Source organism: Oncorhynchus nerka, linkage group LG18 (genome assembly GCF_034236695.1).
Source record: "Oncorhynchus nerka isolate Pitt River linkage group LG18, Oner_Uvic_2.0, whole genome shotgun sequence".
In the NCBI taxonomy this organism is placed as follows: domain Eukaryota; kingdom Metazoa; phylum Chordata; class Actinopteri; order Salmoniformes; family Salmonidae; genus Oncorhynchus; species Oncorhynchus nerka.
This window is the reverse complement of record NC_088413.1, coordinates 69,080,525-69,152,613: the sequence shown is the minus strand read 5'-3', so window position 1 is coordinate 69,152,613 and position 72,089 is coordinate 69,080,525. Positions and strand designations below refer to the sequence as shown.

Sequence of the window (72,089 nt, the reverse complement as noted above, 5' to 3'; positions counted from 1 at the left end):
ATTGTGGCAGTGTCTTTGGCTCTGGGATGATCAGGCAGAAAATACAAACTGGAATCAGTTGTATAATAATAATAATAATAATTTGGGGATGCTTATATTTGTCCTGTTACACACAGTGAGTATTGAAAATGTGTTTATTGCATATCCCAACTCCCTCTGAGACAGCCAGGGTCACCATTGTTAGACATGGGTTCCTCAACAGAGGCATACCATAGTTCTAACCCGTACATTACAATCTCAACTAATTACCACCCTGTGACATTTAGTCCATGGTTTATAAATCATGCTAGCCATTTTTCTCACTAGAATACAAGCACGGCCCGTGGAGCTAACCACATTGCATGATAGCTTAGCTACAAAGCTAGTGCATGTATGCCATGGCACTGCATTGTAATTTACCTGGAACAAATGAAATGGTTTGGCTCCTGGGGTTAATTATTGGACGGAGGAGTCATTAACTGTGGTTAGCAGGCGAGGGTCGGGGAGGTGATTGGGAGACAGCAAAGCAGAGGCACGGTAACACGTACTGTAATAGGGCAGTGTGTTGATTTCTAATGATGCTGGTTAGCGGGGTAGCAATGTGATGTCGTTGGAGATGTTTTATTTACTGAAAGGGAATTGCAGAGAGGGAGGGTGAGAAAGAGAGCGAGCGAGTGAACGAGAGAGAAAGAGAGAGAGAGAGAGAAAGTTTTTTTTGAGAAGGATACTACATAGAAGCATGGGATGGCTAAGGACAACAAAAAAAGCCCCTTGTGGGAGGAACAAGGCAATCATGAGTTTCCATCCCCGGGCCCCGTGGCCCATCCCCCAGCCCGCCTCATCAACTGACTGTCATCACTGTCTTTTCTGGGTTATGCTGTATGCCTGGGGGGCACAGATCAGCACACAGATAGACTTAGCATCCAGCAGTGCCCTCCCTGCTAGCCTGAGTTAGTCTGAGAAATGGTAGCTACTGCAGCACTTTCTGGTCTGTTGTTCTGAGACTAATTGTATTAGCATTGATAGCTGAAAGGCCTGTATATATTATGTCTCAACTTGACCAATTCCTTTTAGGTTAGTGATTGTGAAGGAAAGGAAATGAGGCGAGAAAGCTTTGAACGGACATCCCCTATTCTATTTCAATGTAAGAGACTGCCATGTGGTCAAAGTCTTTGACCCCTATTAGGACATAGCAGCCCCATAGCAGACTCTTACATAGAAATAGAATGAGAATGTCTGTTCAAAAGATTCTACTGGGGTCTCTTCTTTATACACTGTAGCATCCTCTCTGATTATAGGTACATGGAGTTATCTCAAACTGCACCACCACTTGATGTAAAGGATGTCCCACTGCTTGCTTAGCGAGTACGGTTTACACCTGATTCAGCTCATCCCGAGGTTCGAACTCAGGACCTCTGTCTCGCAGACACACCTAGGCCTAACTGCTTAGCTTTCTACCCAAATCAAATCAAAGTTTATTGGTCGCGTACACAGATTTGAAGATGATATCACAGGTGCAGTGAAATGCTTGTGTTTCTAGCTCCAACAGTGCAGTAATACCTAGCAATACAAAACAATGAGCACATAATCCATGTATATAATGATGGTGGGTATAGACAGTATGGACAGTATATGAAAAGAAAGATTTGTACAGCAGTAGTTATATAGGGTGAGCCATGACTGGTCCTGCCGTACATACCTACACGTACGCTACGGTCACCTGACACAGGCCTCCTAATTGTCCCTAGAATTTCTAAACAAACAGCTGGAGGCAGGGCTTTCTCCTATAGAGCTCCATTTTTATGGAATGGTCTGCCTACCCATGTGAGAGACACAGACTCTGTCTCAACCTTTAAGTCTTTACTGAAGACTCATCTCTTCAGTGGGTCATATGATTGAGTGTAGTCTGGCCCAGGAGTGTGAAGGTGAACAGAAAGGCTCTGGAGCAACGAACCGCCCTTGCTGTCTCTGCCTGGCCGGTTCCCCTCTCTCCACTGGGATTCTCTGCCTCTAACCCTATTACAGGGGCTGAGTCACTGGCTTACTGGTGCTCTTTCATGCTGTCCCTAGGAGGGGTGCGTCACTTGAGTGGGTTGAGTCACTGACGTGATCTTCCTGTCTGGGTTGGCGCCCCCCCTTGGGTTGTGCCGTGGCAGAGATCTTTGTGGGCTATACTCAGCCTTGTCTCAGGATGGTAAGTTGGTGGTTGAAGATATCCCTCTAGTGGTGTGGGGGCTGTGCTTTGGCAAAGTGGGTGGGGTTATATCCTTCCTGTTTGGCCCTGTCCGGGGGTATCATTGGATGGGGCCACAGTGTCTCCTGACCCCTCCTGTCTCAGCCTCCAGTATTTATGCTGCAGTAGTTTATGTGTCGGGGGGCTAGGGTCAGTTTGTTATATCTGGAGTACTTCTCCTGTCTTGTCCGGTGTCCTGTGGGAATTTAAGTATGCTCTCTCTAATTCTCTCTTTCTCTCTGAGGACCTGAGCCCTAGGACCATGCCTCAGGACTACCTGGCATGATGACTCCTTGCTGTCACCAGTCCACCTGGCAGTGCTGCTGCTCCAGTTTCAACTGTTCTGCCTGCGGCTATGGAATCCTGACCTGTTCACCGGACGTACTACCTGTACCAGACCTGCTGTTTTCAACTCTCTAGAGACCGCAGGAGTGGTAGAGATACTCTTAATGATCGGCTATGAAAAGCCAACTGACATTTACTCCTGAGGTGCTGACTTGCTGCACCCTCGACAACTACTGTGATTATTATTATTTGACCATGCTGGTCATTTATGAACATTTGAACATCTTGGCCATGTTCTGTTATAATCTCCACCCGGCACAGCCAGAAGAGGACCCCTCATAGCCTGGTTCCTCTCTAGGTTTCTTCCTAGGTTTTGGCCTTTCTAGGGAGTTTTTCCTAGCCACCGTGCTTCTACACCTGCATTGCTTGCTGTTTGGGGTTTTAGGCTGGGTTTCTGTACAGCACTTTGAGATATCAGCTGATGTATGAAGGGCTATATAAATACATTTGATTTGATTTGATGACTAGAATACAGTATATACATATGTAAACAGGATGTAAACATTATTAAAGTGACCAGTCTTCCATGCCTATGTACATAGGGCAACAGTCTCTAAGGTCCAGGGTAGAGTACCAGGTGGAATCCGACTAGTAACAGTGGCTAAGGTTCAGGGCAGGGTACTGGGCGGAGGTTGGCTAGTGGTGAATGTTTAACAGTCTAATAGCCTGGAGATAGATGTTTTTCAGTCTCTCGGTCCCAGCTTTGACGCACCTGTAATGTCTCCTCCTTCTAGATGGTAGTGATTTGAACAGGCCATGGCTCGAGTGGCTGAGGTCCTTGATGATGTTCTTCACCTTCCTGTGACACCAGGTGATGGAGGGCAGGCAGTGTTGGGCTGACCGCACCACCCTCTAGAGAGCCATGCGATTGTGGACGGTGTAATTGCCGTACCAGCCCGACAGGATGCTCTCAATGGTGCATCTGTAGAAGTTCACGAGGTTCTTAGGGGCCAAGCCAAATTTCTTCAGCCTCCTGAGGTTGAAGAGGCACTGTTACACCTTTTTCACCACACTAGCTGTGTGAAGGGACCATTTCAGGTCTTCAGTGAGGAACTTGAAGCTTTTGACCCTCTCCAGTGCAGCCCTGCCTTTGTGGATGAGGGCGTGCTCTCTCTGCTGTCTCCTGTAGCCCACGATCAGCTCCTTCGTTTTGTTGACTTTGAGGTTATTTTCCTGGAATCACTCCGCTAGGACTCTCACCTCCTCCCTGTAGGCCGTCTCGTCATTGTTGGTAATCAGGCCTACTACCACTGTTGTGTCGTCAAATTTGATGATTGAGTTGGGGACATGCATGCCCATGCAGTTATGGGTGAACAGGAAGTACAGGAGGGGGCTCAGCAGGAATACACATTTCAGTTGAAGGCGTTCAGTTGTACAACTGGCTAGGTATCCCCTTTTCCCTTTCCCTAATGCACCCTTGTGGGGCCCTCATGTTGAGGATCAGCGTGGCGGATGCCTACCTTCACCACTTGGGGTTGTCCTGTCAAGAATTTCATGACCCAGTTGCACCGGGAGGGGTTCAGACCCAGGGCCCGGAGCTTAGTGATGAGCTTGTAGGTACTATCATGTTGAAGAGAACCCGTTGCTCTATTGAAAAAGGCCTTCAATGGCGCAAGCGGTGACACTTCAAGCTGAGGAGGGAGTTTCACAGATCCCCATCTGCTACACTGACACCCACTCAACACTTCTCTATTAACCCACATATCTCTGTGTTCAGTCTACCCACTCAACACTTCTCTATTAACCCACATATCTCTGTGTTCAGTCTACCCACTCAACACTTCTCTATTAACCCACATATCTCTGTGTTCAGTCTACCCACCCAACACTTCTCTGTTAACCCACACATCTCTGTGTTCAGTCTACCGACCCAACACTTCTCTGTTAACCCACACATCTCTGTGTTCAGTCTACCCACCCAACACTTCTCTATTAACCCACACATCTCTGTGTTCAGTCTACCCACCCACTGACATTTGTCTGCGATAGCCCATAGGAAGAGCTGGGATTGTTATGTAACGAGGAGCTATTTGAAAGTAACAAGGCCCACTTCAAATTAAGTGTTGCCATCTACCCCATTGTGGTTCTGACACACTTCCTCTGTAGAGCTATACAGTATGTGGGGGTGGCCCACAACTAACTCCTCTCTCTCTCTCTCTCTCTCTCTCTCTCTCTCTCTCTCTCTCTCAGTCTTTTCCTCACCTCCCTCTCTTTCTGTTTATCTCTTTCTCTGTTCTCTCAATATCCCACTCTCTCTGTCACCCTCTCTGCCTGTGACGGCAAGAAACAGTGTACTTGTTACCATAGCAATGCAACGCTGACCAGCCTACGCCTGCTTTTGTCATGTAACTGAAGACTGCTCGGTTCCTAAAACATACAGACTTGATGAGGCTGAACCGTAAAAGCTTCTCATGCTTTATCTATAACATACTTTTATAAGCACATTTTTGTATGTATCCTTTTCGTTTAGAAACTGCATATATACAGTGAAGCAGATTTCACGATGATAGAGTGCAGAGATTTTCCTGGCATCCAGACCTTATGAACCGAATACAGTGAATGTATATTTCTGTTGTTGAATATCTGACCTACCCAATATAAAGCTAACATCAAACCATTACATCATCATGGAAAGGACATCCCACAAAGGAAATAGGATCTTCCTGGAGACAATACGACATGAGGAAGAAGAGGAGGAACACTGCAGTGACCAGAAATAACATAGAAAATATGAGGTGAAACTGCGACGTCAGGAAACAGGAATCTCCCTGACACAGAAGAAGCCTAGTCCTAGACTAAAGGCCATCCTCAATTGATGTTTTCTATTGATACCACTTTTTAGTCCAGCACTAGACTTCATCTGTGTCTGGGAGAACCGGCCCTTAGACTCCCAGACCTTTCCAATCCGTATTTTTTCACACACAGGTTTGACCTGCCAATAAAGCACCAAAGCAGAAAGCTCAGTGTGTAGTATCCAACGGAGGCTGGTAGGAGGAGCTACAGGAGGACAGGCTCATTGTAATGGCTGGAATGGAATAAATGGAACAGAGTCAAAGATGTGGTTTCTATATGTTTGATGTGTTTGATACCATTCCATTAATTCCATCCAGCCATAACAATGAGCCTGTCCTCCTATAGATCCTCCCACCAGCCTCCACTGGTAGTAACATATCCAACACTATGACATATTCTCTTACTGTAAGACCATGGTCTCTGCATATCCCTGTTGACATTGGACCATGGAATATGACTGTGGAAAATACAGTTAACTGCCAAAATAAAGGAAGTACTTAAGTAAATGAGGGATACAACATATATTGAAAGCAAATGCTTCCACACAGGTGTGAGTTAATAAAGCTTAGGGTCAGGTATAAAATGCCCAGTTGCCCATTAATTTGGCTACCATGGCTAGAAGAAGAGATCTCAGTGACTTTGAAAGAGGGATCTCAAAGGAGCCTAGGTTGTGTGTGTGTGTGTGTGTGTGTGTGTGTCAGTCACCAGATGTCAACCCAATTTAACACTTATTGTGTGGAAATTCTGGAGAGGCTCCATCAACAAAACACCAAATAATGGAATTTCTCGTACCTCCAATAGAGTTACAGACACTTGTAGAATCTAAGCCAAGGTGCATTGAAGCTGTTCTGGTGGCTCGTGGTGGCTCGTGGTGGCCCAATTCCCTATTAAGACAAGCTGTTGGTGTTTCCTTTATTTTGCCAGTTACCTGTAAATGTAGCTAAGTGGTGAAGATGGAAAACAGTAAGGGCTATTTACTCTTCTGACTCGATTATGATGAATGATTTTCCTCCATAGTCAGGAAGTGTTGACATTTTATATTCTGTCTCAAAGCTAGGTGTAACTTCAGAGCACAAGCATTGGGTGGTATTTTAAAACAGGATCCCATCCTTAGGGCGTGTTCTGCTATGATGACCATAGCCGGACCTCCCCTCCCCTCCCCTCCCTCTGTCACCTGACACTGTGCCAAAAGTGGAACCTTCAATGTGAACATGGAGAAGAAGGGTTCTTAGCAAACACTGTACACCAGCTTCCATTCAAAATGGAACAGGAATCTAACCATCATTTTATGACAAAACACAAAGTTCCCCATCAATGAGCAGCAGACTTTATATTGTAGCTTTCCCATTACAAATGATTCAATGACCTTTCATTTGTCATGGCATTTTTGCAGTCTTCCCTTAGATGTCACAGTGCAGCCAAAACAAGATGACATGTTGTAATTATTCAGTTCTATGTATCAATTCCACCTGTGTATTTTCTGTAAGTACTGCATTTATTTCACCTTTATTTAACCAGGTAGGCTAGTTGAGATTTACAACTGCGACCTGGTCAAGATAAAGCATAGCAGTGTGAACAGACAACAACACAGAGTTACACATGGAGTAAACAATAAACAAGTCAATAACACAGTAAAAAAAATGAGAAAAAAAGAGTCTATATACATTGTGTGCAAAAGGCATGAGGAGGTAGGCGAATAATGACAATTTAGCAGATTAACACTGGAGTGATAAATGATCAGATGGTCATGTGCAGGTACAGATACTGGTGTGCAAAAGAGCAGAAAAGTAAATAAATAAAAACAGTATGGGGATGATGTAGGTAAATTTGGTGGGCTATTTACCGATGGACTATGTACAGCTGCAGCGATCGGTTAGCTGCTCAGATAGCAGATGTTTAAAGTTGGTGAGGGAGATAAAAGTCTCCAACTTCAGCGATTTTTGCAATTTGTTAAAGTCACAGGCAGCAGAGAACTGGAAGGAAAGGCAGCCAAATGAGGTGTTGGCTTTAGGGATGATCAGTGAGATACACCTGCTGGAGCGCGTGCTACGGGTGGATGTTGCCATCGTGACCAGTGAACTGAGATAAGGCGGAGCTTTACCAAGCATGGACTTGTAGATGGCCTGGAGCCAGTGGGTCTGGCGACGAATATGTAGCGAGAGTCAGCCGACTAGAGCATACAGGTCACAGTGGTGGGTGGTATAAGGTGCTTTAGTAACAAAACGGATGGCACTGTGATAAACTGCATCCAGTTTGCTGAGTAGAGTATTGGAAGCTGTTTTGTAGATGACATCGCCGAAGTCGAGGATCGGTAGGATAGTCAGCTTTACTAGGGTAAGTTTGGCGACGTGAGTGAAGGAGGCTTTGTTGTGAAATAGAAAGCCGACTCTAGATTTCATTTTAGATTGGAGATATTTGATATGAGTCTAGAAGGAGAGTTTACAGTCTAGCCAGACACCTAGGTACTTATAGATGTCCACATATTCTAGGTCGGAACCATCCAGGGTGGTGATGCTAGTCGGGCGTGCGGGTGCAGGCAGCGAACGGTTGAAAAGCATGCATTTGGTTTTACTAGCGTTTAAGAGCAGTTGGAGGCCACGGAAGGAGTGTTGTATGGCATTGAAGCTCGTTTGGAGGTTAGATACCAGAAGTATACAGTATGGTGTCGTCTGCGTAGAGGTGGATCAGGGAATCGCCCGCAGCAAGAGCAACATCATTGATATATACAGAGAAAAGAGTCGGCCCGAGAATTTAACCCTGTGGCACCCCCATAGAGACTGCCAGAGGACCGGACAACATTGCATCTCTGGCTCTGTGCAGTGGGTCACTCAGTCACTCACTGTTGTCATGGAGACGAAGGCAGGAGGAAAACACACTGACATGCTGACTGGCATCCCTGAGTCAACCTCAAAATGTGAGGTCATGTGTTCCGTAGAGAGGGGGAGGAAGGGAGAGAGAGAGAGAATGAGAGAGGGAGAGAGAATGAGAGAGTTCATGCTGACAGGTCAGTGCTCCGGCCAACACCGGGGATTCGCCCACCCGTTGTCGGCCAGCTGTGATATCTGTGATACACACACACACACACACACACACACACACACACACACACACACACACACACACACACACACACACACTGAGGAGGTTGGGGATGGATAGGAGGAAGAGGGAGTGTTTTGGCCTTTGGTATTTTCTGCATCCTAGTCAGAGAATGTGTTCCATACCATCAGCCTTGCTTTTATAGTCTCAGCCTTGTTCCACTCCCCAAAGTCAGCTGAAACATGGCTCAATGAGAAATGTGGTTGACAGCAAAGAAATAGGATATTTCCAGCTTAGGAGATATTTGATATGAGTCTAGATGGAGAGTTTACAGTCTAGCCAGACTTTCTGATGACAGAGGGAGAAATATAGATAGAGCAAGAGATGTCCAGAGCAGAAAAATCATAACTGACTACTCCACCAAGTGATATTATGAGCCATATTCTGTGTTGATACAACCAATGGTATTACAGTTACAACAGAGGCACATACTGTATATCTATTTTACACTATTGTTGTCATGGCAACGTGTTTTTGCTGTTCTGAGAATAGATAAATGAACAATCTCGTTACATTTTCATAGGATGAACATATTACAATTCCGTTCTATGTCACTGGCAGTGGCCACAACAAATTTAAAGCAAACAAAAACAGAGTGCAGTGGTTTCCTTGACGACCAGCAGTATGCTGCTGTTACAAGTGGGCAGAGACTAACAGAGGAGTCCTCAGAGAAATGGAGGGGAATTAAAGAGCAACATCTGTGTGTGTATGTGCGTGCGCATGAGGGTGTGTGTGTCTTCATGTGCGTTTTGTCAGTGTATGTACTGTGTGCATATGTGCATGTGAAATATCCATGTGTGGGTGTATGTGTGTTTTGAATGTGTACCTACAGATGTAGGATCTTAATTTGATCACTCTTTTGGTGATGAGGATTTTCCTACGCAGCAGGAAATTCTAACGTGTAGTATATTAGATTTTTTTTAAAGCTTCTTGAGTTTAATTTCCACTTAGAAAATTCAGACTCGATTTGCCCTAGTGAAAAAAGTATCAACCCCCTACAATTTTTTTTTTTTTTTATAATCCACATGATAATTTAAATGTCCTATTGCTGCAGGATGATTTTCCTGCTGAAGCAAACTGGCTCATATATCTGTAGGTGTGCATGTGAATGTGTTTGTATGAGTGTTTGGTTGTATGAAATTGATCTCAAGCTTGGAATTCTTGGATGAATCCTCCAAACCATCCCTCAGACATAAACGCCAGGAAGAGGCAACATATCTTTTTACCATGACACCTCTGGGTGAGGATATCCAGATTGTGAGTGTTTAACAGTCACATGTAAAGGGTTGCAGGTTTGATTGCAGGGTAGAGTGAAATTCTTAGGCTCCGAGCTCCAACATGCAGGACTAAGTGAAATAAAATGAGGAAAATGGTAATAAAAAGAACAGTAGAAATAGCACTATATACATCATAACAACTGTGGCAGTGATGAATAAATACATGTCCATTGGGGTAGAGGCAGAGTACAGATTGTTGAGGGGTTGTGGGGGAATGGCCATAGGGGGAGTAGCAGGGATGAGGGGGGTGGCTGACTGATCAAATCAAATTTCATTAGTCACTTGCGCCGAATACAACAGGTGTAGAGCTTACAGTGAAATGCTTACATACGAGCCCCTAAACAACAATGCCATTTAAAAAAATACAGATAAGAATAAATGATCAAAGTAACAAGTCATTAAAGAGCAGCAGTGAAATAACAACAGCGAGACTATATACAGGGGAGTAACGATACAGAGTCAAGGTGAGGGGGCACCGGTTATTTGAGGTAGTATGTACATGTACAGCTGAAGTCGGAAGTTTACAGACACTTAGGTTGGAATCATTAAAACTCGTTTTTCAACCACTCCACAAATGTCTTGATAACAAACTATAGTTTTGGCAAGTCGGTTAGGACATCTACTTTGTGCATGACACAAGTCATTTTCCCAACAATTGTATACAGACAGATTATTTTACTTATAATTCACTGTATCATAATTCCAGTGGGTCAGAAGTTTACATACACTAAGTTGACTGTGCCTTTAAACAGCTTGGAAAATTCCAGAAAAGTATTTAATGGCTTTAGAAGCTTCTGATAGACTAATTGACATAATTTGAGTCAATTGGAGGTGGACCTGTAGATGTATTTCAAGGCCTACCTTCAAACTCAGTGCCTCTTTGCTTGACATCATTGGAAAATCAAAAGAAAATCAGCCAAGACCTTGAATTTGTTTTTGTAGACCTCCACAAGTATGGTTAATCCTGAAGGTACCACATTCATCTGTACAAACAATAGTACGCAAGTATAAATAGCCATCATACCGCTCAGGAAGGAGACACGTTCTGTCTCCTAGAGATGAACGTGCTTTGGTGCGAGAAATGCAAATCAATCCCAGAACAACAGCAAAGGACCTTGTGAAAATGCTGGAGGAAACAGGTACAAAAGTTTCTCTATCCACAGTAAAACGAGTCCTACAGTTGAAGTCGGAAGTTTACATACACCTTAGCCAACTACATTTAAACTCTGTTTTTCATCATTCCTGGCATTTAATCCGAGTTAACATTGCCTGTCTTAGGTCAGTTAGGATGACCACTTTATATTAAGAATGTCACGTTCTGACCTTTATTTCCTTTGATTTGTCATTATTTAGTATGGTCAGGGCGTGAGTTGGGTGGGCAGTCTATGTTTGTTTTTCTTTGTTTTGGGGTATTTCTATGTTTCGGCCTAGTATGGTTCTCAATCAGAGGCAGGTGTCATTAGTTGTCTCTGATTGAGAATCATACTTAGGTAGCCTGGGTTTCACTGTGTGTTTGTGGGTGATTGTTCCTGTCTCTGTGTTTTGCACCAGATAGGGCTGTTTTTGGTTTTCCACGTTTATTGTTTTGTAGTCTTCATGTTTATCTGTTTTTATTAAACATGAGTCAAAATAACCACGCTGCGTTTTGGTCCTCTACTTCACCACAGGAAAACCCTGAAAAAGAATGGGAAATGTCAGAATAATAACAGAGTGGCAGTGATGTAAAGAGGGTGTAAGGTGTGGGGGGGGGCACTGCAAATAGTCTGGGTTGCCATTCCTAGTAACATTTCCCAGTCTTAGGTCAGTTAGGATCACCACTTTATTTTAAGAATTTGAAATGTCAGACTAGGAGTCTTATGGTTTGGGGGTAGAAGTTGTTTAGAAGCCTCTTGGACCTATACTTGGTGCTCCAGTACCGCGTGCTGTGCGGTAGCAGAGAGAACAGTCTATGACTAGGGTGGCTGGAGTCTTTGACCATTTTTAGGACCTCCCTCTGACACTGCCTGGTATAGAGGTCCTGGATGGCAGGAAGCTTGGCCCCAGTGATGTACTGGGCCGTTTGCTCTACCCTCTGCAGTGCCTTGTGGTCAGAGGCTGAGCAGTTGCCATACCAGGCAGTGATGCAACCAGTCAGGATGCTATTGATGGTGCAGCTGTAGAACCTTTGTGATGATCTGAGGACCAATACCAAATATTTTCTGTCTCCTGGGGGGGAATAGGTTTTGTCACGCCCTCTTCACAACTGTCTCTGTGTGCTTTGACAATATTAGTTTGTTGGTGATGTGGACACCAAGGAACTTGAAGCTCTCAACCTGCTCTACTGCAGCACCGTCAATGAGAATGGGGGCATGCTCGGTCCTTTTTTTCCTGTAGCCCACAATCATCTCCTTTGTCTTGATCACGTTGAGGGAGAGGTTGTTGTCCTGGCACCACACGACCAGGTATCTGACCTCCTCCCTATAGGCTGTCTTGTCATTGTCGGTGATCAGGCCTACCACTGTTGTGTCAACTGCAAACTTAATTATGGTGTTGGAGTTGTGCCTGGCCGTGCAGTTATGAGTGAACAGGGAGTACAGGAGGGGACTGAGAACGCACCCCTGAGGGGCCCCTGCGTTGAGGATCAGAGTGGCGAATGTTTTGCTACCTACCCTTACCACCTGGGGGCTGCCCGTCAGGAAGTCCACGATCCAGTTGCAGATGGAGGTGTTTAGTGCCAGGGTCCTTAGCTTATTGGTGAGCTTTGAGGGCACTATGGTGTTGAATGCTGAGCTGTAGTCAATGAATAGCATTCGCACACAGTGGATCTAGGGTTTCTGGGATGATGGTGTTGTTGTGAGCCATGACCAGCCTTTGAAGGCACTTCATGGCTACAGACGTGAGTGCTAAGGGTCGGCAGTAGTTTAGGCAGGTTAACTTAGTGTTCCTGGGCACAGGGACTGTGGTGATCTACTTAAAACATGTTGGTCTTACAGACTTGGACAGGAAGAGGTTGAAAATGTCAGTGAAGACACTGGCTAGTTGGTCAGAGCATGCTCGTAGTACACGTCCTGGTAATCCGTCTGGCCCTGCGGCCTTGTGAATGTTGATCTGTTTGAAGGTCTTACTCACATCGACTGCAGAGAGTGTGATCACAGTCTTATGAAACAGCTGGTGCTCTCATGCATGTTTCAGTGTTATTTACCTTGAAGCGAGCATAGAAGTAGTTTAGCACGTCTGGTAGGCTCATGTCACTGGGCAGCTCTCGGCTGTGCTTCCCTGTGTAGTCTATAATGGTTTGCAAGCCCTGCCACATTCGACGAGCGTCAGAGCCGGTGTAGTACGATTCGATCTTAGTCCTGTATTGATGCTTGCCTGTTTGATAGTTCGTCGGAGGGCATAGCGGGATCACTTCAAAGCTTCCGGGTTAGAGTCCCACTCCTTGAAAGGGGCAGCTCTAGCCTTTAGCTCAGTGCGGATGCTGCCTGTAATCCATGGCTTCTGGTTGAGGTATGTACGTACAGTCACTGTGGGGACGACTTCATTGATGAAGCCAATGACTGATGTGAAGTACTCCTCAATGCTATCGGTGGAATCCTGGAACATATTCCAGTCTGTGCTAGCAAAACAGTCCTATCGCTTAGCATCTGTTTCATCTGACCACTTTTTCATTGATCTAGTCACTGGTGCCTCCTGCTTTAATTTTTGCTTGTAAGCAGGAATCAGGAGACCATCAGGCTGCTATTCAGCAGCCTGATGGTCTGAAGGTAGAAACTATTAGCCAGTCTTCCAGTTTTCTCCATGTTCGCTCCTGTACTGACCGTGTCTGAGTGGTGGAAGCAAGGAACAGGGCATGGCTCGGGTGGCTGTGGTACCTAATGATCTTCTTGGTCTTCTTGTGACACCTGGTGTTGTAGGTCCTGGAGGGCAGGCAGTTTGCAACTTGCGGTCCGCGGTGGTGGAGTTGTTGTACCAGGCTGTGATGCAGCCCGACAGTGTGCTTTCAATGGTGCTCCTGTAGAACTCTGTGAGGAACCTTGGGCACAGGCCAAATTTCATCAGCATCCTGAGGTTGAAGAGTAACTGTCGTGTCTTCTTCACCACAGTGTCCGTGTGGTTCGACCATTTCAGCTTCTCTGAGGTGTGTATGCCGAGGATTTCAAAGTTATTGACCATCTCCATGGGGCCCTGTTGTTGAGGACGGGGGTTTGTCCGGCCATGTTCTTCGTGAAGTCCACAATCAGTTCCTTCGCTTTGCTGATGTTGAGGGAGAGGTTGTTTACCTGGAACCATGCTGACAGAGTGTCTACCTCCTCCCTGTAGGTCATCTTGTTGTTGTTGGTAATCAGGCCTGTCGTGTCGTCAGCAAACTTGATGATGCAGTTGGAACTGTGTGAGGCCACGGAGTCTTGGGTATACAGGGAATACAGGAGGGAACTGAGGACGCACCCTTGTTGGGTCCCTGTATTGACAATCAGGGTTGAGGTAAATGTTGCCTAACTTCACCACCTGGGAAGTCCAGGACCCAGTTGCATAGGAAGGAGTTCAGACTATGGGCTGTGAGCTTTGTAATGATCTGAATGCCGGGCGGTATTGAAGGCCGAGCTGTAGTCGATGAACAGCATCCTCATATATGCATTATTTTGGTCCAGGTGGGTAAGGGCAGTGCAATGGTGATTGTGTGTGGATCTGTCAGGACGGTAGTTGATTTGTAGAGGGTTGAGTGTGTCGGGGAGGGAAAAAGGTGATAGTTAGCGAGAGATTGAAAATGTCACAGAAAACGAGAGATTGAAAATGTCACAGAACACAACAGTCAGTACATGCTCGGAGGGCACAACTAGGGATGCCATCTGGGCCGGAAGCCTTGTGAGGGTTAACACGTTTGAATGATTTCCATACGTTGTCAGTGGAGACCGTGAGTATGTAGCCCACGTTGTCATTAGGGTCGGCAGCTCAGGATCATTGTGCTAAAAAAAAAATGTGTTTAGCTCGTCTGGTAGTGTGGCGTTGGTGACCGCGATGTAGCTGACTTTCTTTTTGTAATCCATGATCGTTAGTAGCCCCTGCCACATACGCCTTGTGTACGAACCACTGAATTGCTCCTCCACTTTGTCCCTATACTTGTGTTATGCCATCTCAATCAATCTGGGTAGGTCGTATTTGTACTGTTTAACCAAGATCCTCGCTCTGAGTTCATCAAGTTTGTTCATTAATGATTGAACATTGGCGGGTAGTATGATCAGTAAAGGAGGACTGGTCGCCCGGCGTCTTCATCTCACTAAGACGCCGCCTCATCTGCCTAGCCGTCGGAATCTTTGCACATGGAAGGAAGGAGTGATGTTGATGCTTGACTTCCTGTTCACATATCCTTTTTCCTGTTTTCTGATGGTTTTCCTTCTCCATCTGTGTGTGTGAGCGTGTGCCTGCGTCAGTGTGTGTGTGTAAATCTCACTGCAGCTGCCCAACCCTTACCAGCTGTGCTCAGGCACAGACAGACAGAGAGAGAGAGAGAGAGAGAGAGAGAGAGAGAGAGAGAGAGATATGTGTCTCAGCAGCCCACTGTTTGACAGCTAGCTGCTGCCACCTCTCTCTCCCTGGCCACAAGCCACAGTATGGCGCTTTGGCTGCACCCTGCCACACCGCTTCTCTTCTCCTCCCACCTACAGGAATTGAGGAAAGCAGGGGAAATGATCCCTCGTAAATCCCGATAGAGGCTTGTTCAAGTTAACCAAGCTGATTATTGAAATAGAAAGGCTAAATTGTAATCAAAGACCATATTTTCATATGGGTGAGTGGACCATACTGTAATGTAGCTTTGCTATGTGTGAATGCTTCCTCAGTGTAGTGCCCTTCAAACACACAGATGAATCATAGAGCCCAAGGTGTTAGCATTGCCAATTAGCATGCTAGCAGTGCCTCTGCTCTCTGCTCTGTTTGTGGTTGTAAGTGCAATGAATCCAGCTTCCTCCTGTGATCTGACCTGTGGAGACATAAATCAATATCCATATAAATCAATAGATCAATATTCTCCTCCTTTCAAAAGATGAAAGGCTGTGTAAGAAGGAAATGTATGACGAGAGGTAGCCCAGTCTGATCAGCAGCACATTAGCATTGAGCAGGAGGCTAGCTTCAACAGTAGTGAAGAAAATTGTGAAATATTCATGAGTGTGTGCGTGCGTGCGTGCACTTGGGTTGGTGTGTGTGTGTGTGTGTCAGTGTCTGTGTGGCCCCTCCAGAAAGGTTTGAAACTCACCATAAAACCATCCTCCTCTCAACAGTCCCTGTCTGTTCTCTGATAAATTTAACTACAAATAAAAACAACACAGAAATGCCCCGGCCGAACAAGAGGCCTCATATCAAACTATGTATTTTACTGTATGAGGAATGGATGGTCAATCACAGCTTGACATGGATCTCCATAGAAAAAGAGGCCTTATAGGAAGACATTTGCATGACAATATGGGGTCAGTTTAAAGTTGTAATGTCACATGCACAAGTACAGTGAAATGCCTTTCTTGCAAGCTCTCACCCTAACAATGCAGTAATCAATAACAATGTAATACTAAATATAACAAGTTAGAACAAAAACACACAAGATATACAAATAAGAAATAGGAAGAACACGATAAAGTAAGTAAGCATACTATATACAGAGTCAGTTCTAGTACCATATTTACAATGTGCAGGGATACTGGAGTGACAGAGATACATAGAGATCGATACAGTGGGGCAAAAAAGTATTTAGTCAGCCACCAATTGTGTATGTTCTCCCACTTAAAAAGATGAGAGAGGCCTGTAATTTTCATCATAGGTACACTTCAACTATGACAGACAAAATGGAAAAAAAATCCAGAAAATCACATTGTAGGATTTTTAATGAATTTACTTGCAAATTATGGTGGAAAATAAGTATTTGGTCAATAACAAAAGTTTATCTCAATACTTTTTATATACCCTTATTGTTATATACCCTTTGTTGGCAATGACAGAGGTCAAACGTTTTCTGTAAGTCTTCACAAGGTTTTCAACATGGACTTTCAACTCCCTCCAAAGATTTTCTATGGGGTTGAGATCTGGAGACAGGCTAGGCCACTCCAGGACCTTGAAATGCTTCTTATGAAGCCAATCCATTGCCTGGGCGGTGTGTTTGGGATCATTGTCATGCTGAAAGACCCAGCCACGCTTAATCTTCAAGCCCTTGCTGATAGGAGGTTTTCACTCAAAATCTCACGACACATGGCCCCATTCATTCTTTCCGTTACACGGATCAGTCGTCCTGGTCCCTTTGCAGAAAAACAGCCCCAAAGCATGATGTTTCCACCCCCATGCTTAACAGTAGGTATGGTGTTCTTTGGATGCAACTCAGCATTCTTTGTCCTCCAAACACAACGAGTTTAGTTTTTACCAAAAAGTTATATTTTGGTTTCATCTGACCATATGACATTCTCCCAATCTTCTTCTGGATCATCCAAATGCTCTCTAGCAAACTTCAGACGGGCCTGGACATGTACTGGCTTAAGCAGGGGGACACGTCTGGCACTGCAGGATTTGAGTCCCTGGCGGCGTAGTGTGTTACTGATGGTAGGCTTTGTTACTTTGGTCCCAGCTCTCTGCAGGTCATTCACTAGGTCCCCCCGTGTGGTTCTGGGATTTTTTCTCACTGTTCTTGTGATCATTTTGACCCCGCAGGTGAGATCTTGCGTGGAGCCCCAGATCGAGGGAGAATATCAGTGGTCTTGTATGTCTTCCATTTCCTAATAATTGCTCCCACAGTTGATTTCTTCAAACCATGCTGCTTACCTATTGCAGATTCAGTCTTCCCAGCCTGGTGCAGGTCTACAATTTTGTTTCTGGTGTCCTTTGACAGCTCTTTGGTCTTGGCCATAGTGGAGTTTGGAGTGTGACTGTTTGAGGTTGTGGACAGGTGTCTTTTATACTGATAACAAGTTCAATCAGGTACCATTAATACAGTTAACGAGTGGAGGACAGAGGAGCCTCTTAAAGAAGAAGTTACAGGTCTGTGAGAGCCAGAAATCTAGCTTGTTTGTAGGTGACCAAATATTTATTTTCCACCATAATTTTCAAATAAATTCATAAAAAATCCTTCAATGTGATTTTCTGGATTTTTTTCTCTCATTTTGTCTGTCATAGTTGAAGTGTACCTATGATGAAAATTACAGGCCTCATCTTTTTAAGTGGGAGAACTTGCACAATTGGTGGCTGACTAAATACTTTTTTGCCCCACTGTATCTGTCACGTGTGCTCCCTCTCCGGCCTCTAGGTCACCAGGCTGATCGTTATGGCTCCTGCCACCATTGTTACACGCACCTGCACGTCATCAAACTCACCTGGACTCCATCACTTCACTGATTGACTTCCCTATATATGTCACTCTCTTTGGTTCCTTCCCCAGGCGTTATTGTTTCTGTACCAGTGTCATGTCTGTGCGTTGTTTTTTGTTTTGTATTTAGTTGTGTTTTATTTATTAAAACACTCGCTCCCTGAACTTGCTTCCCGACTCTCAGCGCACATCAGTACAATAGTATACAGCCTGTGTTGTTGTCTCAGTACAGAATAACGCCTCACCTAATGGTGAGGTGGAAAGACGTTGAGTTCGGGAGCCGCTACATCCTTTCATGCCTCGGCCAGATGGCCAGGCTTCCCTGCCTCAGCCGGTCTGTCAGGTTCCCACATCCCAGCCGGTGACAGATTCCCGCGCACCAGAAGGGGTGACCAGTCCACTCCTGATCCCTGGGATCGTTCCTTGGGTTGGCGTCCTGCGGCTGGAGCCGAATGCGCGGGGGAGGGGGTACTATCACGTGTGCTCCCTCTCCGGCCTCTACTTCACCAGGCGGATCATTAGGGCACACACCTGTCACCATTGTTACACGCATCTGCTCGTCATCAGACTCACCTGGACTGCATTACCTCCCTGATTACCTTCCCCATATATGTCACTCCCTTTGGTTCCTTCCCCAGGCGTTATTGTTTCTGTACCAGTGTCATGTCTGTTTGTGTTTCTTGTTTTGTATTTAGTTGTGTTTATTTATTAAAACACTCCCTGAACTTGCTTTCCGACTCTCAGCGCACTCGTTACAATATCGCCTAGATTTAGGACAGACACTTTAAAACCTTTCTCATGGTTTCTTTTTTCACTGTCCTTTTTGCCATTATGAATGTGTTATTCAATGTGTTCCTATGTGTTTTAGTAGTAAAGGCCAAAATAAAAAAATGTTTTAATATAAATGTTTAAATATTATTGTAGAGTTTTATTTGTAGTACTTTTAGCCTACAATATTTAGAGTCACAGTCAATGTCTATTTCAATTGAAATAATGTATAATTCCTTATGAGCTTTGTACATCTGTCATACCCTATCATAACCCATGTATCATGTTGATCTCATGGGTTGTAAGTCTGTGTATCCGAAGGTCTGTCTACTAGAGTGGTTACGTTTTCTGACCATGTTGTTCCAAGGGAAGTGGTCGCGCTGCCGTAGGCCTGAAACACACTCATGATTGTGGCTTTAATATTTGTGGAAATTCTTCAAAATTGGTGGACAATGAAAGCATGATATAAACAGTGGCGTGTATTTATGTATGCCAAGGGAAGCCAGGCTTCCTCAAATAAAATCATTTATATTTTGTCTGGCTCTGTGTTTTCATCATTTTCCAGCCTGGAAAATTTGAAAGTGGCTGAATGTCACTGGTGAAATCCTCCGAACGAGGGAAACAGCATCCCTCTGTCTCAGTATGTGTAGACCATGTATCTGATACTGTAACGACCAAAAGAGTATAACATGTTGCAGCCGTCACATTTGATTGATTGATGCCAGCAAGCATTTGGCCTCCCTTGATAAAACAATTATAAAATCATTTGCCAATCAGCTTTGAGCTGAGCTCAACTGTGGGTTGTCCTGGTGCAGCAAAACACCCCCAAGGGAGGCCAGTTTGGATTTGGCTTCAGACCAATTAACTATCTAACTTAGCTGGTTCTGTGATTCATTGTTGCCCATGCAAGGAAATTAGGATAGCAAGCATTTTAGCTAGGTAGCCTATGACAACAAAAAATAAAAGTGTACTGTATGACAGAGCCATAGACCGTTTAGCCAGCATGAAAGAGAGGAGGATGGCATCAGCGTTCAACTAGTCTACAAGTAGGGTGAGTGAACAAAAATGTTTATACTTGCACGCACACACACACACACACAAACAGACAGAAATCAGTACCATGGACAGCCACATGTTTTTGTTGATTTCACGTTGAATTCATGCTAGTTGACAACTCAACCAAATGTAAATGAAAACTAGACGTTGAACTGACGTCTGTGCCCAGTGGCTTCCTCCTGTAGTTCTCGCCAGTATTAGCTCATCCATCAGTTCCTGTAAATGCACGGTTACAACAGAGAAGTAAAAGGATGATGCAGAAGAGAACCAATACAAAGTCAACAAAAACCTGGGTGGAAAGTCCAAACCAAGGGGAACCAGTGAAATTATGGAGACAGAAGAAGAAATGAAAGGCAGCACAATGACATATAAGCTCTTTACACATAACTGTGAGTATTTTGTTACTAACCTCAGGTAAGCATATGGCACTATGATTGGAGGAATATTCTACTGATGTTGTAATGTTTTGCCTAGAGAGACACTCCTTATGGGTATTTTCTCTGTATATATTTCCCTTTAGGCAGATGACACTGCTTTTAGCAACAGCAGGAGGTCTAGGCCAAGTGTATGGTCCCACAGTTATTGCTACTGGTGTCTCTGCTCCTGGAGCTATTCGTTCTAGCCGAGTAAGGCAATAGGTCTCTTTGGCCCTGTATGAATCCAAGAAGATATCAGTGATGAAAAGTGCCCTTTCATATCAAAAAGTTAGTTTGGTCATTTTCCTGCATAGCAAATATATAGTTTATTATTACTTTATCAATTAAAACATATTATTAAATAAACACTAATCTTTCATTGTTCTAGACTCTAGATACAAAAATGACTTTTTGTATGTATATAATATAATTTTCTTTAAAAGTAAAAGCACACTCTGGACCAGGTGTGGTCCTCAGCGGTTGGGCACTTCTGGTATTATTTGGTTTTACTCTGGGTCCCTGGTACTTTGATATGCTAAAAGTTAGATATTCCACATGACTGATTCTCCAAGTTAGAATCAGTCCCTGATTAAGGGAGGATGGAAAACCAGCAGCACCCACAAGGACTGGACTTATCCACGTTAAATATGTTACTTATCAACTGAACTAAAACAGGTAACCAGTTTAGTTCTTTACTTCACTTTGCTACCAAGGCACAGAGGAGGGTTGTCTCATGGATGCTTCTCATCCCTAGTCATCCATAGTCCTTAAATGGACATTTAGCTGAACACTTTTTAAAAAAGACTGATAATAAGCAATGAAAATAAACTCAGGTTGTTTCACTCTGTTTCTACAGAGAGTGACACATATAACATCCTTTCAAATTGCAAATAAATCATGTTTTTGTGCCATTATGGGAGGGTGGAGGTGGGCAAAAATAACACATAGCGTATCATATTCTCACTGTGTGCACTGTGCAGAGTCATTGTTTTGGCTACAACTATGATCAGTGAACAGCTTACTAGTCCGGTAACATCAGTCAGGTGTGTGTTTTTCTGAGAAGAGCTCTTTTTGATCAGATATTATTTGCGCAGAAAATAGAAAACATATTATGTCATTTGCTTTGCTTGTCTATCATCTTAAACTCTGTGTGTAACTGTGAGATGAGAAAACAATTGAATTGATCTATTTTAAGAAAGCATCTTGTAAAGGCACTTGTATTTAGCCTTTATTTAGCCTTTGATTTTATTTCATTGTATTTATTGTGTTCTGATTGGCTGAAAGCCATGGTATATCAGAACATATACCACAGGTATGACAAAACATTTAGGTTTTACTGCTCTAATTACATTGGTAACAAGTTTATAATAGCAATAAGGCTCCTCTGGGGTTTGCATTGCAATTCATATCATAGGCCTAATAGTACAGTCGAGCTCTGTTTACTTGCACACAATATAGCTGGATCTTCTCATCCTGCCCCTAGGGGTTCACCGTCCTGCAGTGCCCCAACCCACTACACCCCACTCAGCTTTAGGATCTTAGTGAAACATTAGTTATTGGTTTCAGGTTTGTTAGGCCAAGGCCAGAGTCACAACCAATAGTATGGCAGACCTCCAGAGCCAGGACTGAGCAACCTAGCAGTAGGGACTGCCTAAATAGGTACAGTGGCTTGCGAAAGTATTCACCCCCTTGGCATTTTTCCTATTTTGTTGCCTTACAACCTGGAATTAAAATGGATTTTTGGGGTTTTGTATCATTTGATTTACACAACATGCCGACCACATTGAAGATGCAAAATTTGTTTTACTGTGAAACAAACAAGAAATAAGACAAAACAACAGAACTTGAGCGTGCATAACTATTCACCCCCCCCAAAGTCAAAACTTTGTAGAGCCACCCTTCGCAGCAATTACAGCTGCAAGTGTCTTGGGGTATGTCTCTATAAGCTTGGCACATCTAGCCACTGGGATTTTTGCCAATTCTTCAAGGCAAAACTGCTCCAGCTCCTTCAGGTTGAAAGGGTTACGCTGGTGTACAGCAATCTTTAAGTCATACCACAGATTCTCAATTGGATTGAGGTCTGGGCTTTGACTAGGCCATTCCAAGATGTTTAAATGTTTCCCCTTAAACCACTCAAGTGTTGCTTTAGCAGTATGCTTAGGGTCATTGTCCTGCTGGAAGGTGAACCTCCGTCCCAGTCTCAAATCTCTGGAAGACTGAAACATCCATCATTCCTTCAATTCTGACCAGTTTCCCAGTCCCAGCCGATGAAAAACATCCCATTCCATATGTTTTATGGAGTCTCCCACATGCCTTTTGGCAAATACCTAATGTGTTTGCTTATTTTCTTCTTTAAGCAATGGCTTTTTTTTCTGGCCACTTCCGTAAAGCCCAGCTCTGGAGTGTACGGCTTAAAGTGGTCCTATGGACAGATACTCCAATCTCCGCTGTGGAGCTTTGCAGCTCCTTCAGGGTTATCTCTGGTCTCTTTCTTGCCTCTCTGATTACGGCCGTCCTCGCCTGGTCTGTGAGTTTTGGTGGGCGGCCCTCTCTTGGCAGGTTATAATAGTGCTCCGTGGGACGTTCAAAGTTTTGGATATAATTTTTATAACCCAACCCTGATCTGTACTTCTCCACAACTTTGTCCCTGACCTGTTTGGAGAGCTCCTTGGTCTTCATGGTGCCGCTTGCTTGGTGGTGTTGCAGACTCTGGGGCTTTTCAGAACAGGTGTGTGTGTATATATATATATACAAAGACCATGTGACAGATCATGTGACACTTAGAATGCACACAGGTGGACTTTATTTAAGTAATTATGTGACTTCTGAAGGTAATTGGTTGCACCAGATCTTATTTAGGGGCTTCATAGCAAAGGGGGTGAATACATATGTACGCACCACTTTTCCGGTTTTTATTTTTTAGAATTTTTTGAAACATGTTATTTCTTTCATTGCACTTCACCAAATTGTAATATTGTGTGTATATCCATTATATGAAATCCACATAAAAACCCATTTCAATTACAGGTTGTAATGCAACAAAATAGGAAGAACTCCAAGGGGGTGAATACTTTTGAATGGCACTAGTACATTCTATGGATGGTCTTAAACTGCAGTAATTTATGTCTGAGATTATATGAACATGACTGGGCATTCAAACATATCTGTATCCATTCATCATCATCAGTAGTGTCTCCCAGGTCTTCCTCACATTTGATTTTTTTAATGTTTTGTGTCATCGTGAAAAGCGTATCAACCTTACAGTTTGGAAATCAACTTTAGAGGTTTGTCAGACTATTTGAAGCTTCTGGCTTGTCCAGTATTGGCTGCACAGATAGAATAAAGTGAATAAAAGTTCACTTCAGTGCCGCCACAGACTGCTCTTCCCTGGTTGCCTGACCCTGCTGAGACCCCTGTCACCATCTGATCCTGCTCAGATGAGGCATGATGAAGAATTACCTTGGTGTACATTTATACATTATATTTTCCAAGAATAGAATCAAGTGTTAAATTATTGAAATGAGCATTATTCCCAGACTGTAGCCTACCCATCAATCAATGGAATTTTGTATCTATTAACTAATTGTTATAATATACTGCAAAATAAACCTGAGCTCCATTGACTGGTCTTCCCTGGCTGTCTGACCCTGCAGGGACACCTGTCACCATCTGATCCTGCTAAGACATGTTGAGTATAGTGTTGTGTACTAACTGTGCATCATGACATTGAAGCCTGTAGAGTTGTTCCTACAGTTTCAGTGTAAAAAGTCAGGAATTAGTTAGGGAAACTATCAGATCAATAACGTTACATTGATGTACTGACTGTGATTGTGGCAAAAAATGATATCTAGCATCAGCCAACTTTTGGCTAGCTCTAATGGTACATCAACTGGAGAAAACAAGTCAAGTTCATTTACTGCTGTTGAAACGGAACAAATAAAAGGCTACAAAACATTTCCATACACACAACAGCTGTTAGACACTGCTACCTGACAGATTGCTGGAGGCTAGAGCTGAACTGGCTGTGGTAGCTACTAGCTAGCTAGCTAGTTCATTCACTTCAGACCGAACTTCAGTAGATTGGGGGGTGAAACACTAGCTAAAGTTATATGTCAGTTACACTACTAGCTCAGCACCGGGAATAAATACTTTTTTTTCTGTTAAATTAAACTGCCGTTACCTTGCCAGCTATATCAGTCAGTTAAGAGTACACCGTTTTTGCTCCACTTGCTTTTACAACTCAGAGAAAAAGCACAACACACAGACAACAGCTGCCTTTGTTCTCATGCTCTGTGGTGTCTGCTTGGTCCTAAATCCAGCTGTCTGAAACCACCAAACTGCCTGGTCCTAAATCCAGCCGTCTGAAACCACCAAATTGCCTGGTCCTAAATCCAGCTGTCTGAAACCACCAAACTGCCTGGTCCTAAATCCAGTCGTCTGAAACCACCAAACTGCCTGGTCCTAAATCCAGCCGTCTGAAACCACCAAACTGCCTGGTCCTAAATCCAGCCGTCTGAAACCACCAAACTGCCTGGTCCTAAATCCAGCCGTCTGAAACCACCAAACTGCCTGGTCCTAAATCCAGCCGTCTGAAACCACCAAACTGCCTGGTCCTAAATCCAGCCGTCTGAAACCACCAAACTGCCTGGTCCTAAATCCAGTCGTCTGAAACCACCAAACTGCCTGGTCCTAAATCCAGCCGTCTGAAACCACCAAACTGCCTGGTCCTAAATCCAGCCGTCTGAAACCACCAAACTGCCTGGTCCTAAATCCAGCCGTCTGAAACCACCAAACTGCCTGGTCCTAAATCCAGCCGTCTGAAACCACCAAACTGCCTGGTCCTAAATCGAGCCGTCTGAAACCACCAAACTGCCTGGTCCTAAATCCAGCCGTCTGAAACCACCAAACTGCCTGGTCCGAAAGCACACCGATGCCGCTTTTTGTATCCCAATGGAATGATTCAACTGGGGGGGACAAACATTTCAAGAATGGGGGGTCATTTCCCCCCCCGGTCCCCAGGGAAAGTTGCTCCCCTGCTTTTCCCACTACTTTATTGTCACAAGATTTGTTCCAAGTATGTTAAAGCACTGCTGAATTTTCTGGTAAAGCAGCCTGACTGTATTCTTTCTATGAAAGATCCATATGAACAAAGTGATTGTTGTCTTATGTCTTGGTTGTCTGCCTTCTTTAGTATGTTTCTGAGATGTACAGAGTCCATTAGCACGGTGTCATGTTGTAGATAAACAATCTGGTTTAAAAATAATTGTTAATTGAAAACAAGTATTTAAATAAATTCAGAGGATTGTTGATGCATGTGTATGCATCAACTCTCCTCCCTGTAGTGAACATGTCATAATGTGAAACCAAAGGCAGAGAGAGCATGTATAGTATTTCCTGAGTTTTAAAAAATGAATGGAAGTATGGAGCCAGTTTTGCGCCTACCTAAAATAATTTCTACAACAACAACACTGATTGTAATGAAAGCAGTCTGAAGTCAGGTCTTCCTGTAGGGGATTGTGTCATAGAGTTGGATGGGAAGGGCCACAGAGGTCAATGTTGTTCCACATCTATTTTACTTCCACTTACTCGTTTTGTAGAATGCCTGTAGAGACGGTATGTCATCTATTCTTTATCTTTTTAGAGTTTTTATTTAGTATTTGTTGGGAACCAGTAGGACAATTATGTTTGTCATAAACAATCAAATATATTTTAAACAATTAATTGTAGGCATTAGTCCGCTAGTCCAGTATGTGACAACTATATTATGTTCACTCTACGTAGAGATATGTTCACTCTACGTAGAGAGCTATCTCTCCCATAGTTATTATTTTCAGGCCATAAAAATGTTTCTCAACTTTAAATTACTCATTATTTTGTTAAGTGTTTGATTAATAATGATGAGAGGGAAAATTAAGACAAGACAACTTATGATAAGAACTGACTAGGGTACTGTGCAACAACAGGAAGTTGGACTCCAGATCATACCTGCTTCTCATTTGCTCATCTACAGAAACTACTTGACCCTCTGTGTGTAAGTTCAGCTATGTATTTTCTTTTTGTTGGTTGTTTTGCTCAATAGTTTCTGTGAATTAACAGAAGAACCTTATTAGGCCCCTTGAGTCTTAAGTTCCAGTCTGTAAGACAGCCAGGTGGCGCCATTTACCCTTCAGATAGACTCTCCATACAGCACCCAGCCTTGTGTCATATGCAGGCTAGGCCTTCTTTTCTGTCACGTGCTGACAGACGGCAGGTCAAATCTATAGGCTCTCTTTCTGTTTGATAAACCACTGTGTCCTCATGAGGATGTACTGGACACCTACTGTGTCTTATCAGAAGGGTGTTTTTGACATGAGAAAATAAAAATAAATCATTTTCCTATCCGATCTACTTCAGCTGCAGGAGTAAATGACAGTTCCAGGCTGGAGGGAGGCAGAAGGAGAGAAAGAGATGCAACAATGGCTGCCAGTGGATTACACACACCGTCAGGTAATATCTACAAATTAAACATTATTTATATTATTTATTTTGTACTCATCAAATGATGAATGGGAAATTCAGATTAGGAGCTAGGGATCACTGGGTGTAGAGACACACAGATGCCGACTATGCCCAATCTTACTGCAGATGATTCCAGAGGACATACAGTAGCTCTTGACTATAATCGTCAAAGGAGAGTAGATGATGAATGGAAAGTGTCTGAGATAGTTAGTTTCCTACAGAGGGAGGTTCAGAGTAGGGAGAGAGTAGGGCTGTTACAGTGACCTTATTACCGCCACACCGGCGGTCACAAATCATGATGGCAGTCAAATTCCATGTGACCGTTTAGTCACGGTAATTAGGCTTCTCTGATGCTGCTCATTAGTAGCCTACCAAACTTGCTAACTGCCTGGTACTCATCACTCTATTGTCCCTCTAATCACTCTGACAACAATGGAAATCTAATCGAAAATCTAATCAAAAACTTAATGAGAGCCCATTTCTATAGACTACGTAATTGGGTGAGAAAACAAAGTTTGATGACCTCTAATAAAAATAGGAGGACCTCATCAGCTTTCTATAGGCTAGGCCTACTATATTTATTTCTCAACTTTTTAAAATATTAAGCACATTGCTTCGCTTTACATTTACATTTACATTTAAGTCATTTAGCAGACGCTCTTATCCAGAGCGACTTACAAATAGTAGAGCCTCCCTGCCTGGCATGAAAATCAACCACGGGAAAAGCGTCCCTCATTCGCTATTTAAGTGCATAGATGACATGCATTTTTCCCCATACCCCTTTTCGGAAACAGGTGCATGAAAATGGTCCATTCTATATCAAAACTTGTTTCACAAATATATTACTTAGTATACTCTACCAGTCAAAAGATTTAGAACACCTACTCATTCAATGTTTTTTCTTTATTTTTTACTATTTTGTACATTATAGAATAGTAGTGAAGACATCAACACTATGAAATAACACACATGGCATCAAATGTTGAACAAATCAAAACATATTTTATATTTGAGATTCTTCAAATAGCCACATTGATGACAGCTTTGCACACTCTTGGCATTCAGCTTCACTTGGAATCCTTTTCCAACCGTCTTGAAAAAGTTCCCACATATGCTGAGCACTGGTTGGCTGTTTTTCCTTCACTCTACGGTCCGACTCATCCCAAACCATCTCAATTTGGATGAGTCGGGGGATGAGTAGGTGTTCTAAAACTTTTGACTGGTAGTGTATATAAAGACAACATTAAATTAAGAATAGTCTGATGGGTGACGATATTAGCCTATCACCTAGCAACTTTTTTTACAAATCATGCAGAGAGGAACTGAAGAAGATGGGAAGATGCTTTGTGTGTTTAGTACAGAAACTCATGGCAAAATATAAGTCAAAGAAGGGCCATGTGTAAAATGTGGAAGCAGACAACAGTTTGCTGTGTGACCTGGTAACAAGAGTGAGGTGCAACCTCTCACTGTTTCTGAAGATGATGAGGTTTCCTCACTTATTCCCCATTCAGTGACAATGAAACCAGATGGACAGAACACATTGTTGATATAAACTGCAAAGGCACGGGGGAGGGCCCATCAGCTAGGAAGATAGCTCTTGCTTCCTAGATGGGGGCAGTCAGAGAAAATTCCCTGATGAAAAAAAGACCAGCATACATTTCTAGCTGGTGCATGCTGGTCTATGCTGGTCAGTGCATGTCTGATGCTGGTCAAACCTTTCTGATGCCATTCCATTCGCTCCGTCATGGCTATTATTTTGAGCCGTCCTCCCCTCAGCTATGCTCAGGGGCCTGATTGGTGTAACATTTTTTCCCCAGCCCCAGCTAACACACCTGACTTCAATAATCAACTAGTCATGATCATCAGTTGGGGAAAACAATTAGTTTAATCTGTTGTTTCCTAGGGATGGGGGAAAGGTGTGACACCACTCCGTCCCCCGAGAACTGCATTCCATACATTCCATACACTTAAAAGACACACCCTCTCCCCTCAGCCTTCAAATTAAGTGGACACATCTGATGACGTACCATGACGTCTGACGTGTTTACACTTGCAGGGCAAAATTAATTCGGAAATTCATCACTCATTCGACCTGCGATGATTGTGATTTCAGCCACCGGTAACTCGCTTTATATGTGCTACAGTCAATTATGAGTGCATGTCTACTTATATTAACTACAGTACATGTAACATTTCCACACGCATATTATCTAGTAAGAAAACAATAACTTAACAGTCAAAAGAGTTACGTGCATTATCACGTAGCGCAGCGTGTACAAACATGTTCTCAAATGCAATTGAAATGGCAGCAGCGGTATGAGAACCAGCATATTCTTAAGCATGCAATATGGCTTTCCTCAGTACGAAATCCTGGTCGACCCACTGTGCTGTCAGACTCAGCATGCTCATGGGGCTAACATCGCTGGTCCAAATGTCAGTCGTGAAGCTTAAAGCAGTGATGCTTCTATGAATTTGCAAGATCTAGGAAACAGTGTCACCACCAATAAATCCATTATAATTGAGAATTTCAATAAGCATTTTTCTACGGCTGGTCATGCTTTCCACCTGGCTACCCCTACCCCAGTCAACAGCCCTGCGCTCCACCCACAGCAACTCGCCCAAACCTCCCCCACTTCTCCTTCACCCAAATCCAGATAGCTGATGTTCTGAAAGAGCTGCAAAATCTGGACCCCGATAATCAGTCGGGCTAGACAATCTGGACCCTCTCTTTCTAAAATTATCTGCCGAAATTGTTGCAACCCCTATTACTAGCCTGTTCAACATCTCTTTCGTATAGTCTGAGATTCCCATAGATTGAAAAACTGCCATGGTCATCCCGCTCTTCAAAGGGGGAGACACTCTAGACCCAAACTGCTACAGACCTAAATCTATCCTACACTAACTTTCAAAGGTCTTCGAAAGCCAAATTAACAAACAGATTACCGACCATTTCCAATCCCACCGTACCTCCTCTGCTATGCAATCTGGTTTCAGAGCTGGTCATGGGTGCACCTCAGCCATGCTCAAGGTCCTAAACGATATCATAACAGCCATCGATAAGAGACATTACTGTGCAGCCGTATTCATCGACCTGGCTAAGGCTTTCGACTCTGTCAATCACAACATTCTTATTGGCAGACTCAACAGCCTTAGTTTCTCAAATGATTGCCTCGCCTGGTTCACCAACTACTTCTCTGATAGAGTTCAGTGTGTCAAATCGGAGGGCCTGTTGTCCGGACCCCTGGCAGTCTCTATGGGGGTGCCACAGGGTTCAATTCTTGGGCCGATTCTCTTCTCTGCATACATCAATTATGTCGCTCTTGGTACTGGTGATTCTTTGATCCACCTCTACGCAGACGACACCATTCTATATATCTCTGGCCCTTCTTTGGACACTGTGTTAACTAACCTCCAGATGAGCTTCAATGCCATACAACTCTCCTTCCGTGGCCTCCAACTGCTCTTAAATGCAAGTAAAACGAAATGCATGCCCTTCAACCGACCCGTAAAGCATCATTACTCTGGACGGTTCTGACAACTACAAATACCTAGGTGTCTGGTCAGACTGTAAACTCTGCTTCCAGACTCACATTAAACATCCAAAATTAAATCTAGAATTGGCTTCCTATTTCGCAACAAAGCCTCCTTCACTCATGCTGCCAAACATACCCTCGTAAAACTGACCAACCTACCAATCCTCGACTTCGGCGATGTCATTTACAAAATAGCCTCCAACACTCTACTCAGCAAATTGGATGCAGTCTATCACAGTGCCATCCATTTTGTCACCAAAGCCCCATATACTACCCACCACTGCGACATGTACGCTCTCGTTGGCTGGCCCTCGCTTCATACTCGCCGCCAAACCCACTGGCTCCAGGTAATTTACAAGTCTCTGCATTATCTTAGCTCACTGGTCACCATAGCAGCACCCACCCACAGCATGCGCTCCATCAGGTATATCTCACTGGTCACCCCCAAAGCCAATTCTTCCTTTGGCCGCCTCTCCTGCCAGTTCTCTGCTGCCAATGACTGGAACGAACTGCAAAAATCACTAAAGTATCTCAACTTGCACATTCATCTTCTGCACATTCTACCATTCCAGTGTTTAATTGCTATATTGTAATTACTTCGCCACCATGCCCTATTTATTGCCTTACCTCTCTTATCCTACCTCATTTGCACATGCTGTATATAGATTTTTCTACTGTATTATTGATTGTATGTTTGTTTATTCCATGTGTAACTCTGTGTTGTTGTATGTGTCGAACTGGAAAAGGAGGACCGAGCATGCCCCCATTCTCATTGACGGGGCTGTAGTGGAGCAGGTTGTGAGCTTCATGTTCCTTGGCGTCCACATCAACAACAAACTAATATGGTCCAAGCACACCAAGACAGTCGTAGAGAGGGCACAACAAAACCTATTCCCCCTCAGGAGACTGAAAAGATTTGGCATGGGTCCTCAGATCCTCAAAAGGATTTATACAGCTGCACCATTGAGACCATCGTGACAGGTTGCATCACTGACTGGTACGGCAACAGCTCGGCCTCCAACCGCAAGGCACTACAGAGGGTAGTGCGACAGCCCAGTACATCACAGGGGCCAAGCTTCCTGCCATCCAGGACCTCTATACCAGGCAGTGTCAGAGGAAGGCCCTAAAAATGGTCAAAGATTCCAGTCACCCTAGTCATAGACTGTTCTCTCTGCTATCCCATTGCAAGCGGTGTACCGGAGCACAAAGTCTAGGTCGAAGAGGCTTCTAAACAGATTCTAACCCCAAGCCATAAAAAACCTGAACATCTAATCAAGCGACTACCCAGACTATTTGCATTGCCCCCTCCCCCTCTTCTACGATGCTGCTACTCTCTGTTATTATCTAGGCATAGTCACTTTAATAACTCTACCTACATGTACATATTACCTCAATTACCTTGACACCGGTGCTCCCGCACATTGACTCTGTACTGGTACCCCCCTGTATATAGCCCCATTATTGTTATTTACTGCAGCTCTTTAATGATTTGTTATTCTTATCTCATACTTTTGTTTAGGTATTTTCTTGCACTGTTCGTTAAGGGCTTGTAAGTAAGCATTTCACTTTAAGGTCTACAGTTGTATTCGGCGCATGTGACAAATACAATGTGATTTCAATCGAAAATAATGGAATTAAGAAATATATCAACATTAGATCGAGCAACATTGGAGTGACATTGATTAAAATACAGTAGAACAGAATACAGTATATACATATGAGATGAGTAAAGCAGTATGTAAACATTATTAAAGTGACTAGTGTTCCATTATTAAAGTGGACAGTGATTCCAAGTCTATGTACAGTTGAAGTCAGAAGTTTACATACACCTTAGCCATATACATTTAAACTCAGTTTTTCACAATTCCTGACATTTAATCCTGGTATAAATTCCCTATTTTAGGTCAGTTAGGATCACCACTTTAACGAATGTGTAATGTCAGAATAGTAGTAGAGAGAATTATTTATTTCAGCTTGTATTTCTTTCATCACATTCCCAGTGGGTCAGAAGTGTACATACAGTATTTGGTAGCATTGCCTTTAAATTGTTTAACTTGGGTCAAATGTTTTGGGTAGCCTTCCACAAGCTTCCCACAATAAGTTGGGTGAATGTTGGCCCCGTCACGACTGTCGTATTAATAATTAGACCAAGGCGCAGCGTGAGTAGAGTTCCACATTTTTATAATAGTGAAACTTCCAAAAACAACAAAGATAACGATCGTGAAACACGTATCACACAAAACAATATCCCACATCGGAGGTGGGAAAAAGGACACACTAAGTATGATCCCCAATTAGAGGTAACGATTATCAGCTGCCTCTAATTGGGAACCATACACACACACCAACATAGAAATATACTACCTAGAAACGCCCCTAGTCACGCCCTGACCTAAAACACAATAGAGAACCCAGGGCTTGACAGGCCCATTCCTCCTGACCGAGCTGGTGTAAATGAGTCAGGTTTGTAGGCCTCCATGCTCGCACACGCTTTTTCAGTTCTGCCCAAACATTTTCTATAGGATTGAGGTCAGGGCTTTGTGATGGCCACTCCAATACCTTCGACCAAGCTTTAACTTCCTAACTGATGTGTTCTTTGGCTTTGATTTTCCCATGATGTCAAGCAAAGAGGCACTGAGTTTGAAGGTTTGCCTTGAAATACATCCACAGGTCCACCTCCAATTGATTCAAATTATGTAAATTAGCCTGTCAGAAGCTTCTAAAGCCATGACATCTTTTTCTGGAATTTTCCAAGCTATTTAAAGGCACAGTCAACTTAGTGTATGTACACTTCTGACCACTGGAATTGTGATACAGTGAATTATAAGTGAAATAATCTGTCTGTAAACAACTATTGGTACAATTACTTGTGTCATGCACAAAGTAGATATCCTAACCGACTAACCGCCAAAACTATAGTTTGTTAACAAGAAATTTGTGGAGTGGTTGAAAAACTAGTTTTAATGACTCCAACCTAAGTGTATGTAAACCTCCGACTAGTGATGGCTATTTAACAGTCTGATTGCCTTAAGATAGAAGCTGTTTGTCAGTCTCTCATCCCAGCTTTGATGCACCCGTACTGACCTCACCTTCTGGATGATAGCGGTGTGAACAGGCCATGGCTCGAGGGGTTAATGTCCTTGATGATCTTTTTGGCCTTCCTGTGACATCGGGTGCTGTAGGTGTCCTGGAGAGCAGGTAGTTTGCCCCTTGTGATGCGTTGGGCAGACCACACCACCCTCTGGAGAGCCCTGCGGTTGGCGCTGCAGTTGATGTACCAGGTGGTGATACAGCACGACACGATGCTCTCAATTGTGCATCTGTAAAAGTCTGTGAGGGTTTTTAGGGCCAAGCCAAATTTCTTCAGCCTCCTGAGGTTGAAGATGCGCTGTTGTGCCTTCTTCACCACACTGTCTGTATAGGTGGACCATTTCAGATCGTCAGTGATGTGTACGCCGAGGAACTTGAAGCTTTACACCTTCTCCACTGCGGTCCCGTAGATGTGGATAGGGGCATGCTCCCTCTGCTGTTTTCTGAAATCCACGATCAGCTCCTTTGTTTTGTTGACGTTGAGTGAGACGTTATTTTCCTGACACCACTCTCCCAGGGCTCTCACCTCCTCCCTGTAGGCTGTCTTATCATTGTTGGTAATCAGGCCTACTACTGTTGTCGTCTGCAAACTTGATGATTGAGTTGGAGGCGTGCATGGCCACATAGTCACGGGTGAACAGGAAGTACAGGAGGGGCTGAGCACGCACCCTTGTGGGGCCCCTGTGTTGAGGATCAGCGAAGTGGAGGTGTTGTTTCCTACCTTCACCACCTAGGAGTGAATTGTCAGGAAGTCCATGACCCAGTTGCACATCCCAGGGTTCAGACCCAGGGCCCCAAGCTTAATGATGACCTTAGAGATTTTTATGGTGTTGAATGCTGAGCTATAGTCACTGAAAAGCATTCTTACATAGGTATTCCTCTTGTTCAGATGGAATAGGTCTTGGGTGTCAGGTAAGGTAGAGGTGATTGAGAATACAATCAGAAATACTGTTAGAATGTTTTGAAATTGACTGCCATAGCCCCAATTAAAAAAACTAACATTTGCTGTTAATTACATTCTTTTTTTTCACATGGTTGGGGTCACGAGAATTTTCAGATATCAAAATGGGGTCGTGGGCCAAAATGATGTGATGAACGCTGTATGATTTCATTGTGCTTCAGCTTATTTAAAGGTTTTTGTATTCCATAATGCCAGGTGACTACCTCCATCTCTCAGAGCTGAGGATTGTGCTGCTGGGATACAGAGTAGCTGGGAAGACTTCATCAGGAAACACCATCCTGGGCAGAGAGGAGTTTGACCTGAGGACAGCTGTTCAGTGTGTGAAGAGACAGGGAGAAGTAGCAGGGAGGCATCTAACTGTGGTCGACACTCCAGGCTGGTGGGCTAATCACCCCTTAGAGAATACTCATGAGCTGCTTAAACAGGAGATTGTACTCAGTGTGTCTCTGTGTCCCCCAGGACCCCATACGTTCCTCCTTGTCATAGATGTGGATGACTCATTCACTGAGGAATACAGAAAAGCAGTAGAGGAACACCTGGAGCTTCTCAGTGAGAAAGTCTGGAGTCATACAATAGTTCTGTTCACCCATGGGGACTTTCTAGGAGACACAGCCATTGATCAGCACATTGAGAGACAAGGGAAGGCCCTCCAGTGGCTTGTTGAGAAATGTGGAAACAGGTATCATGTCTTCAACAATAAAAGCAGGGGTGACAGCACGCAGATCACAGAGCTGCTGAATAACATAGAGGAGACGGTGGCAGGAAACAGAGGAGGACATTATGAGATAAAAGGAGAGATACTACTGGAGATAGAAGAGAAACGGAAAGCAGAGGAAGAGAGCGCAAAACAGAGACTGATGAAGGTTCAGGAACAGAGAAAGACCCTCAGATCACTAATGGGTGAGATTATTTAATTTTTTATATATTTTTGTCTCTGCTCAGGGTCTTTGAATTATTCAACTGATGGCATCTGATATACACCAGGTACAGTTACCTAAGTTATAATACAGTATGGGGTTACTAAAGCTACAGTCTGCCATTGGTAGTTTATTGTAGTTTTACTAAGTCAAAACTGTTCCCAGGGCAGATCTGCTCTAGAGGCAAAATTAATTTGATTGGGTTTTGAAAAGTTGCGCACTGAAGCACGAAACTATAGCTACTTCAGAATAGCTCCTACATTATACAATGCATTTGGAATGTATTCAGACCCCTTAACGTTTTCCACATTTTGTGACGTTACAGCCTTATTCTAAAATGGATTAAATCGTTTTTTTCCCTCATCAATCTACACACAATACCCTATAATGACAAAGAAGAAACTAAATATACATTTACATAAGTATTCAGACCCTTTAATCAGTACTTTATTCAAGCACCTTTGGCATTGATTACAGCCTCGAGTCTTCTTGGATATGACACTACAAGCTTGGCACACCTGTATTTGGGGAGTTTCTCCCATTCTTTTCTGCAGATCCTCTCAATCTTTGTCAGGTTGATTGGGGAGTATCCCTGCCCAGCTAATTTCAGGTCTCTAGAGATGTTCGTTCGGGTCCAAGTCAAGTCTGGGCTCTGGCTGAGCCTGTCAAGGACATTCAGAGACTTGTCCCGAAGACACTCCTGCATTGTATTGGCTGTGTGTTAGGGTTTTATCCTGTTGGAAGGTGGACCTGAGCGCTCAGAAGTGGGTTTTCATCAAGGATCTCTCTGTACTTTGCTCCGTTCATCTTTCCATCAATCCTGTCTAGTTTCCTGGTACCTGCAGCTGAAAAATATCTCCACAGCATGATGCTGCCCCCACCATGCCTCACCGTAGGGATGGTGCCAGGTTTCCTCCAGACTTGACGCTTGGCATTCAGGCAAAAGAAGAAAGATCTTGGTTTCATCAGACCAAAGAATCTTGTTTCTCATGGTCTGTGAGTCCTTTAGGTGCCTTTTGGCTAACTCCAAGCAGGCTGTTATGTGCCTTTTACTGAGGCCACTCTACCACAAAGGCCTGATTGGTGGAGTGCTACGGAGATGGTTGTCCTTCTGGAAGGTTCTCCCATCTCCACAGAGAAACTCTGAGGCTCTGTCATAGTGTCCATCGGGTTCTTGGTCATCTCCCTGACCAAGGCCCTTCTTGCCCGATTGCTTAGTTTGGCCGGGCGGCCAGCTCTAGGTAGAGTCTTGGTGGTTCCAAACTTCCTCCATTTAAGAATGATGGAAGCCACTGTGTTCTTGGGGACCTTCAATGCTGCAGAAATGTTTGGTACCTTTCCCCAGATCTGTGCCTCGACACAATCCTGTCTTGGAGCTCTACGGACAATTCCTTCGACCTCAGGGCAAGGTTTTTGCTCTGACATGCACTGTCAACTGTGGGACCTCATAGAGACAGGTATGTGCCTTTCCAAATCCTCTCCAATCAATTGAATTGACCACAGGTGGACTACAGTCAAGTTGTAGAAACATCTCAAGCATGATCAATGGAAACAGGATGCAACTGAGCTCAATTTTGAGTCTCATAGCAAAGGGTCTGAATACTTATGTAAATAAGGTGTTTCTGTTTCTGTTTATTTTAATACATTTACAAAAATTCCTTTAAACCTGTTTTCGCTTTGTCAGTATGGGGTATTGTGTGTAGATTGATGAGAAAAAAAATGTTCAATCAATTTAAGAATAAGGCTGCAACGTAACAAAATATGGAACAAGTCAAGGGCTCTGAATACTTTCTGAATGCACTGGTGCTACTTCAGTATCGCTCATTAGAAATTGTTTAAAGATCTTTCAATTTACAACACATTCCAATGGGATGAATGTAGCCTATAATATGTTTTCATTATAGGGGAAGAAAATACAAAATAAATGGTATTCTAAGACAACAACAACATCTCAGCCAGGTTTAATATAAAAGTTTATGTAAAATACCTTACAGCTTTTAGATCTATGCTACTTTGTTTTAATCCATGTTCAACATGAACTAGTCCCAAGCTTCTACTGCACTGGAATTGGGATAATTTGCTTAAAGACCCAGTGCAGTATTTGTATGAATTAATCCCCATTAGCTGCTGCCAAGGCAGGAAATGTAATGTCATGAAATATTTGAAACGGTATATAACTGCCTTATTGTTGCTGGAGCCCAGGAAGGCAACCTACCTAGGCAAGGCAGCAGCTTCTCTTCCTGGGGTCCAGCAACATTAAGGCAGTTATATATCGTTTCAAATATTTCATGACATTACATTTTATAACATTTTTCACAACACATTAAGCCACTACTCTACTATCACATATTTACAATACAAAATCCATGTGCACCCTGTGTAGAGTGCCTTATCATGTGTATGTGCAGTCAAAAACATGTGTTTTATATATTTAAGCTGATCAATTTCAGCCTTTTATTCTTTATTTCTTTTGCTTGTTTTGGTGGGATGGAGTTTTGGCCTGCCTGGCAACATCACCAGGCGGTATAAGTTAATAGACCAATATCAAAGAGCGTTTCTAACGTCTCTGCCAATAACAACTAGTTTTCAGGTTACATTTCCCTCCCACCAAACAATGTTACGATGAACTGACAACATAAGCTTTCGTAAGATAGTTACAAATCTACAACGTCAAAAACCCATTTTGGTTGGTACAATGTAAGTTGTCATGGTCAAAACATATTTCTCCTCCACATGCTCTGCCAGGCGCCTATCTTCATCAATCAGGTTTGTGCACAGTTGAATAAAAAACATACAAGACAGAATATTGCATTGAAAATCAGAGCAAGCTAACGTTAGATAGCTAGCTACATACTGTACTCGTTCACTACGTTCCCTCCTACATCCTTCCATCAACCCAAGCTAGATGATTATTGCAAAGAAGAAAATTGAAAATTGAAAAAGGCAGTTGAGAATGAGACGTAGATGTATTTCTCCATGGTGTGCACAGGCAGTATGGTTGCTGTCCTTTCAGCACCAAAGGCCTGTCACGTTTGATGTGACACTGTTGTTGTTGATAGTGGTGTTAGGCTACCATAGGTTGTGTAAACAGTGTGTTTTTTGTTTTTGCTGGTCGCATTATTTTATGCTGTGTGTCACATGTGTCCATGCCGGTTCTGTTTCTGTGTGTTCGGCAGCCAGGAGCACAGCCAGGTCTGTTTGTTTCATTCATAATGTAATTTAAAAACTATTGCTCCTCCTTCACTAGAACTAGAATGGTCTGAAAACAAAAGATATGTTGGGTGCATTAAGTGATGATATGCTTTCTGTTGTTTTCTTGTTTGATACAATGTGTTGGAAAATTTCTGGTCCATCTGAAGGCATAGTCACATTTCGCCACTGCATACCACAGTGCCTTGCGAAAGTATTCACCCACCTTGGCATTCTTCCTATTTTGTTGCCTTACAACCTTTAAAATATATTTTTTTAGGGGGTTTGTATCATTTGATTTACACAACATGCCTACCACTTTGAAGATGCAAAATATTTTTGGTGTGTGAAACAAACAAGAAATAAGACAAAACAGAAAACTTGAGCGTGCACAACTATACACTCCCCCCCAAAGTCAATACTTTGTAGAGCCAGCCACCTTTGCAGCAATTACAGCAAATATGTCTCTATGAGCTTGGCACATCTAGCCACTTGGATTTTTGCCCATTCTTCAAGGCAAAACTGCTCCAGCTCTTTCAAGTTGGGTTCTGCTGGTGTACAGCAATTTTGAAGACATACTACAGATTCTCTTTTTTTTTTTTACCCCCATTTTGTTGATCCCTGCCTACAAACAGAAGCTAAAACAAGAAGCTCCCACGCTGAGGTCTGTCCAACGCTGGTCCGACCAAGCTGACTCCACACTCCAAGACTGCTTCCATCACGTGGACTGGGATATGTTTCGTATTGCGTCAGACAGCAACATTGACGAATATGCTGATTCGGTGTGCGAGTTCATTAGAACGTGCGTTGAAGATGTCGTTCCCATAGCAACGATTAAAACATTCCCTAACCAGAAACCGTGGATTGATGGCAGCATTCGCGTGAAACTGAAAGCGCGAACCACTGCTTTTAATCAGGGCAAGGTGACTGGTAACATGACTGAATACAAACAGTGCAGTTATTCCCTCCGCAAGGCTATCAAACAAGCTAAGCGTCAGTATAGAGACAAAGTAGAATCTCAATTCAACGGCTCAGACACAAGAGGTATGTGGCAGGGTCTACAGTCAATTACGGACTACAGGAAGAAAACCAGCCCAGTCACGGACCAGGATGTCTTGCTCCCAGGCAGACTAAATAACTTTTTTGCCCGCTTTGAGGACAATACAGTGCCACTGACACGGCCTGCAACGAAAACATGCGGCCTCTCCTTCACTGCAGCCGAGGTGAGTAAAACATTTAAAGTGTTAACCCTCGCAAGGCTGCAGGCCCAGACGGCATCCCCAGCCGCGCCCTCAGAGCATGCGCAGACCAGCTGGCTGGTGTGTTTACGGACATATTCAATCAATCCCTATACCAGTCTGCTGTTCCCACATGCTTCAAGAGGGCCACCATTGTTCCTGTTCCCAAGAAAGCTAAGGTAACTGAGTTAAACGACTACCGCCCCGTAGCACTCACTTCCGTCATCATGAAGTGCTTTGAGAGACTAGTCAAAGACCATATCACCTCCACCCTACCTGACACCCTAGACCCACTCCAATTTGCTTACCGCCCAAATAGGTCCACAGACGATGCAATCTCAACCACACTGCACACTGCCCTAACCCATCTGGACAAGAGGAATACCTATGTGAGAATGCTGTTCATCGACTACAGCTCGGCATTTAACACCATAGTACCCTCCAAGCTTGTCATCAAGCTCGAGACCCTGGGTCTCGACCCCGCCCTGTGCAACTGGGTACTGGACATCCTGACGGGCCGCCCCGCTGATCCTCAACACTGGGGCCCCACAAGGGTGCGTTCTGAGCCCTCTCCTGTACTCCCTGTTCACCCACGACTGCGTGGCCACGCACGCCTCCAACTCAATCATCAAGTTTGTGGACGACACAACAGTGGTAGGCTTGATTACCAACAACGACGAGACGGCCTACAGGGAGGAGGTGAGGGCCCTCGGAGTGTGGTGTCAGGAAAATAACCTCACACTCAACGTCAACAAAACTAAGGAGATGATTGTGGACTTCAGGAAACAGCAGAGGGAACACCCCCCTATCCACATCGATGGAACAGTAGTGGAGAGGGTAGTAAGTTTTAAGTTCCTCGGCATACACATCACAGACAAACTGAATTGGTCCACTCACACAGACAGCATCGTGAAGAAGGTGCAGCAGCGCCTCTTCAACCTCAGGAGGCTGAAGAAATTCGGCTTGTCACCAAAAGCACTCACAAACTTCTACAGATGCACAATCGAGAGCATCCTGGCGGGCTGTATCACCGCCTGGTACGGCAACTGCTCCGCCCACAACCGTAAGGCTCTCCAGAGGGTAGTGAGGTCTGCACAACGCATCACCGGGGGCAAACTACCTGCCCTCCAGGACACCTACACCACCCGATGTTACAGGAAGGCCATAAAGATCATCAAGGACAACAACCACCCGAGCCACTGCCTGTTCACCCCGCTATCATCCAGAAGGCGAGGTCAGTACAGGTGCATCAAAGCTGGGACCGAGAGACTGAAAAACAGCTTCTATCTCAAGGCCATCAGACTGTTAAACAGCAACCACTAACACTGAGTGGAAAGACACCTATATCTTTGTATTGATACACCATCCAAAGCTAACTTCATGCTCAAAGAGATATTCAGTGTCAGCTCTTTTTTATTTATATATGTTTTTATCTACCAATCGGTGCCCTTTTTGTGGGGCATTGTAAAACCTCCCTGGTCTTTAAATCTGTGCTTGAATTCATTACTCAATTGAAGAACCTTACAGGTAATTGTGTATTTATTTATATTTAACTAGGCAAATCAGATAAGAACAAATTTTCATTTTCAATGACGGCCCAGGAACAGTGGGTTAATTATGGTATAGGGGATGCTTGCGTCCCACCTGGCCAAAAGCCAGGAAAAATGCAGCACAGCAAATTCAAATAAAATTATATAAAAATCAAACTTTCATTAAATCACACATGTAAGATACTAAATTAAAGCTACACTCGTGAATCCAGCCAACATGTCAGATTTTAAAAATTAAAAAATAAATAAAAACTATGTTCTCTCTGACAGGTGACTCCCTCCATCTCTCAGAGCTGAGGATTGTGCTGCTGGGATCCAGAGATGCTGGGAAGAGTTCAGCAGGAAACACCATCCTGGGCAGAGAGGAGTTTGACCTGAGGACAGCCGCTCAGTGTGTGAAGAGACAGGGAGAAGTAGCAGGGAGGCAGGTCACTGTGGTTGACACTCCTGGCTGGTGGAAGAATCTCCCTGTGGAGTACACTCCTGAGCTGGTTAAACAGGAGATTGTGTTCAGTGCGTCTTTGTGTCCCCCAGGACCCCACACTCTCTTCCTGGTCATTCGGGTGGACGTTTCGTTCAAAGAAGAAGAGACAAATGCTGCAGAGGACCACCTGGAGCTTCTCAGTGAGAGAGTCTGGAGTCACACTATAGGCACTTTTTTTGTCCATTAAAATACATTAAATTGATCATAAATACAGTGTAGACATGGGGACTGTCTGGGAGACACAACCATTGAGCATCATATTCAGAGAGAAGGGAAGGCCCTCCAGTGGCTTGTTGAGAAATGTGGGAACAGATTTCATGTCCTCAACAATAACAACAGTGGTGATGCCACTCAGGTCACAGAGCTGCTGGAGAAGATAGATGAGTTGGTGGCAGCCAACAGTGGAGATGTGTTTTACCCTGAAAGAGATTGTAAAGAAGGAATGAATTTGATACCTGAGGAGATGTTTGAGAAACCATCTTTGCCATTAAAGGGAGCTCACAGCATATACCCTCTTCTTCTGAGTAGTAAGTATGGTACTCTGAAAGTACCTTTAAATCTCAAGCGTGCTATAATGTTCTTGTTTGGCTACCCTCAATTTAAAAAGGTTAGTTTACCAACTTAGAGGTGCACATATGTTTACAAAAGGATCATGATTTTTGTTTTTTAATCAAGATTCCAGTCACACTGGAAAAATAAATAACATTTAAACAAAATAAGACAAAATAAATGCTACAGTCCACTTTCCTTCTGTTATTAACATTATTCATAAACTGAACCAAACACCATCATAGTGTAGATATCAGTATAGCTTATTTCTTTAGTCTAAAACGTTGGGGGAGGGGTGCCGGGGCTGCTAACCTGACATATGGAATTGTTTTAAGATGGTCATACTATGGATCATTTAACTATTTGATTTAGAATTTTAGGACCCCTTTAGGTATTAAATAAAAACAATATATTATGTTTGGCTATAAAATATAGATTTTTGCCTTTATTACTAAAGCCCATAGAAACACATTGAAAAACACAATAATAAATGGCAAAAAGGACAGTAAAAAAATACAATCATAAGAAACAAGATGTTGAAGTGTCTGTCCTAAATCTAGAAGATATTAAAAAAACTCAAAAATGTACTTTTTTTACACATATTTGACCCCTTTTTTTGGGTAGGCACAAAATTACCTTCATAATTCCATTAGTTTTTTAAAACGGGTACCGGTTACCTTCAGACAAGTCCGTCACACTTGTGGGGGTCGTAGCGCAAAACAGAGAACACCATAATGTTTGTTAGAATCTCCACTTTCCACAGTGAGGTCCCAGTTTGTAGCCCAAACGGTTTGGACACTACCAAACAGAAGTTGGCACATCGACGGTACCGACTTCAAATGATTCTCCTGATATTTGTTGGGGTCAAAACGGTTGGTAGGAAGTCTCATGGTCTGACAAACACCGCTCTAGCTCTGCCACCTTTCACCACAGATGCGGAAGTGCGACACTGGTGGATGCAGTGGATTGAGACGCATCCAACGCAAAAACATATCTCTGGAGATTCACTACCATTCAAAAGTTTGGGTTCACTTAGAAATGTCCTTGTTTTTAGAAAGAAAGGCACTTTTTTTGTCCATTAAAATACATTAAATTGATCATAAATACAGTGTAGACATTGTTAATGTTGTAAATGAGTATTGTAGCTGGAAACAGTTGATTTTATGGGAATATCTACATAGGCGTACAGAGGCCCATTATCAGCAACAATCACTCCTGTGTTCCAATGGCAAGCTGTGTTAGCTAATCCAAGTTGATCATTTTAAAAGACTAATGGATCATTAGAAAACCATTTTGCAATTATGTTAGCACAGCTGAAAACTGTTGTACTGATTCAAGAAGCAATAAAACGGGCCTTTTTTAGACTAGTTGAGTATCTGGAGCATTAGCATTTGTGGGTTCGACTACAGAAATTGCCAAGAAACTGAAGATCTCGTACAGCACTGTGTACTACTCCCTTCACAGAACAGCGCAAACTAGCTCTAACCAGAATAGAAAGAGGAGTGGGAGACCCCAGTGCACAACTGAGCAAGAGGACAAGTACGTTAGAGTGTCTATTTTGAGAAACAGACGCCTCACAAGTCCTCAACTGGCAGCTTCATTAAATAGTACCCGCAAAAAATTGTCTGAACGTCAACAGTGAAGAGGTGTTCTTTTGCCCATCTTAATCTTTTATTTTTATTGGCCAGTCTGAGATAGGGATTTTTCTTTGCAACTCTGCCTAGAAGGCCAACATCGCGGAGTCTCCTATTCACTGTTGACATTGAGACTGGTGTTGACCCCAAACTTTTGAACAGTAGTGTATCTAGCTTAAACTGATGAATTATGATGGGGATTGTTTTGTTATGTAATTTATATTACAAGATAACATTTAAGCAAAATTAAACAAAATCCTAGAGACCACTTTCCTTCTGTTATTAACATTAGTCATGAAACTGAACCAACCACCATCATAGTGTAGATATCAGCATTGCTTATTTCTTTCGAATCTAAGACATTTGGAGAGAGGAAATTGATTTGTTTATGTAATTTTGCAATCGACTCTAGGAGGTTATCTACATGATGCAAGCATTGTTTTGTTCTACAGTGAGTGGAGGCAGCAGACCCGAGACTGGATATGATGGTTCAGACCAGATGTCTGGGATTGGATCTGTAGCTGAATCTCTGCTGAGGCTAGTGGGTAGGATGTTACAGTTCTTCCCTGAGAATACAGTTTTATCTAAATACAAATAAAGTGTTGACTGCCTTTATCATTCACCAAGCAAGAAAAAGTAATGGATTGTAGTGTACTTAAGCCTAATCTAAGTATTATACTTCTCTTGTTGTGATGTTGTCCAGTACCTGGAGATGACATATCTGATACCCAGTCTCTGAGAAGCTCTGTGTACAGCTCCCAGACATCAGAACCAGTATGTGAGCACAACTCTGGATCAAAGAGTTCTAGAGAAAAATCCAGCTTGGATGTCATGAGGTAGGCACTGTTGTCTGAGGCTCCGCTTCTCCCTCACAAAACATTTTCTATAATAATCAGATCTACTGAGGATGTAACAAGCTGTACAAATTCACACATTATTGCACATACACACTAGTAGCATGTCAATGTACACTACCGGTGAGAAGTTTTAGAAGACCTACTCATTCAAGGGTTTTTCTTTATTTTTACTATTTTCTACATTTTAGAATAATAGCGAAGACTTAAACTATGAAATAACATATGTAGTAACAAAAAGCATTAAACAAATCAAAATATATTTTATATTTGAGATTCTTCACATAGCCACACTTTGCCTTGATGACAGCTTTGCACACTCTTGGCATTCTCTCAACCAGCTTCACCTGGAATACTTTAACAACAGTCTTGAAGGAGTTCCCATATACACTGAGCACTTGTTGGCTGCTTTTCCTTCACGCTGTGGTCCGACTCATCCCAAACCATCTCAATTTGGTTGAGGTCGGGGGATTGTGGAGGCCAGGTCATTTGATGCAGCACTCCATCACTCTCCTTCTTGGTCAAATAGCCCTTCCACAGCCTGGAGGTGTGTTGGGTCATTGTCCTGTTGAAAAACAAATGATAGTCCCACTAAGCACAAACCAGATGGGATGGTGTATCACTGCACTATGCTGTGGTAGCCATGTGGGTTAAGTGTGCCTTGAATTCTAAATAAATCACTGACAGTGTCACCAGCAAAGCACCCCCACACCATCACACCTCCTCCTCCATGCTTTATGGTGGGAAAAACACATGCGAATATCATCCGTTCACCCGCACCATGTCTCACAAAGACACGGCGGTTGGAACCAAAAATCGCCAATTTGGACTCATCAGACCAAAGGACAAATTTCCTCCAGTCTAATGTCCATTGCTCGTGTTTCTTGGCCCAAGCATGTCTTTTCTTCTAATCGGTGTCCTTTAGTAGCGGTTTCTTTGCAGCATTTCAACCATGAAGGCCTGATTCACACAGTCTCCTCTGAACAGTTGATGTTGAGATGTGTCTGTTACTTGAACTCTGTGAAGCATTTATTTGGGCTGCAATTTCTGAGGTTGGTAACTCTAATGAACTTATCCTCTGCAGCAGAGGTAACTCGGGGTCTTCCTTCCCTGTGGGTGTCCTCATGAGAGCCAGTTTCATCATAGCGCTGATGGTTTTTGTTACTGCACTTGAAGACACTTTCAAACTTCTTGAAATGTTCCTTATTGACTGACCTTCATGTCTTAAAGTAATGATGGACTGTCGTTTCTCTTTGCTTACTTGAGCTGCTCTTGCCATAATATGGACTGGGTCTTTTACCAAATAGGGCTATCTTCTGTATACCTCCCCTTACCTTTTCATCACATCTGATTGGCTCAAACACATCAAGAAGGAAATAAATTCCACAAATTAACTTTAGAAGGCAAACCTGTGAATTTAAATGCGTTCCAGGTGACTACTTCATGAAGCTGGTTGAGAGAATGGCAAGAGTGTGCAAAGCTGTCATCAATGCAACGGGTGTCTATTTGAAGAATCTCAAATATAAAATATTTTAATTGGCTTAACACTTTTTTGGTTACTACATGATTCCATATCAGTTATTTCATAGTTTTGACGTCTTCACTATTGTTCGAAAATAGTATAAATAAATAAAAACCTTGGAATGAGAAGGTGTTCTGAAACTTTTGACCGGTAGTGAATATTAACAAAAATGCTGAAAAATGTACTGAAGATGCCAGAGTGGGGAGGTTGACATCAAGGCTACTGTTGCACTAGCGGAAACCTTCAGAGCTTTCTTCATCTCTGTCAGTTTTCCATTGTAGCATGCAACAATGGATACACTCATTCTCTATTTCCCTGCCCTAACTTACCCTGTTATCTGAATATAGTTTTGTACTCAGAAGAATCTTTTGTAGTCAGAAGTATCCATGCATCAGTGATGCATCAAACCATGAATCTGAACACAGCTCTACATCTACACCAGCGGAACGTGTAAGTAGACTAATCCATCATTGCCTCAGTGTTTCAGTTCAACTCTATTAAAGATTCTCAAGACTCACAGTTTGAATATTGTAGGACAGTCAGTATTTTAAAGTACTTAAATGTTTTCTCTCCTCAAATGTTGTGTAAGGTCAAGTTTGTATCCATCAGTTGTGTAAAATTGATCCAGCTATATGCCTCAATAATTAATAATAATAAAATAAGCCACTGTCTTAATTCATAACTACAGAAGTCTATTCCTTTCATATGGTATTCAGGCATGTAGTTGGATCTGCTCAAGTTAATTTATTTTAAAAATGTTTTTATTTAACCCTAACTAGGCTGGGCCAATTGTGTGCCCCCCTATGGGCCTCTCAATCATGGCCGGTTGTGATACAGCCTGGAAACAAACCAAGGTCTGTAGTGACACCTCGAGCACTGAGATGCAGTGCCTTAGACCGCTGCGCCAGTCGGGACCACTCACAACTATCATCATGTTGACATTAGACCACGTTTCAGGTCCTGAGAGCCACTCGGGACCACTCACAACTATCATCATGTTGATATTAGACCACGTTTCAGGTCCTGAGAGCCACTCGGGACCACTCACAACTATCATCATGTTGATATTAGACCACATTTCAGGTGCTGAGAGCCACTCGGGACCACTCACAACTATCATCATGTTGATATTAGACCACGTTTCAGGTCCTGAGAGCCACTCGGGACCACTCACAACTATCATCATGTTGACATTAGACCACGTTTCAGGTCCTGAGAGCCACTCGGGACCACTCACAACTATCATCATGTTGATATTAGACCACGTTTCAGATCTTGAAATATCGGACAAACATTTTGTAGTGAACTATCACAAAGGGTTCATCTGCAGCTGCTACAGGACAGATTTTTTTTTTTACATACTATAAATGAATGATATGTACCCATTGTGTCTTAACGAATATAACTTAGAAAGGCCTCATGAGCTTAGATCTGTAATACTCCATCAGAACCCAAAATATAAGCTTGTTTTACTCCAATGTTTATAAACAAAATAAATGTAAACAAACACTGTATAGCCTCAAAGCATGGTTGAAACAATCATTTTGATATCATGGATGGTCAGTCCTTGCATCCATAGCTCTGTCTATGAATTAAAGAGTGGTTACATTTCTCCAGCCTCGTCCCTTAGCTTTTTACCGAAACAGTGGTGGGGAAAGAGATTTGTTATTTCAACTGCAGATTGCGCCTTTAAGAGGACTGCAGGGCAGATCGAAGGTTGTCTAGTTGTTTCTATAAGACTGCTGATTTGGAGTTTTCAATCTGCATTTCAGACACTTGCTGTTGTGACAAAATTAACACCTGAAACATCCAAAGGATTTACAGAAACGTCATGCAGGTAACAATGTATTGCTGATAACATTCATATATTTGATTCAGAGAATTTGTGTTAATTATTGTAACTAATAATTGTCCTATGTGCTCCAGGCTCCAGTGCTCCCATGCAGGTCTGTTCCAGTGCAGTTTGACAGGGCTGGTGTTTCTGATGAAGAGGGAGGGGGAAGTGCTGTACAGAACTGTCCAATGGGATGAGAATCTCCTGCACTCCACAGGCCAGCCTCCTGCTGGACCGCTGTTCAGTATTGAGTGTCTTCAGGGGTCTGTCTGTCAGCTACATCTCCCACACTGTGAGATTCTCTCTGGTGAGTTACACACCACTCACAACTATCAGCATGATGAGCAATACAACAGCCAATACAACAGTGGATGAGTAAGATATATTTGTTTTGCAGGAGAGGGTCTTGATTCCCTGTCTGTGGCCCATGTTACTGGTGACAGTGTGGAGGTTTTACCACCACTGAGGGTGACTGACACACACGTAGTGGTGAACATCACAGACCTCTCCTTATGGGGCCTGGTCAGAATGTTAATACCCTTCCTCTCGATCAAGGGACAGGTGTTGCCTTTCCTCCAATCATTCGGCCATCCTCAGTCAGTTCTGAATGTAATCGTTCTGCCATCGAATGTGCCCCTTAATGAGGTACAGTCCAAATCCATGCGCTAACCAAAACATGTCTTGTCATGTATTTTAGAACTGCAGTGCTTACCTAAAAATGTATGCAAAAAATAATGAAATCATAAAAAAATACAATGTTTTTATACAGTTGAAGTGGGAAGTTTACATACACTTAGGTTGGAGTCATTAAAACTCGTTTTTCAACCACTCCATAAATTTCTTGTTAACAAACTATAGTTTTGGCAAGTCGGTTAGGACATCTACTTTGTGCATGACAAAAGTCATTTTTCCAATAATTGTTTTCAGACAGATTATTTCACTTATAATTCACTGTGTCACAATTCCAGGGGGTCAATAGTTTACATACACTAAGTGGACTGTGCATTTAAACTGTTTGGAAAATTCCAGAAATTGATGTCATGGCTTTAGAAGCTTCTGATAGGCTAATTGACATAATTTGAGTCAATTGGAGGTGTACCCGTGGATATATTTCAAGGCCTACCTTCAAACTCAGTGCCTCTTTGCTTGACATCATAGGAAACTCAAAAGAAATCAGCCAAGACCTCAGAAAAAAAATTGTAGACCTCCACAAGTCTGGTTCATCCCTGGGATCAATTTCCAAATGCATGAAGGTACCACGTTCATCTGTACAAACAATAGTACGCAAGTATAAACACCATGGGGCCACGCAGCTGTCATACCGCTCAGGAAGGAGATGCGTTCTGTCTCCTAGAGATGAACGTACTTTGGTGCGAAAAGTGCAAATCAATCTCAGAACAACAGCAAAGGACCTTGTGAAGATGCTGGAGGAAACCGGTACAAATGTATCTATATCCACAGTAAAAATGAGTCCTATATCGACATAACCTGAAAGGCCGCTCAGCAAGGAAGAAGCCACTGCTCCAAAACCGCCATACAAAAGCCAGACTACGGTTTGCAACTGCACATGGGGACAAAAATCCTACTTTTTGTAGAAATGTCCTCTGGTCTGATGAAACAAAAATAGAAATGTTTAGCCATAATGACCATCGTTATGTTTGGAGGAAAAAGGGGGAGGCTTGCAAGCCGAAGAACACATCCCAACCGTGAAGCATAGTGGTGGCAGCATCATGTTGTGGGGGTGCTTTGCTGCAGGAGGGACTGGTGCACTTCACAAAATAGATGGCATCATGAGGATGGAAAATTGTATGGATATATTGAAGCAACATCTCAAGATATCAGTCAGGAAGTTAAAGCTTGGTCACAAATGGGTCTTCCAAATGGACAATGACCCCAAGCATACTTCCAAAGTTGTGGCAAAATGGCTTAAGGACAACAAAGTCAAGATATTGGAGTGGCCATCACAAAGCCCTGACCTCAATCCTATAGAAAATGTGTGGTCAGAACTGAAAAGGCATGTGCGAGCAAGGAGGCCTACAAACGTGACTCATTTACACCAGCTCTGTCAGGAGGAATGGGCCAAAATTCACCCAACTTATTGTGGGAAGCTTGTGGAAGGCTACTCAAAACTTTTGACCCATGTTAAACTATTTAAAGGAAATGCTATCAAATACTAATTGAGTGTGTGTAAACCCACTGGGAATGTGATGAAAGAAATAAAAGCTGAAATAAATCATTCTATCAATCAATCAATCAATCAATCAAATGTATTTATAAAGCCCTTTTTACATCAGCCGATGTCACAAAGTGCTATACAGAAACCTAGCCTCAAACCCCAAATGTAGATGCACGGTGGCTCGGAAAAACTAGAACCAAGGAAGAAACCTAGAGATGAACCAGGTTCTGGTGGGCAAAACATTTTAGTGGTCCCCCTCGTAATAGCGGAGAGAAATTTAAGCTAAATTAATTTCCTGCAATTTTGCACATTTTGCCATGGGCTGGAGATGCATTTTATTCCATGCAATTCTACTCATTTTTCAAAGGGTCAGAGAGAATAATTTTTCAGTTTTACTGCTAATTTCCTGCAATTCTACCCATTTTGCCATGACTTATACAATGTTTATGATATCTGAATGAGAGGGACGATCAAAATCAATGGGGGCCTCCTAGAGGTCAGGGCACCTGGGTATATGCCCTGCGTGAACGGTCGGTATTCGGCCATGATTACTACAAGTTTTGATAGCTGGATAGACTCATTTAACAGTCTAAAAATTGTTAGCTGACATGGCTGATTGAGTGACTGTCAGTGACTGACAGAAGAGAAATTGCTGATGCACAACCACATTTCGAACTTGCACCTTGTGTATTCTACTATTTTAACTCTCAACAGTAAGTTGCTTGGGGTTTATGCCTGCGGCCAACCCTATGTACACTGATAACTAAACATTGTCCATTCATGCTAATAATTACCTCACGTTGCTGAGGTGTCACATAACCTATAAGTTGTATAGACGCCTTGTTCTGTACAAGGCACTCCCAAACTGTGGTACGCGCAATGCCGTCGGGGGTACGCCAAATAAAAATGTGATTCACATTTTTTTTTTTTTTACGTACAATTCTCACAGTCCATTTATATTTTCCAACGGAGCTATACATTTGGGTGAGGTTTTTTTTCTCTCGCCTGAGTGGCCTCGTTTCACTGCCAAATGTTTTATTAAACCCTCTAGTGTTCCGCGAAATAACACAATGTGAAATACAGGGAGCCTGGTCAAATAATTCACATCCAATCACATTAACCGTTACTCTCTCGCGGGAATTCCACTAACGGTCCATATGTAGCCAAAAGTAGCTGCTGCTCATTCCGTTTGCTCGAAAATTGATAAATGGTTTAAAAAAGTAAGGCCTACGTCCATAGAGACTCATACCAGCTCTACTGGTAGTACTGCTACTACCTGCAGTACTACACCTGCACTTGTTGACAACACAAGTTGTTCTGCTTCCACGAGCACATCCTATGCTAGCATCAGTAATTCTGCATTTGTTGTTAGCCCAGCTAGCATGCACACTGACAGTTGTGAATCTGATGCAGCTGAAGAGCTACTGCCCCCTTACCCGGGAAAGCACTGAACAACAGACAGGGACTTGGGCCATCGAAGAGGCACAAATATGATGAGAACTACATTGAAACCCCACCTCTTTCAGGAATACCTAGGATAGGATAAAGTAATCCTTCTCACCCCCCTTAAAAGACCTAGATGCACTATTGTAAAGTGGCTGTTCCACTGGATGTCATAAGGTGAAAGCACCAATTTGTAAGTCGCTCTGGATAAGAGCGTCTGCTAAATGACTTAAATGTAATGTAAATGTGATTTGGGGTTCACTTATATTGGGAGTAGTGTCTTTCCTCAAAAGTACTATCTCACAACTCGATGAAACCTTCACTCTTGCTCAGACATTTAGAAACAAAACATGCCAATTTCAAAAATAAGCCACAGGAGTTTTTTTTTGCGAGAATTAAGATGACTTTCGAGTAGTAAGACATGTATAAAAAGCAACAGATACCATTAATAAGAAGGGGCTAGAAGCATATTATATGGTGAGCTACCGAGTGGCTAGGACAGGCAAGCCCCATACTATTGTGGAGGACTTACTTCTTCCTGCTGCCGCAGTTATGGCTGGGACAATACTGGGGGAAAAGACAGGAGATGTTATGAAACAATTACTGCTTCGCATATCAAATCAAATCACATCAAATGTATTTATATAGCCCTTCGTACATCAGCTGATATCTCAAAGTGCTGTACAGAAACCCAGCCTAAAACCCCAAACAGCAAGCAATGCAGGTGTAGAAGCACGTGGCTAGGGAAAAACTCCCTAGAAAGGCCAAAACCTAGGAAGAAACCTAGAGAGGAACCAGGCTATGAGGGGTGGCCAGTCCTCTTCTGGCTGTGCCGGGTGGAGATTATAACAGAACATGGCCAAGATGTTCAAATGTTCATAAATGACCAGCATGGTCGAATAATAATAAGCAGAACAGTTGAAACTGGAGCAGCAGCACGGCCAGGTGGACTGGGGACAGCAAGGAGTCATCATGTCAGGTAGTCCTGGGGCATGGTCCTAGGGCTCAGGTCCTCCGAGAGAGAGAAAGAGAGAGAGAAGGAGAGAATTAGAGAACGCACAGGACACCGAATTGGACAGGAGAAGTACTCCAGATATAACAAACTGACCCTAGCCCCCCGACACATAAACTACTGCAGCATAAATACTGGAGGCTGAGACAGGAGGGGTCAGGAGACACTGTGGCCCCATCCGAGGACACCCCCGGACAGGGCCAAACAGGAAGGATATAACCCCACCCACTTTGCCAAAGCACAGCCCCCACACCACTAGAGGGATATCTTCAACCACCAACTTACCATCCTGAGACAAGGCTGAGTATAGCCCACAAAGATCTCCGCCATGGCACAACCCAAGGGGGGGCGCCAACCCAGACAGGATGACCACATCAGTGAATCAACCCACTCAGGTGACGCACCCCTTCCAGGGACGGCATGAGAGAGCCCCAGTAAGCCAGTGACTCAGCCCCTGTAATAGGGTTAGAGGCAGAGAATCCCAGTGGAAAGAGGGGAACCGGCCAGGCAGAGACAGCAAGGGCGGTTCGTTGCTCCAGAGCCTTTCCGTTCACCTTCCCACTCCTGGGCCAGACTACACTCAATCATATGACCCACTGAAGAGATGAGTCTTCATTAAAGACTTAAAGGTTGAGACCGAGTTTGCGTCTCTGACATGGGTAGGCAGACCGTTCCATAAAAATGGAGCTCTATAGGAGAAAGCCCTGCCTCCAGCTGTTTGCTTAGAAATTCTAGGGACAATTAGGAGGCCTGCGTCTTGTGACCGTAGCGTACGTGTAGCAAATCAGAGAGATAGGTAGGAGCAAGCCCATTTAATGCTTTGTAGGTTAGCTTTAAAACCTTGAAATCAGCCCTTGCTTTGACAGGAAGCCAGTGTAGGGAGGCTAGCACTGGAGTAATATGATCAAATTTTTTGGTTCTAGTCAGGATTCTAGCAGCCGTATTTAGCACTAACTGAAGTTTATTTAGTGCTTTATCCGGGTAGCCGGAAAGTAGAGCATTGCAGTAGTCTAACCTAGAAGTGACAAAAGCATGGATTAATTTTTCCGCATCATTTTTCTGCATCATTTTTGCATACAAGCCAGTGAATTCTATGCGTTACAGCTGGACGAATCAACAGACGTGGCGGACCAGGCACAGCTCCTGGTATATGTCCGTTACGTTTATGGGGGGTCAATTAAGGAAGACATCCTCTTCTGCAAACCACTGGAAACCAGGACAGCAGGAGAGGATTAAAAAAAAAATATATATATATTTTTTTTTGTTGAATTTTTCATGGTATCCAATTGTTTTTAGTAGCTACTATCTTGTCTCATCGCTACACCTCCCATACGGGCTCAGGAGAGACAAAGGTTGAAAGTCATGCGTCCTCCGATACACAACCCAACCAAGCCGCACTGCTTCTTAACACAGCGCGCATCCAACCCGGAAGACAGCCGCACCAATGTGTCAGAGGAATGAGACAAGGATTTCCCTACCGGCCAAACCCTCGCGACAGAGCCTGGGCGTGAACTCAGAGTCTCTGGTGGCACAGCTGGCATTGCAGTACAGCACCCTTAACCACTGCACCACCCGGGAGGCCTCTTTTTTAAATACTGGACAGCTTTGTGGCATCAAATGGACTTTGGTGGTCAAGATGTGTTGGTATCTGTACTCATGGCGCAAAGCCATGACAGGGAGACATAGTGGAGTGGTAAGGCACGTGCAAGCACTTGGGTACACTGCAGCATCCACCGAGAGGCTCTTGCTGCCAAAGGAATGCCTGGCAGCTTTTGGACACTACAGTGAAAATGGTTAACTTTGTTAAAGCAAGGCCCCTGAACTCTCATGTATTTTCTGCACTATGCAATGATATAGGCAGCAACCGTGTAACGCTTTTACAACATACAGAGTGTGCTGGTTATCAAGGGGCAAAGTATTGACACGTTTCTTTACTGACCATAATTTTCACTTGTCTGACCGCTTGCATATGATGACGAGTTTTTCAAATGACAGGCCTATCTGGGTGATGTTTTTTCTCACCTGAATGATCTGAATATAGGATTACAGGGACTCTCTGCAACTATATTCAAGGACAAAATTGAGGCTATGATTTAAGAAGTTGGAGCTCTTCTCTGTCTGCATTAACAAGGGAAACACACAGGTCTTTCCATCGTTGTAGGATTTTTTTGTGTGCAAGTTAACTCAAGCTTACGGACAATGTCAAATGTGATATAGCGAAGCACCTGGGTGAGTTGGGTGCACAATTACGCAGGTACTTTCCTGAAACGAATGACACAAACAGCTGGATTCATTATCCCTTTCATGCCCTGCCTCTAGTCCACTTACCGATATCTGAACAAAAGAGCCTCATCGAAATTGCAACAAGCGGTTCTGTGAAAATTTTATTTAATCAGAAGCCACTGCCAGATTTCTGGATTGGGCTGCCTTGGTAAATCTCACTGTAAAGACACTGATGCCCTTTGCAACCACGTATCTATGTGAGAGTGGATTCTCTGCCCTCACTAGCATGAAAACTAAATACAGGCACAGACTGTGTGTGGAAAATGATTTAAGACTGAGACTCTCCAATACAATCCAACATTAGAGTTATGTGCATCCTATCAAGCACATCCTTCTCATTAACCTGTGGTGAGTTATTCACCATTTTCGATGAGCAAATAAAGTTTTATATGTAAGCTGGCTAAATAAAGAGCAAAACTATTGATTAGCATTATATTATTATTTGTGCCCTGGTCCTATAAGAGCTCTTTGTCACTTCCCACATGTCGGGTTGTGACAAAAACTCACACTCATTCTTACGTTTAATAAATGTATTGTATAGTGTGCGTGTGGCAGGCTTACAATGATGGCAAAAAAAAAACATTTGAGAGTGAGCTGACCCTGGTGCTCGAGGGGGTACGCAGCTGGAGGTTGAATGTTTGAAGGGGTACGGGACTCTAAAAGGTTTGAGAACCACAGTTCTATACAACTCTGTTAGTGGTTATTGCTCCTCTCCTAATATAGGAAACACACCAGAGCAACGGATGTCTGAGTGCCTTTGAGTAGAATACGTTTTAACACAGCAGCGACACCAAGCGATAGGACAGTCACACGCTGCTTTTTAGCTGTTCATCATTGTGGTGTGTCTGATATACAAGGAAAAGGTTTGATAACAGCACAAGTATAATTTACAATGTAGTCTAATCTACTGTCACTTTGTGTTTCAGCGTATTCAGATTTACTGGGACTATGGTCCAAACTACCACCCCACCTTTCAGGTGTTCCTGAACCCAGACACAGAACATGTAGAGCTGAGACTTCTGGAAAGAGGGGCTGATGGAGATAAGGTGTGGGCAGGACGTGTCCTTCTGCCAGGTAAAACTATACAATTATTATTTAAATTAAAACCTTAAAATACCTGAGCCACAATGTCCACAGTACTGCTGGTTCGTCTTTTCTCACTGGTTGGCTACCATTGAGATTTCTCTAACATTGTGTTCAGTGGGCACAACAGGACAAAACATACTTGGAAACTTGAACTTGTCCAATAAGGAACACTCATTTTTTGTTTTCCAGTAAAACATGGTAAAGGTGCCCAATATCTAAATTAGTTCTAAGATGAAAGATGAAATCCAGCTGTGTTTGGGACCTCAAGGTCTGTATATGTATATCTGTTTTCTTGAATCCCATCCAACCACCATTCCTACCTTACTGTGGACTCATCTGTGATGTGTTTGGATTAGTGATGTTAGAAGGGATTTTCTCCTGCTGCACCGTGCTTGTAAACACTGGTGTTGCACAGCATACATAATTATATACAGAGGTTCATGTCTTTGTTTTCGCGACTCCCAGGTGCTGTGTTAGTGGGAAGGGATCAGGCAGAGAACAGTCACAGTGATCCTGCAGAGAAGCAACTGCATTCTGTACGAAAGGACTTTGTGGATCGTGTGTCAAAGTCGGTTGTTGACGATCTGCTGGATTGACTTCTGCAACAAAAAGTGATTAATAACCATGAAATGGAGACAGTAAAAGTGATCCCTGAGAGGGCAGAGAAGGCCCGGGAAGTCATTGACATGGTGCTGAGGAAAGGAGACGTTTCATGTTTAATAATGAAAACCCTTCTGATTGAACTGGACCCCTTCTTATGCAAAACGCTTGGCTTCCACTGAAACATGATTGGAGTATGATGCATTGATGAGCATGGCCAATGACGTCTACATTCAACAATACAATTGATCTGTAGTTTGCATATTGAGCTAAATCTATTTAGATTTTTTTGGAATTAGCGTATTAGGCTGATCACTTCTCTATCATTCAACATAACCTCAATATACAATGTATTGGGCTTTCTTCAATAAGCCCAACATGATGGATTTCAGGTTACAGTGAATCGTGTATATAGTGTCAAGTTGAATCATTATAAATTCACAGATGAATTGCACTTTTTCTATTTTTGAATAAGAATTTGTTCTTAACTGACTTGCCTGGCTAAATAAAGGTATAATAAATGAATAAAATTAATAGTCCTTAAATGGTAAAAATAAATGCGGCAGTCGATGCCTCTCCTTGTTCGGGTGGCGGTCGACGTCACCGATCTTCTAGCCATCATTGATCCATTTTCCATTGGTTTTGTCTTGTCTTCCTACACACCTGGTTCCAATCCCATTCATTACCTGTTGTGTATTTAACCCTCTGTTTCCCATCATCTCTTCCTACACACCTGGTTCCAATCCCATTCATTACCTGTTGTGTATTTAACCCTCTGTTTCCCATCATGTCTTTGTCAGAGATTGTTTTATGTTCAGTTTCGTGTTGTTTGTATTTGGTGCACGACGGGTCCTCGTACCCAATTTGTTTCATTTGTATCTATGGTTTTGGGGTTATGTTTTGTTTTATAAAATTACTCCATTTTACCAAGTTTAATTCTCCTGCGCCTGACTTCCCTGCCACCTATACACACGATTATGACAATGAGACAGTAATTCATAGTTCATAGCACATAACAAATACTGTACTTTGGAAATTGATTTTGTTTTTGCCACAACTTCATGTGCAGACTCATAAACCACTGCTTAGTTGAATAATTCCCTTGTCGTGATGTTTTCGTTATGTTCCGTAGCGACTAGGCATATCTCACAACTAGTCTCTGGGAACCTCTGAAGACGCCTCCCTGTTATTAGGATCAGTATCTGTAGGCCAGTTTACGTTTACACCAATAAGGCCTAGAATGACTTACTGCTGGGATTGCATGAGATAGGCACAGGCTATGATTCTCCCCTGAAAATAATGTCATAATCATATCTATTGAGGAAGTAACAAACTGTAAATATTCAGCTCCCACCCTACCATGTCAAAATGTCAGTTTGATACTATGTGTACAACAATGGATACACTAAATCTCCATCTCACTAACCTAACCTTGCTCACTGAACATAGACAGAAGACTCTGAATCTGTCCACAGCTCTACTTCCACATCAGAGGTAAGCAGATCATGGTGACCATATTACTGTGGTAGTAATTAAACATGGATTAAACTCTGTTAAAGAATCACAATATTGACAGTTTAAATATTGTAGAATGCTAAATACTTAAAGTGATAGTTCACTTCAAAATGTAAGTTTGTCAGAAGTTTTCCGACTTGAAATGGTATCTAATGTCAAGTCCACATCCTTCAGTTGTGTACATCCAGCAACATACCTAAATCCTAAATCAATGAATAAGTTATAGTATATTTTTCAAGAACACTGCTGATTTTATCATGTGTTCTTTCTGCTTTCAGGACCCTTGCTGTTGTGACAAAATTGACACCTGAAATGTCCACAGAATTTACAGACACTTTGTGCAGGTGAGAATGTATTTCTGATAGCATATATTGTGACTATTCATGTTGTATGTGTGATTATTGTCTTGTGCCCTCCAGGCTCCAGTGCTCCCATGCAGGTCTGTTCCAGTGCATTTTGACAGGGCTGGTGTTTCTGATGAAGAGGGAGGGGGAAGTGCTGTACAGAACTGTCCAATGGGATGAGAATCTCCTGCACTCCACAGGCCAGCCTCCTGCAGGACCGCTGTTCAGTATTGAGTGTCTTCAGGGGTCTGTCTGTCAGCTACATCTCCCACACTGTGAGATTCTCTCTGGTGAGTTACACACCACTCACAACTATCAGCATGATGAGCAATACAACAGCCAATACAACAGTGGATGAGTAAGATATATTTATTTTGCAGGAGAGGGTCTTGATTCCCTGTCTGTGGCCCATGTTACTGGTGACAGTGTGGAGGTTTTACCACCACTGAGGGTGACTGACACACACGTAGTGGTGAACATCACAGACCTCTCCGTATGGGGCCTGGTCAGAGTGTTTATACCCTTCCTCTCCAATCATTCGGCCATCCTCAGTCAGTTCTGAATGTAATCGTCCTGCCATCAAATGTGCCCCTTAATGAGGTACAGTCCAAATCCATGCGCTAACCAGAACATGTCTTGTCATGTATTTTAGAACTGTTGTGCTTACCTAAAGAAGTCTGCAAAAATAACTAAATATTTTTTTATACTTGGCCTTCCTTTAGGCAGGAAATGGCCTGAGAGGGGCTGATGGAGATGAGGTGTGGGCAGGACGTGTCCTTCTGCAAGGTAAAACCATACAATTCTTCTATTATTTCACTCAGGCGGTAGTAGGTAAACTCCATTAAAAATAAATAAATGTGCAACTGAATGCCCAACTGAATATGGTTGAGGTATCTAATATCTGAATGAATCCCTGATTCAATGGGAAGGATGCGATCCAGCGGGGGTTTGGACCTCAACGCCTGTATTTGAGCAGAGGGTCTCTAAATCTAACCAACCACCATTCCGACCTTACTGTGGCCTTACAGTATCTGTAATGTGAATTAGCTGGTGGTGGAATTGTAGAAGGGTTCGCTGCTGCACCCCTAACGTAAATACTGGTTTGGCAGTGTTTATTCAGACCTAGGTCAAACACATATGTGAAATACTTGAGCTGTGCTTGATTTAGTTTGCGTAGATAACTGTATTATACACAGCTGAATGTCTTTTTTTTCTTCTATTGGACAGACTTCTGCAACAGAAAGTCTGCAGTAAACTTGAAATGGAGAAAGGGAAGGTGATTCTTGAGAGGGCAGTGGAGGCACATGAAGTCATTGACAATCCTGTCCAATAATGAAAAGCCTTCTGGTTGAACTGGACCCCTTTGTTTTCCACTGAAACATGTTGGAGTATGAGGCATTGATGAGCATGGCCAATGATGTCTGTGTTCAATGATACAATTGGTCTGTAGTTTGCATATTGAGTGAAATCTATTGCCAATTCACCTTATTAACACTGCGTCCATTAATCATTTAACAACGTTCATTTTACAACGTTAAAATGTTCTAACGTGATAAGATGTTGAAACCAATGCAAAAACCTTTGTAAAGTGTGACCTGTAGATAAAACAAATGATTCACACCTACACATGATTTGGGATAGTGAGAAGAACAATGCAATCACATTGTCATTGTCATGTGTGCTGATATGAACTGATATGTCAATGTATTATTTACCTGCACTAGCTGTCTATGTTAGAACATTAAGATGTGAATAAGGTCTATCCCGTAGTCACATCATATTCTGTTTGACATGAACATCCCCTCCATGATTTGTTACGACGCAATTTAACTTTCATTCATTTCATTTTGTATTTTTCACCTTTATTTAACCAGGTAGTCCAGTTGAGAACAAGTTCTCATTTACAACTGCGACCTGGCAAAGATAAAGCAAAGCAGTGCGACATAAACAACAACACAGACTCACACATGGAATAAACAAACATACAGTCAATAATACAATAGAAAAAGAGTCTATGCTAATAATAGCTAATCATTTTGATTGGGTATAGTATTTTAGTCAAATACAAAAATGAATTTATTTTTGTTAACATGATATGGTGCTTTATTTGAATTTGTATCAACGATATTTTCAATGATTAGATTGTCGTCGATTGATCATCTCTTAATTAATTTTGTTACATTTTTCTCTCAAAACTACAATAAAGAGGATAAGATAAAACATTTCCTGAGGAGAAGCTTATGACAATAGGTGAAGAGAACATGGACATGTACAGGAGATGAATGCATGTAGATTTACTGTACATCTGTCCAAACCTAACACATCTTTTTCTTCTTGTTGCATATCCTTTTACACAGATTATGCAACTATGACCCCTGGTGTCCATCGTATGTCACTACTCCTCTATTAGGCTTGTTCCTTTCAATCTGTAGTATATATACATTGGTCTATAGACTACTCAACTGCAGTTCACTTGTTATCTCATCCGGTCATTGGATTAATTAATTAAATCATTTTTTAAGTGGTCAAGCACTATTACGTGGAATTCCCCTATTGTTATAGGACACCTAGTTTGGGGACCACCGATTTAGAATTGGCACTTGGAACTGGCTTAATCTACACAAGTTAACCATCTTTTTGAGGGACCAGTCAGCAACATTCCAGGGACCAATACCAGTCCATGTACCAGGGGTTGAAGACCACTGAATGAAGATTGCACTTCACTTGGAATTGGTGGCAGTTGGACTAACCTCTACCTTTGTGAAGTGCAGGGATTTCTATCAGCCAGGGATGGGACGAAGCCTAGCTGTCTGTCAGGGTTAACCTACTACAGGTATTACATGTGCAGCTCTGTTAATAACAGACTCTAACCCAAGGATAGAGACACTCATTAATAACATTTTACTGCAGCAGGCTAAATCAGGGCCAAACAGAGTGTTTCTTGGTAGTCTTAAACAAATCTAGCCTACCTGGTTACTTTGAAACAAAAGTATACACCTCCCACACATGGTTATGGACTTAAAAACAAGAAGACAACTGTACTGAGTCAGATATAGAGTTGAAATCTATTACATTTTGAGTTTGTATTCCAATATTACACTTTACAGACATCACAGAAGACTGAAATATAGAAACACCAGATTTTTGGTGGTATTTCTATTTTTATTATGTTTGTTAATGATTTAAAACATTAATAACATTCCACCCATGAGGCCACTAAAGGGCGATTGGGTCATTTTACTGTTACTGAGAATGTCATTACAGCATTCTAACAAAGATAGGTTTGTTGAGTTCATTAGTTAAGTGTTTACACACACACACACACACACACACACACACACACACACACACACACACACACACACACACACACACACACACACACACACACACACACACACACACACACACACACACACACACACACAATCCACTGTAACCATCTGTAACACACCCTTATGTCTGCATCAGCCCTGCAGGGTTAGAGGCCTGGCTCATGTTCAAGTCATACTCATGTTTCTCTCTGTCTGTTGCCTCGCGCCAAGTGAATGCGTTGTCCTGACATTTCTATCCAAACCTTTTTCACTTCAGATTAGCACAACATGGCGGTGGCATTAAATCTAATCCCTTATAAAGGTCCTATGTACCAGAGGAATTTCAGGCCAGTTTGACAGGAGTTAATTAGATGACAGTGCAGGAACAGTAAAACATATTATTAAATCAAAATTTAAAAAATCGAATCACATTTTATTTGTCACATTCGCCGAACACAACCCAGTACGCACTACACTCTGTAGTGTCTTGCGGTCTGAGGCGGAGCAGTTGCCATACCTGGCTGTGATGCAACCAGTCAGGATGCTCTCGATGATGCAACTGTAGAAGTGTTTGAGGATCCGAAGACCCATGCCAAATCTTTTCAGTCTCCTGAGGAGGAATAGGCATTGTCGTGTCCTCTTCATGACTGTCTTGGTGTGTTTGGACCATGGTAGTTTGTTGGTGAAGAGGACACCAAGGAACTGGAAGCTCTCAGACCTGCTCCACTACAGCCCCGTCGATGACAATGGGGACGCGCTCAATGGGAGGAGAAAAAAGAAAGCAGTTGAACTTGATAAGTCATCAAAAAGTCACACAAGTTGTTTGTTTGTCTAAACACAATCAATATGAAAGGTCAAAGGTCATCTTCCTGGTTCATTATTAGGGCCTGGGGTTCTTCCTTGTTCCATGGACTCTAGTCTAGTTCCTAGTTTTTCAGAGGATTGGGAAAATGATGATGCAATATGGACAAGGCTATGTCGCATTTTAGGAATTCTTCCTAGTAATTCTGCCTCGTCCTAAAATTCCCAGGGATTGTGGAAAAAATTCCCAAACTGACATAATGCCATGAGACATGGGCTGTTGATAGTTTTGTACGGGATAACACCTGACTTCACTGAAACATTTAGTCTGTTGAGAACCAAGTGACACCTCGTCCTCACTCGGTCTAAACCACACTATTATGTTAAGGGATGAGTGGTTAGGGCCTCTATAAAAGCCCTTAATGAGGATGTGATTTAGCTCTCTGCCCTTTTGACAGTTGCTTTCTTCACTGTGTTACACCCAAATGGGAGGCAATAGACAGAGAGAAAAGGATAGATAACATTTGGAGAGCTGTTGTGGTTCCTTTCTCTCTATGTGTAGATGACAGTAATCAACCTGCTGAGTTTGGCTGTGGTACAACAGAAACTTAGCTAGGCTTGTTCCTACCTGCCCAGAGAGCCTATGCTGACTGGATCTAGTGTGTTCTCTCTCTCCTGCATCCCGCCCCTCTCCAGACACACTCACACACACACTCTCCAGACACGCTCACACGCTCACACATACACGCATGCAAACGAACAAGGAAGTACAAACATGCATCTGTGATCAGGCCTCCAGTGTGTGTGTGTGTGTGTGTGTGTGTGTGTGTGTGTGTGGGGGGGTTAATGGGGTTAATGGTATTGGGGGGGTACATTGTGGGACAGGGAACAACCAAAGTCCCCATCCTCTATCACACCCTCTCAGTGAAGGACTGCTTCTGGCAACAACAACAAAAAATGTCTCTCTCCTTGTCGGCTTCTGCTGCTGTTACCTTTCATTCACCTCAGCCCAGACTCTGTGGCGTTGACTGACTGACTGACCAAAGTGTGATTCCCATTGAGACTTGTAGACCTGGGAATGGTTCTCTTCTTGATTTGATTGGCATGTGATCCCCACAATGAAAGTGGATGTAAAGCAGAGGTAAAGTCTGTAAAGTAACTTTGGAAGCAGGAAACATGTTGATTGCAGACATATTAGACTTCATTAATTGGTTCGACGATTTATGTTTCAGCTGTAAACTAAACAGGCTTCAATGGTTCTTAAAATGGTTTCTGAGAAAACAGTCACAGAGTGAATCTGCATAGGACTCTCTGAAAGCAAAAGAGAAATGTTGCAACACCTACACCAACAGTTGGAGATTGGAATCCCAGGCCAATCACAGTCAAAAGTAAGAGAATGACTTCCTCTTAAGATAATTTCAGGTTTCCTCACAAATACATGCACAGCACACACACACAAATGTATTTGACAAAACGTGATTCGTGTGAAAAAGAGGGCTAACCGGACGAGACAGGGTGAACGTGTTTGGTGGCCTCCCACGCTTACCTGACACAAACTTCCCCGAACACGAACATTCCCTAACACAAACATTCCTTTACACAAACCTTCCCTAACACAAACCTTCCTGAACACAAACCTTCCTGAACACAAACCTTCCCTAACACAAACCTTCCTGAACACAAACCTTCCTGAACACAATCCTTTCCAAACACAAACATTCCCTAACACAAACCTCACCTCAGTAAAGCATTTTTGTATTAATATATACAGTACCAGTCATAAGTTTGTACACATCTACTCATTCAAGGGTGTTTCTTTATTTTTACTATTTTCTACATTGTAGAATAATAGTGAAGACCTCAAAACTATGAAATAACACATATGGAATCATGTAGTAACCAAAAAAGTGTTGAACAAATCAAAATATAGTTGTGATGTTAGATTCTTTGAAGTAGCCACCCTTTTCCTTGATGACAGCCTTGCACACTCTTGGCATTCTCTCAACCAGCTTCACCTGGAATTATTTTCCAACAGTCTTGAAGGAGTTCCCACATATGCTGAGCACTTGTTGGCTGCTTTTCCTTCACTTTGCTGTCCAACTCATCCCAAATCATCTAAATTGAGTGAGGTTGGGTGATTGTGGAGGCCAGATCATCTGATGCAGCACTCCATCACTGGTCAAATAGCCCGTACATAGCCTGGATGTGTGTTTTGGGTCATTTTAATGTTGAAAAACAAATGATAGTCCCACTATGCGCAAACCAGATGGGATGGCATATCGCTGCAGAATGCTGGGGTAGCCATGCTGGTTAAGTGTGCCTTGAATTCTAAATAAATCACAGACTGTGTCACCAGCAAAGCACACCCCCACCATCACACCTCCTCCTCCATACTTCACGGTGGCAACCACACATGCAGACATCATCCGTTCACCTACTCGTTGTCTCACAAAGACATGGCAGTTGGAACCAAAATCTCAAATTTGGACTCTCATTAATCTCATTAAAGGACAGATTTCCACCGGTCTACTGTCCATTGCTCGTGTTTCTTGGTCCAAACACGTCTTTTCTTCTTATTGGTGTCCTTTAGAAGTGGTTTCTTTGCAGCAATCGACCATGAAGGCCTGATTCACGCAGTCTCCTCTGAACAGTTGATGTTGAGATGTGTATGTTACTTGAACTCTGTGAAGCATTTATTTGGGCTGCAATTTCTGAGGCTGGTAACTCTAATGAACTTATCCTCTGCAGCAGAGGTAACTCGGGGTCTTCCTTTCCTGTGGCGGTCCTCATGAGAGTCAGTTTCATCATAGTGCTTGATGGTGTTTGCGACTGCACTTGAAGAAACTTTCAAAGTTCTTGAAATGTTCCGTATTGACTGACCTTTATGTCTTAAAGTAATGATGGACTGTCGTTTCTCTTTGCTTATTTGAGCTGTTCTTTACATAGCATGGACTTGGTCTTTTACCAAGCAGGTTCATCTTCTGTATACCACCTCTACCTTGTTAAAAACACAACTGACAGGCTCAAATGCATTAAGAAGGAATTAAATTACACAAATTATCTTTTAACAAGGCCCATCTGTTAATTGTTATGCATTCCAGGTGACTACCTCATGAAGCTTGTTGAGAGAAAGTCAAGAGTGTGCAAAGCTGTCATCAAGGCTAAGGGTGGCTACACAAACATAAAATATGTTTTGATTTGTTTAACACTTTTTTTGGTTACTACATGATTCCATATGTGTAATTTCATAGTTTTGATGTCTTCACTATTATTCTACAATGTAGAAAATAGTACAAATAAAGGTGTGCCCAAACCTTTGTCTGGTACTGCATATATATACTACATGACCAAAGTATGTGGATACCTGCTCGTCGAACATCTCATTCCAAAATCATGGGAATTAATATGGAGTTGGTCCCCCCTTTGCTGCTATAACAGCCTCCACTCTTCTGGGAATACTTTCCACTAGATGTTGGAACATTGCTGCGGGGACTTGCTTCCATTCAGCCATAAGAGCATTAGTGAGGTCGGGCACTGATGTTGGGCAATTAGGCCTGGCTCTCAGTCGGCGTTCCAATTCATTTCAACGGTGTTCGATGGGGTTGAGATCAGGACTCTGTGCAGGCCAGTCAAGTTCTTCCACACTGATCTCGACAAACCCTTTCTGTATGAACCTCACTTTGTGCCCGGGGGCATTGTTATGCTGAAACAGGAAAGGGTCTTCTCCAAACTGTTGCCACCAAAGTTGGAAGCACATCATTGTATGCTGTAGCGTTAAGATTTCCCTTCACTCAATCTAAGGGGTCTATCCCGAACCGTGAAAAAACAGCCTCAGACCATTATTCCTTCTCCACCGAACTTTACAGTTGGCACTATGCATTGGCACATGTACATGTAGCGTTCTCCTGGCATCCACCAATCCCAGATTTGTCCATCGGACTACCAGGTGGTGAAGTGTGATTCATCACTCCAGAGAACGTGTTTCCACAGCTCCAGAGTCAAATGGCGGCAAGCTTTACATCACTCCAGCTGACGCTTGGCATTGCGCATGATGATCCTAGGTTTATGTGCGGCTGCTTGGCAATGGAAACCCAATTCATGAAGCTCCCGAAGAACAGTTATTATGCTGACGTTGCTTCCAGAGGCAGTTTGGAACTCTGTAGTAAGTGTTGCAACCGAGGACAGGCGATTTTTACCCGGTACGCGCTTCAGCATTCAGTGGTCCCATTTTGTGAGCTTGTGCGGCCTACCACTTCGCGGCTGAGCTGTTGTTGCTCCTAGATGTTTCCACTTCACAATAACAGCACTTACAGTTGACCGGGGCAGCTCTAGCAGGGCAGACATTTGAAAAACTGACGGTGACGGTCCCACATTGAAAGTCACTGAGATCTTCAGTAAGGCCATTCTACTGCCAATGTTTGTCTATGGAGATTGCATGGCTGTGTTCTTGATTTTATACACCTGTCAGCAACGGGTGTGACTGAAATAGTCGAATCCACTCATTTGAAGGGGTGTCCACATACTTTTTTATGTATAGTGTATATATATTATTTTCTATATACTTTTCCGCCCATACCCTACCATCCCTAGCCTGATTGGGGTAAACTAACGGACAACAATAATTATACTGCTACTTACAGCTATTTCGCTCACATCATCGGTACATGTAGTTAAATAATTATACATATATTCCTATTTTCCTCTTTCTGCAAGTGCTGGATTTTCACCCACAGCGGCCAATCCACCATTAATTGTGATTTTAACGCCAACCATCCGTGGTCCACAGATTAACCCATCTTTCCCAGTGTAACGCCAATCCCCCCCATGTCCACAGATTAACCCATCTTTCACAGTATAACGCCATTTAGCAATTTCCTTCTGCAATGACATACCTCCATTTTACTGTGATGTTTTACGAGAGTGTTGTGATATGTCCTATCTCACCCTCTAACTGTTTGGATGCTTTGTCTTATAAAGTTAATCTCACATGCTGAAAGTTGTTGTATGTAATATATAATAATTATACAGTAAATGCCATTTAGCTGACACTTTTATCCAAAGCGATTTACAGTCATGAATTTATATTTTTGGGTAGGACTAGGCACAGACAAGTCAAATACAAGTACTGCTGTAATAGTATCCCAAACATACTTATGTTTATATTGTAATGACCTATGGTTAACTGGACTGTAGCTAACTTAAATAGAGTTACTGTTGTCACTGTATATAACAGACTTTCACAGTTTGATTATATTGTGTAAAATCCTGCATGTGTCAATATTTGATGAGTTTACGTCCTCATAGTATTGTTTAGCCTACTACATTCTTATAAAAAAAGGGTTCCAAAAGGTATCTTCGGTTGTCCACATAGGAGAACCCTTTTGGTTCCAGATAGAACCCTTTTGGGTTCCATGTAGAACCCTCTATGGATAGGGTTCTACATGGATAGGGTTCTACATGGATCTCAAAAAGGTTCTACCTGCAACCAAAAAGAGTTCTTCAACGGGTTTTCCTATGGGAACAGCCGAATATCCGTTTTAGGTTCTAGATAGCACCTTTTTTTCCTAAGAGTCTAGTCCCTGAACAAACAATGTAATCCATTGGTGGTGTGGACCGGCACTCTGAACCATAACGTTATAAAGTCTTGGTAAACGGCCCTTCCAACAGGATTCTGATCAACATAACCATCACAATATCATACTGGTCCTATGGGATCTGTGCCAGATTTAAGATGACTCCATAGAGGTTGGTAACGTCCTTTTAGTCAGTTGAGTGCCACATTAGCTTCCACACAGGGTACAGTGAAGAGCTGGTCTGGGGTGGGTGATGATGGTGGTGGGGTTAGTATACAGGCCTGTCTCCCAGTATTTGCACTGTAAGCATAGAGAGCAGTGTGATAACATCTAAACCGAGCCTCAGCAAAACACCTCCTCAACTCATCCTGATCCATGTGCCCTGGCCTAGTCATCATGTTTGTATGCTGCAACTCTCTGTGTTATGTCCCCCTGGCAGAACATATGGTTCACTTGAACAGCTTTTCCTCCCTGTGTTTTATCTAATTCTACATGCATGTGTTTCCTCCCTGTGTTTTATCTAATTCTATGTGCATGTGTTTCCACCCTGTGTTTTATCTAATTCTATGTGCATGTGTTTCCACCCTGTGTTTTATCTAATTCTATGTGCATGTGTTTCCACCCTGTGTTTTATCTAATTCTATGTGCATGTGTTTCCACCCTGTGTTTTATCTAATTCTATGTGCATGTGTTTCCACCCTGTGTTTTATCTAATTCTATGTGCATGTGTTTCCACCCTGTGTTTTATCTAATTCTATGTGCATGTGTTTCCACCCTGTGTTTTATCTAATTCTATGTGCATGTGTTTCCACCCTGTGTTTTATCTAATTCTATGTGCATGTGTTTCCACCCTGTGTTTTATCTAATTCTATGTGCATGTGTTTCCTCCCTGTGTTTTATCTAATTCTACGTGCATGTGTTTCCACCCTGTGTTTTATCTAATTCTATGTGCATGTGTTTCCACCCTGTGTTTTATCTAATTCTATGTGCATGTGTTTCCACCCTGTGTTTTATCTAATTCTATGTGCATGTGTTTCCACCCTGTGTTTTATCTAATTCTACCTGCATGTGTTTCCACCCTGTGTTTTATCTCATTCTATGTGCATGTGTTTCCACCCTGTGTTTTATCTAATTCTATGTGCATGTGTTTCCACCCTGTGTTTTATCTCATTCTATGTGCATGTGTTTCCACCCTGTGTTTTATCTAATTCTACCTGTATGTGTTTCCACCCTGTGTTTTATCTAATTCTATGTGCATGTGTTTCCACCCTGTGTTTTATCTAATTCTATGTGCATGTGTTTCCACCCTGTGTTTTATCTAATTCTACCTGCATGTGTTTCCACCCTGTGTTTTATCTAATTCTATGTGCATGTGTTTCCACCCTGTGTTTTATCTAATTCTATGTGCATGTGTTTCCACCCTGTGTTTTATCTAATTCTACCTGCATGTGTTTCCACCCTGTGTTTTATCTAATTCTACGTGCATGTGTTTCCACCCTGTGTTTTATCTAATTCTATGTGCATGTGTTTCCACCCTGTGTTTTATCTAATTCTATGTGCATGTGTTTCCACCCTGTGTTTTATCTAATTCTATGTGCATGTGTTTCCACCCTGTGTTTTATCTAATTCTATGTGCATGTGTTTCCACCCTGTGTTTTATCTAATTCTATGTGCATGTGTTTCCACCCTGTGTTTTATCTAATTCTACCTGCATGTGTTTCCACCCTGTGTTTTATCTCATTCTATGTGCATGTGTTTCCTCCCTGTGTTTTATCTAATTCTACCTGCATGTGTTTCCACCCTGTGTTTTATCTCATTCTATGTGCATGTGTTTCCACCCTGTGTTTTATCTAATTCTATGTGCATGTGTTTCTATGTGCATGTGTTTCCACCCTGTGTTTTATCTAATTCTATGTGCATGTGTTTCCACCTGTGTTTTTATCCCTGTGTTTTATCTCATTCTATGTGCATGTGTTTCCACCCTGTGTTTTATCTAATTCTACCTGCATGTGTTTCCACCCTGTGTTTTATCTCATTCTATGTGCATGTGTTTCCACCCTGTGTTTTATCTAATTCTATGTGCATGTGTTTCCACCCTGTGTTTTATCTAATTCTATGTGCATGTGTTTCCACCCTGTGTTTTAACTAATTCTATGTGCATGTGTTTCCACCCTGTGTTTTATCTAATTCTACCTGCATGTGTTTCCACCCTGTGTTTTATCTAATTCTATGTGCATGTGTTTCCACCCTGTGTTTTATCTAATTCTATGTGCATGTGTTTCCACCCTGTGTTTTATCTCATTCTATGTGCATGTGTTTCCACCCTGTGTTTTATCTAATTCTACCTGCATGTGTTTCCACCCTGTGTTTTATCTAATTCTACGTGCATGTGTTTCCACCCTGTGTTTTATCTAATTCTATGTGCATGTGTTTCCACCCTGTGTTTTATCTAATTCTATGTGCATGTGTTTCCACCCTGTGTTTTATCTAATTCTATGTGCATGTGTTTCCACCCTGTGTTTTATCTAATTCTATGTGCATGTGTTTCCACCCTGTGTTTTATCTAATTCTATGTGCATGTGTTTCCACCCTGTGTTTTATCTAATTCTATGTGCATGTGTTTCCACCCTGTGTTTTATCTAATTCTACCTGCATGTGTTTCCACCCTGTGTTTTATCTCATTCTATGTGCATGTGTTTCCACCCTGTGTTTTATCTAATTCTATGTGCATGTGTTTCCACCCTGTGTTTTATCTAATTCTATGTGCATGTGTTTCCACCCTGTGTTTTATCTAATTCAACGTGCATGTGTTTCCACCCTGTGTTTTATCTCATTCTATGTGCATGTGTTTCCACCCTGTGTTTTATCTAATTCAACGTGCATGTGCTTGGCGTTCCTTTATGCCTTTCCTATCTATTATCGGCTACCCTCAGTCTTCAGGCTATTGGATACATACCATGTGCCATTATTTGTTTGTGTGTTTGTCTTAAGAATAAAGTATGTTAACAAAAAAGTCATTTTTGGAAGAGGGTGTTTTAAATTTGTCATCTTTACCTTACTACTTTGTCATCTTTACCTCGCTTGACTGTTTCTATGAGGACTACTGGTCTGATAGAAACCTTCAAAAAGGCATACCGTTGCTTGGTTCAAATAGGATATAAAGGATACCTCTTCAAACAGTATCTTCTCCTCACCTCGAAAAAACCCCACTTCACCAGCACTTGCACTTGGAAATAAGCATTTTCTATGCCTGTGATATGTGGTTGTCCCACTTAGCTATCTTCAGAAGAATGCAGTAACTGTAAGTTGCTTTGGATAGAGCGTCTGCTAAATGACTCAAATGTACAATGTAAGAAACTCCATTAAATACTCATATTCATGTTTACTTAGTTTCATCAAGGTATTACAAGAAAAGTGACATCCACAATCATGTGCGCGGGACAACATAACATAATTCACTCACCACGGAATAAGGCTCAGCTGAGACATGCGCTAACAAGCCTGGATAAGAGGATTCATTTGCATGTCATTTTCATGAGATCCTGGTTAGTTGGAGAGTGCCTGGAGTGTAGAGCAGGCTGTTAGTACCAACTGTCAGGGATTCCAGGATGAACCAACGGAAAAGGGGATGTGAGAGTGAACAGGATAAGAGTCTTTGTCAGCACAAAACAGACATATTATTCCAAACCCACTAAATATATAGACAGTTTGGAACAGTTAGAGATCTGGAGATCACGAAGAGTTGCTAACCTGGTGGAAACCACAGACAAATGCTTGAGGAGCTGATGTTATTGCTGATTTCACAA

At 42.7% G+C, this 72,089-nt stretch overlaps 2 protein-coding genes and 1 long non-coding RNA gene across 4 annotated transcripts; all 3 read left to right on the top strand.

The window, feature by feature from the left end:
* Window positions 1–26,679: 26,679 nt before the first annotated feature.
* Window positions 26,680–42,423, top strand: LOC115146668 (GTPase IMAP family member 8). Its single transcript, XM_029688735.2, has 3 exons — window positions 26,680–26,769; window positions 34,561–35,265; window positions 41,530–42,423. The coding sequence occupies exons 1-3, from the start codon at window positions 26,739–26,741 to the stop codon at window positions 41,928–41,930; spliced, it is 1,137 nt and encodes a 378-aa protein (XP_029544595.2). The 5' UTR covers window positions 26,680–26,738; the 3' UTR covers window positions 41,931–42,423.
* Window positions 42,424–44,384: 1,961 nt separating this feature from the next.
* Window positions 44,385–47,938, top strand: LOC135561916 (uncharacterized). The gene is made up of 3 exons (XR_010459793.1): window positions 44,385–44,471; window positions 44,630–44,762; window positions 46,650–47,938. It is a non-coding gene; the product is annotated as an uncharacterized LOC135561916 (long non-coding RNA).
* A 302-nt stretch (window positions 47,939–48,240) lies between these two features.
* LOC135561915 (NACHT, LRR and PYD domains-containing protein 1-like) lies at window positions 48,241–60,689 on the top strand. Of its 2 annotated transcripts, XM_065004303.1 has the most exons (8): window positions 48,241–48,443; window positions 55,977–56,124; window positions 56,602–58,230; window positions 58,530–58,595; window positions 58,671–58,885; window positions 58,976–59,195; window positions 59,318–59,381; window positions 59,823–60,689. In XM_065004303.1, the coding sequence occupies exons 1-3, from the start codon at window positions 48,330–48,332 to the stop codon at window positions 56,730–56,732; spliced, it is 393 nt and encodes a 130-aa protein (XP_064860375.1). In that variant the 5' UTR covers window positions 48,241–48,329; the 3' UTR covers window positions 56,733–58,230; window positions 58,530–58,595; window positions 58,671–58,885; window positions 58,976–59,195; window positions 59,318–59,381; window positions 59,823–60,689. The 2 variants fall into 2 exon arrangements, with proteins under 2 accessions (XP_064860375.1, XP_064860374.1); XM_065004302.1 differs by lacking the exons at window positions 48,241–48,443; window positions 55,977–56,124 and having other exon boundaries at window positions 56,733–58,230.
* Window positions 60,690–72,089: the final 11,400 nt, after the last annotated feature.

Excerpts from the sequence above, each read along its gene's own strand:
- LOC115146668 (XM_029688735.2), top strand. The coding sequence starts at position 26,739 with ATGGCTGCCAGTGGATTACACACACCGTCAG. Across the intron at positions 26,770-34,560 it reads TGGATTACACACACCGTCAG|GTGACTACCTCCATCTCTCA; the intron begins GTAATATCTACA and ends CCATAATGCCAG. Across the intron at positions 35,266-41,529 it reads GACCCTCAGATCACTAATGG|GTGACTCCCTCCATCTCTCA; the intron begins GTGAGATTATTT and ends TCTCTCTGACAG.
- LOC135561915 (XM_065004302.1), top strand. The coding sequence starts at position 58,097 with ATGTCAAAATGTCAGTTTGATACTATGTGTACAACAATGGATACACTA. Across the intron at positions 58,231-58,529 it reads GCTCTACTTCCACATCAGAG|GACCCTTGCTGTTGTGACAA; the intron begins GTAAGCAGATCA and ends TTCTGCTTTCAG. Across the intron at positions 58,886-58,975 it reads ACACTGTGAGATTCTCTCTG|GAGAGGGTCTTGATTCCCTG; the intron begins GTGAGTTACACA and ends TTTATTTTGCAG.